Source organism: Haemaphysalis longicornis, unplaced genomic scaffold (assembly GCF_048455015.1).
Source record: "Haemaphysalis longicornis isolate Haplotype H1 unplaced genomic scaffold, Haemaphysalis longicornis Haplotype H1 scaffold_101, whole genome shotgun sequence".
Lineage (NCBI taxonomy): Eukaryota > Metazoa > Arthropoda > Arachnida > Ixodida > Ixodidae > Haemaphysalis > Haemaphysalis longicornis.
In genome coordinates this window covers 317821-378768 of record NW_027526205.1, presented here as the reverse complement: position 1 = coordinate 378768, position 60948 = coordinate 317821, and the positions used below count along the sequence as shown (strand labels likewise).

General features: G+C 43.5%; 1 protein-coding gene across 1 annotated transcript; it reads right to left on the bottom strand.

The window, feature by feature from the left end:
- Nucleotides 1–3834: 3834 nt before the first annotated feature.
- LOC144160516 (uncharacterized) lies at nt 3835–41587 on the bottom strand. The gene is made up of 12 exons (XM_077691783.1): nt 41524–41587; nt 40403–40633; nt 31144–31479; nt 26015–26116; nt 25776–25853; nt 14924–15238; nt 12953–13090; nt 11132–11284; nt 9854–9895; nt 7313–7429; nt 6175–6273; nt 3835–3962 (listed from the first exon to the last, which is right to left on the bottom strand). The coding sequence occupies exons 1-12, from the start codon at nt 41585–41587 to the stop codon at nt 3940–3942; spliced, it is 1698 nt and encodes a 565-aa protein (XP_077547909.1). The 3' UTR covers nt 3835–3939.
- Nucleotides 41588–60948: the final 19361 nt, after the last annotated feature.

Genomic DNA, 60948 nt, shown 5'->3' with positions numbered 1-60948 from the left:
TGGACATGCCTCCAACCGTAACTGGTGGCGCACTGGGGTGTCTTTGGAGAAGAGGATGTCCTTGAGGGGCAATCTGGAGTTTCTCCATTTGGAAAACGTCCGTTTTGCGTGCGTTTTTATTGTGACGTACTTCCAGTTTTAGGGGGGCTTTGGGTTGAGCTTTGCGCGAATGTTTTTGTATACCCATTTTAAACAATAAACCTATTGAAAACTATCCTTTATGTGTTTATTTGAACGTATTTTGAAACCATAAACATGATAAGATTTTTATATGACGCAGTGGGAGATTTTCAGCACAACGCGGCGAATACCGAAAGATGGTCGTTGCAGCCAGTTTTTTTCTAAACTCACTTTAGCTGTTTCTTGTTGCAGTAGAGTGCAAACAATGCTATGACTGCTCAGTTTTGTCGCCACCTGAACCACGATTTTTATGTCGGTGCAATGACTCTGTACCTGTTACGTATGTCAGTATCGACGCACTTGCGGCTTACTTACGCGAGCTTTTCCAAAATCCTCGAATGGTTCGTTATGGCGTTGGAATTTCTGTAGTACTCTCATAGAGTGGAAAAATGTGTGAACGGTCAAGAATTCCATTTCTTAACTACGCGTATGCTTTGCGTCATGCATGCGAGCATTGAGATGGTATGTGTATTCGTAAAGTACCAATAAGGGTTTATATATCGCATGCCAGCGTTGCGAAATTTCAGTCGCCTTCTCGGCAGATGTCAAGCTCGTAGATGATCTTTTATTTATCTGGGTGATGCAACGGCGTAGATTAACCAGCAAACGCGGGGCTGCGACAGGGACATCGCTTCTCATTTACCGACCGCTGGCTGAAAGCCACCGGCAGCGAAGAAAAGAAGGGCGCATATCACTTCTTCCTTGACACTGAGCCCAATGTGCAGCCGACCAAGTTCGCCTCAACGCGCATCGCACTGCCACCACATATTTCTCTTCAACCAGAGGAAAGCTTCTGTAGGGATTTCTTACTGGTCAACGTTACTTATTGACCTACTTTTCAACCAGTGCGCCAACAACAAGGGGATGAAAAATCGTCTGCTTCAAATTGTCGGCTCCGAGAAACCGCGGCTCTGGGCAGTAGCTCTACCGCGCCAGCGTTCGGACACATACAGGTGCTTGATTTTAGCCAATCAGGGCTCGCTAATAACGGACACTTTTGAAACGGACACGAAATTGGCAGAACTTCAGAATATCGCCCCTAGTCATGCCCGGAAGCGGAGGTGCCACAGTCAGTCACTGTGGCGAGTAGATTAGGGTAGCGTTACTGTCGAGATATGTGAACTCTTCATTGGCTCAAATAATATTAATCATTTTTTATTGCTGCTGTGGCTGCCTGGTCAGTGTTTCTGGAATTCGAAACTCAAGGCCGAACGAGCTGCTGTTTCGCTGCAGTTTGACATTTTTTGTGCCGGAACGTTTGTCTCAGAGCGTGAAGGAGCGGCTTTTGCTTCATCGGTTGCTAAGAGCTCACTGTATTTGCCCCAGACTCACCCATGCAATAACACATGCCGCAGCACTCAACCGAGCCACAGCGCAAATTTCTTCGAATTGCCCAGTGTAAGCGAGAGAAAGTTGTCGTGCGTAAGACCAGTTTCAGTGCGTCCTACCGCGAGCGTATATTTTGGAGCTTCTAAAGATATCCTATCTCTGCGCCCGGCTTCCACCTTTCTCGAGAGCCTGAAACAACATGGGAACGGGCGTCCTCGCTACGAACTATAATGTGAAATAGCCGAGGTTCCTGTGGATATTTCCCTCTCCGCCCGGTTCTCTTTATTACCTCTTGAGCCGCGCGTGCATGCTGGAATATTCCCTGGAATATTACTACTACTGTATTACGATAGAATACACTACTGGAATACACGAAACTACTGGAAGACACCCTCTCTTGCGTAGCAAGGAGCGTGGCCAGACTGGGTGTTGTCGCCACTTAAAGGAAACGCTGTTGCTGTCTGTCTGTCTCGCTCTGTGTTTCTCTCTTCGCTTGTACGCAAAACTATCCTCGGCTACAGAGAGCACACATAGAGTTGAATGTAGCTGCCCAGAATTTTTAGCTGCTGTTTGTCCCTGCAGTTTTGCGATTATGTGCTTATCTCTGGCCACGAATCACTTTGCGAACATAACAGAACCTGTCGGGTATTCGCCGGAGTTGGACGAACGTTTGGCTTTGAGGCTTTACGACGTCAAGCGGCAACCGCAGATTTACGAGCAGAATAAACCTTTCCCCGTAAGTTTCGGCTCGCTACGCTAGGCCTATAATTCACACGTTAGAGGCGTAAAGGCTTGTGAATTGTTTAGTAGGAACGTTTGGTTCCCTTTCTTTCCTAGTACTGCAGAATAATTGTTCTGCCATTTGTGCGGTACACATCTGGTACTTAAGGCCAGACGCAAACTTTGCGGGTACCGGAGGATGTCGAATCTCTCACGGGGTATGCGCCGATTATTACCATCATCATCGGTCATGCACCGATTCCCCTTGCAATAGAAGCATTCATTTCTGTTTTCGACAGCCATGGCTTCCGGCTGCCTTGCGTCGTTCTCTTAAATGATCGTAGGTCGAGGATCCCCTGCCGGGAGGCGATGTTGACCTCGCGGCGTGACGTTAAACATTATGTCGCTCCATGGCAAGGCCGTGCCACCGCCCTGTGCTGAGCATCAAGCGTAGACCAAACGACATATCCACTAAAAAAAGATGACTTCTAAAACATACTTCCCAAAACGTGCCTACGATTGCCTTCCAAACCGGCGTTGGTGAGGATACCTTGATTTTGCATTACAAGGGCAACGAGCACATGCCACTAGTGCCTCGATTGCCCCAGGTTGAGCAGGATATCGTGTTGCTGTTTGTTGGAGCTGTCGGAGGGATCAGCAAGTTATTTCAGGATACAAAACGCTTCGTAGCGAAGCAGGCTGCACCACCAGTATTTGAGAAGGCTAAGCGCGGTTAACCACTTCGGTACGCAAACGATGCCGAAGCGCAAGAGGCCTGCAATTCCTGCGGAAGCGATAATATTTTCACACCCAAGCCACCTAATAACAATAAAGTGCTCTGATGTATTCTTTCTGGCGAGGTTTTATTTGTTTAGAGCTGGTCATGCATTACAAATTGGTCGCAGTTAGCACAGGACCGCGATAATTAAAGATCCATGGGAGACGCCTTTGCCCTGCAGTGGGCGTATATAGGCTGGAGGTGCTGATGAAGAAGAAGAAGAAGAAGAAGAAGAAGAAGATGATGATGAATATAAAAATTACCAATGTCATTCACTCAGTACAAAGATTGAGAGTCGTTACTTGTAGGTGCCATGGTATTCCAATAGCTGCGGATGTGCCTGTTGTTGATATCAGTTCACCACTGCGTTGAAAAGCTCCTACTTGCCCTTCAAAAATTTTTCAGACGCGGGGATGGCAGATACCGTCCAAAACCTTCAATACAACAAGAGCTAAACATTTACAAGGAGGAGCCGAACAACAAACGCTCAGCACACAACGCGAGCAGGGCTCGTATTGCACACTCTCGATTCCTACTCCTTGTTTTTTCGCGCTGTTTTGCAGAGGTCAATTATGAATCAACTGGCTCCACTTGAGACGTCACTTTAGTTCGTAAATGTACATCCCTTGTCTCTCTTTTTCCGCTTTCACGCGGCTCTTAAGTAGGCGCTTCTACCGCTAACGTAACTAACGGGTAAGCTAACCGCTAACGATTTCCCACTCATTGCTATGATTACGATTTCATTTTACCCTACCGTGCTTGACACACGCTACTGCTTAAACATCAGTCACATCACATGGTTTCGAGCTGTATATCTTTATTTCGTGGCCTGTTTTTCATTTGCGAAAGCAGGGTCAAGCGCTTTTGTTTACTTTCGCAACCGGAAGCTCGAGGCAAGTGACAGGCTACGGTTCCACATGGGGCAGAGAATCTCAGTACAGTCGCTGGAGACTCCCTGCGTAGAATGAACGGGGAGAAAATTTTTAGACCTATGTATATATAGGCCCAGTAATTGCTCATCCTGTACCATGCTGAATGCGCTAGATTCAGATTCTTAAATACGTAAAAGTGCATTTATTATATTCTTCAGAATCACGCGGGCAGCCTTACCTACATATAGCAAAATTAGTTGTATTTTGAAATATTTAGAAAGAACGCAAACGAAAATCACAAAAAACACATCTGATAAGGCATAAACCGCTTGTAAATATCCCCAGTCACAGTGAACACACAAGGCGTACGTAGGTTGGTTCACTACAGAAAGAAATCCGGCATAGGATTAATGGCAAAAGTGCTTTAGGCAAACATTCTAATTAAATAACCGTAGGCTACTTACGTAATTAAAAATTACGATATATAACCAATGCATACGGCAAGTAGGGACATAGGGGGCAGAAAATTGGCGCATGAATAAACTCCCTAAATTTTTTGGGCTTACCAGAACGAGCCATTTAAGGAAGTGTTACGGGAGTAACCTTAAGGGAGAGAAAATTAACGTCTAGAATGGGGGAAGTAGGTACCGTTAAAGACAGCCTAATTTCAGAGAAAGACATTCACTGCTGTGTTATATAACACAAAAACCCAATAACAGGAGATCTGTCAGGAGAGCAGTGGCTGCTACCAAGTAACCGGGTGTCCAAGAAGATTACGGTTAGCCCAACTACGATAGTAATGTGGAGTACCGCCGTAGTTACCGGGAAAAGCCATTCTGACGCGGAATTCTCGATGGGAGTAACAGTTAATCGGAAAGGGTGGCGGCGGTGTAGAATAAAAAAAACATCTGATCTAAGCCATTCTTTCACATCGCTGGTTGCTGTTTTCGACATCAGGTCTCAAAGTGTACGAGTACGGATCATTGGGCAAGTTGGTGTGGCGATTTTGGACGAATTCATCGGGCAAAGAACGAGGACAAGAAAGAGGACACACAACACAGCGCTAGCTTCCAACTAGTTTTATTTCACATACACGCACATATAGGTATTTACAGCCTATCCGCACTCACTTCCCACTGTCACCGCCAATGCTGACGTGTTGCAGCCATGCCCAGATAGCCAGCAACTACAGCGATGGTCATTTGTCTCTTCACTGCCACGACTGCGGCTGCGTGCTATGGTTTTAGTGATTTGCGGCACGTTCGAAACATAAGGAACAAAATGTAAGATAAATGATAGAGTCAGATGTCATTAGTAAAGCGGGGTTGTCCTTTGTGAGCGTGCCGTCACTAAGTTTGTCAGATAAGAAGGTAACTTTTCTGCGCATGGCTGCAACACGTCAGCATTGGCGTTGAGAGTGGGAAGTGAGTGTGGGTAGGCTGTGGATACTTATATGCGCGTGCATGGGAAATAAAGCTACCTGGAAGTTACCGCTGTGTTCTGTGTCTTCTTTCTTGTACTCGTTATTTGCGCTATGAATTCGCCGAAATCTCAAAGTGTCTTTGTGGTCTTAGCTTGTACAAGCTTGGTTGCAGTGCAGTTTCTGAATATAGACCATAAAGCCCCCGTTGGGGAAGCTGGCAGGCACGATTTCGTCAACAAGAGAAACAGTACCTTCACAAGCACTACCTATCAGAAGAATTTGAAGATTTGGTTCGAGGCACGTTAGTGAAACCACGCTACGCAGGTTAGTTGTAACGGAAATTTCACACAACTTTCAATTTCAGTAATTGAGGTAACCAACGTGTTTGTTTAGGTGTTGTACTCACATATCTTGCGTGGGGTATACAGCCTCCATTTTTACTAATTCTTCTACATAGCTTCAGACCATGTAATTTACATCCTCTTAGTACGTTCTGCTTAGGAGTCAGTGTTTCCCCTTAAGTATTTGAGGCCTACACCAGATGACTGCACAAAAAGTAAATAAAACATTATTTTGTCAAAAAGATGGCACTTACAACTAAAGGAATTACTTTTATTTTTAATATAAATGCGACAGATTTGTTGGTTCCTGCAGAAAGGTGTTTAGTGAGACCGGACGTACAAGACGTATTACTAGGTACAGATGTTGATTGGTGTTCGTTTATACTGTTATTTCAGCTTCTGTTATCTTGCGGATTAGCACGTTTTTTGTGTCGTCCGTGTTGCGCTGTTTCAAGATGTCACCTTACCAACTCGCCCAGCTTTCCACCCTTTTCAGACAAAACATTCTTGAAAGATGACAGCAGTACGTACCTGGAATGCGCTTCAAAATGTCCTCTGCAACTTTCATACCTGCGTTCAATCGTCGCTGTCGAGCACGACAGCGGCCAAAACAAAACGTGCGTCGTGGCCCTGAAATCAAATAAACTTATTTTTAATGACGATGAGCCGTCAGAATACGTTTTGGATATCATGTTGAGGATCATTCTCTCACAATTGTAAAATATATAGTGCTCACTTCATATGAGTTACGTGTAAGTATTGAAGAATAGAACGATTTTTTTTTAATTCTGCGTGTGCCTTCCAGTAATAAAATCTCTTAGAATAAAGAAAAACGTTTTAAGCACACTCTTTTTACTCGCAGGGCAAACGTATCATGGGCCGCGTCTGTTTGCCGGTAAGTTGGTCAACCCGATGTGTCTATTGCGAAGTCGTCAGAAGCATAGCACGACACCACGAAGAGGTGTTATTGAGGGACTTGGACATTTTTTTTTATAACAATGCTGTGTAAACATATCGCGATTCTTTGGCAGTAAAGTGTACAGAGCAACGTTTGTTATTTGAAGCCTGGAGGAGAAACCTTCTTTCAGAAAACATTCTGTTGAAGTGTATCCGTAAATTAGGTATACTGCTTTGATTGCGATTCCCGATTTTGCGAACATACCTACTAGAAGGCACTACATTATGAAACCGCGCCTAGAACATCGCAAGCTCCAAAGGAAGAATGCAGAGCTTAGATTTATTATTACTAAATAGGGCACGAGAGGCACGAAATACGTTGAAGGATTGGTGTGACCGGGCAGGAGCAGGATTGGTACATGTCTTCGCTCTTGCTAGAAGCACTAACCCCGTCAAATAAAAAAAGGCGCCTTCTTGTAACAGAAGAAAAGATTGCGCCTATTTCATCGAACGCGGTGGATCATGATGTTGGTGTGCGTGGCCTACATCTTTACATCGGCAGAATAACACCGCTAGCGAGAATTTCGTCCTGGTTACAAGAAATATATTGTCCAGTTTCAGGATTACGACGATATTTACGGCTCCAAGAAATGAAATCCGCCCTGTAATTATTTTAGAAACCAACTAATGGTATTACCCATACATGCGTGCGAGCATTCGGATTAAGAAGAAATTGCAACACCTGCTTCCTAAGAGAACTGCAGTAACTTACCAAATCTTCCCTGCTCCCGCCCCTCTCGAAAACCGGCTGCAATACGGGCCCTTAATCCACCTATTCCAGCGGCTGCAGCCAAACTTCCAAGGAACAATCCTGCGGTTGTCCTTGGGTCTACGCCAGGAAGTGGAGAAGAAAACAAACAAAAAAGACCCAAGAAACTTTTCCACTGTCCAGGAACATGCAATATTTTTCGTTACTTAGTGAAATTCAAAAGGCATTTATTAGAGTTTGAACGATTTATTTTGTTTTTTTTTTATGTATTCACATCTTCTCCAGCTAGAAGTGCAAACAGCTTTATATTGATTTTGTTATGGTTGAGCATACTGACAACGTAAGTGATCCTTAGCTTGTGGAGGAGACGGTGAACGAAACACGACCAAGAGACGGCCTCTCGAACTACTCTTAAGAAGATTACCCTACATAACCCCTTCTGGGAAAATTGGGCGTGTATGGTGTTGTGCCCAGTGTGAAATTAAAAATGTCGTTCGCCTACAAGTCAACAGATCCATCCACGATCCTCAAATGATTGGTAGCAAACGAAATTATACGGTGACCTAAACTACCCATTGTCGGCCCCGCGTCTCATTCACCCGAACATGATTTGCATTGGACGCGAGTATGAGTGCACGAATGAGAGTGCGGGTTGGCGTGGCTTCAAAATTACATGCTATGCTTCACTTTCATAGGGAGACGGGTGTACAATAGTCTGATATTTTCTTCGCTCTGTTTTTGACGGCCTATGTTCAGCGTAACGTCCCGCTTTGAGATCTTACTTCGTCCACCTGTACGTGCAGCTCGACGCACAATGCGTTTGACTTCGCTTCGAACGTCGTTAAGACGGAGGTTAAAGTTCCTAACGTTAAAGCAGCTACGCTAACGTCACATCCACTCGAGTGTATTGGACGACGAAATGTTTACGGCCGTGAGAAGACAGTGGCTCATTCACCAATTGCCATCCCAATTGGGAGTAGCGCAGACGTCGAAAAAACCAAGCATACGTTACTCCAAATTGTTACATGCCCACTCCACTCAAGATGTGTGCCAATGATGAAAAAGGCCGCTGTCAGGTGCTCATTGCCGCTTATCATTGGCTGCGGGCTCACAAGATCAACTCGCAACTTTTGTATACCAACTAAAGGGAAGCTACGGAGATGACGATAGCCAATGGAAGATGTAATACGTATTAGGTATTCGCGTAAAATATGCTCAAGCTACTTCCCCTCGCTTTGTACAAATTAATCGCTATTTTTCCCCAGAATGAGTCGTCTAACATTGTGTAACGTAAGAAATTTGTGGTGGGTAATTTAGTTCTGTGACAGAAACATGCATAGAAATCTCTTTATGACCAGGCGAAGTACGACAAGGCACCACCTCGCTTGCTGTGCCAGCTAGGTGGCGCTGAAGGTTATGTAATTGGTTCTTAAAAAGGGACAATAATCAAATACACACACACAGACACACACACACGCACAACAGATTCGCATGCAGAATTTGTCGAAACAATTATTCGACCTAGTATTTACAGCGTGCTGTCGAGTGTAGCATCACAACATAAATATCGTAAGCGGGTTGGATTTGTTGCATCACATTCCTTTTCTTAAGTTAAACGCGGGCACGAAATTTCTGGAGCTGGATCGAGGCGGATAGGGTCCAACCCAAACACATAGTTAGCCATATACGTTTCAGTCCGTAAACTTGACGCGCGAGCAAACTTTTTTAAGGTGCTCCCTAACTGCGCAAGTTAGAAAAATTTTTTGAGCGAGTTTCCAAGTTATCTGATGGACATAGAGCAGTAATTTTTTGGTTGAGGTATTCTGCGACCCCCTAATCTAAGTACAGGGTGTTTTGGGTGACTATGTTCTGCAAGCATTTAGGATTTCAAGAAAAGATGAAAAAGTGTTGCAGGGTCCTTTTAAAGTGAATGCGTAAAACGCTGCAGAAAATACTGGTAATAAATTTTCTCTCGTCATTCAAGCAGCCTTACTCACATTGACACACAACACTTTTCAGTCGCAGTTGAGTGAGTGTGTGAGTGAGTGAGTGGGTGAGAGAGTGAGTGAATGAGTGACTCAAGAGTGAGTGAGTGAGTGAGTTTGTGAGTGAGTGAGGGATTGAGTGAGTGATTGAGTGAGTGAGTGAGTGAGTGAGTGAGTGAGGGAGTGGGTGAGTGAGTGAGTGAGGCAGTGAGGGAGTGAGTGAGTGAGTGAGTGAGTGAGTGAGTGAGTGTGTGAGTGAGTGAGTTGTCAGGAGACGGGCGGACCTAGCCTTGCAAGCCGTGCCAGCAACTGCTCCGCCGAGTGGCACGTTTTCAATTACGAATATTTTTTTGAATGGATCCTATAATATGCCATGAACCATAACACAGCAAAATAAAATCTTACAGGAGATCCACCTGCTCATACTTTTTGTTATAAAACCTATCAAGACACCACGGCATTAACGACGTTCGGAAGAGGCTCGGAATCATCCCATAAGGCCTATAAAAGAGTAAACCGAAACGCAAAAAGGGTATTTTGCGAGATTGCTTGTACATACCTGGTTTTCTTACATGGTTGACGAGGCTAGACAGCCCACGTGCTGTTCATAAACGGTAGAAATAAATAGTTAGGTAAACATTCCAAATGCCAAACACAAATTTCGTTTTATTTACGCACAGCTCTGCCGCTGAATAGGCTTAAGAACAAAATATAAGTTCCCAATATGCGTTGCATGGCGAAAGTTGAGGAAATGTTTTGAAGCCATGAACAAGTTTACTACACCAATAGAATGTAACTGTCAGTCTAGGACAAATATTTAGTCCTGCACAGAACAAAATGAATTCAGCGCTTGAAGGTATTTTGTAGTTGAACCCTCTGAGTTTTCGGTCGTGCTTTAAGAGACATGCTGACAAAAAGCCGTCCTGACCTTTCTTCGGGGCCACATACGCAACAACTGAACAACAGCAAAGCATTAGGGGGAATACAGCGGCCCGGTACCATGCTGCACTGGAGCGGAGACCGAAGAGCACAGTGGAATGGTTGGTAATATATGATCAGCGCTAGTCAGCACCGACAACACCCACTGGATGTTCCATGTAAATTTTGATGTCTGTTTTAATTGACATAGCATCGAAAGGGAACTACAAAATGAAACACTCGTTCTGTTTTTTTGTTGGTTAGCCGGCATTTTTCGCAGCTGTCGTGCACCAAGAAGCATGCTCAAACACAAGGGCACCAAAAGTTGTGGCTATATTTCGCGGGTTACGAGGGCTTAGTACGTAGGGGTGGGAAGGAGCTCATCTATGTACTGTTTTTTGCTTTCGTTGTAAATTGGCGCTATTGAAGGACTTTGAGATGTTGATCGGTATGTTGAACTAAAAGACATTAACAGCTATACTGTGCGCCTTATGTATCCATATAAGATGCGCTGAGTCTTTTCTTCAAAACTTTGATGTGTGTTCAAAAGACGTCGTACATATTTATTTTCATTGGGTGGGTAGGTGTCGCTATGGTATCCAGTCTAAACGGCCATGCACGAGGCACCGTGAGCTGCTTCTAAGGTGGAAACATCAGAACTGCTATTACTGAACTCAATGTCCACTTTTCTTTTGCTGCCACATCGCGCAATGTGCACCCGATATTCAGAAGGATTCATTAGATGAAGGGCGTATGCTTTATGCACAGGGGTGTAGACAGGCTAGTCTATGAAGCATTTGGGCAATTGCTTGCACGTTTTACTGATTTCGTGTATGAATACAAGCACAGAGTTATGAGCGAGGTTAGCCGTGCGGCGTTCTCACCCAACCCCCTTTGGGATGATGTTTAAAGTGCTCACCTCTATGCCGACTTTGCCAGAGGCGTTGCAACAGTCGCGGACGCTGGGATCCTCCAGGGACACTGGCCACTGGGCTGTTGAAACCACGGGTGCCATCAAGGGCACTGCTCTCAATATTGTTGAAGCTTTGAGGACTCGGCCAGCCAGCAGGACCTAGGTGTGGTATCAAGGCTCAATTAGAGCTTTCCTACATTCCCAATACTTGTGAATCCTCCGTATAACATGGCTCCTGTGAAGAAGATAAGAGATAACTCTTCTCTCGAATGGGTCCATTCTCACAAGCCGAAACTGTGCAGAAAGGAGTTTATTATAATTAGAGGCTGTACACGCATCTGTCTATAAAAGAATCAATCGTTCGCTTGGTTTACCTTGCAGAAATATTAGTGTACCTGTTGATAGCTTCTTATGTCCCCCGAAAAATTCAGCATTACATTTTTTCACTACTGTTGCAAACGTTCACGAGAAGTCGGACCTTAGGGGAAAATTCATACGCCTCAAGAAGACATTTCTTCCTTCATCAAGCTTTGCGCGCTACGGCTATTTTTAGTTCAATTAATAAACTCTTGCAGCCACACATTTCCCACCATTGTAGCCCACTGTGACTTTAACCCGTAGCATGGTACTTTACTACCATTTTTTGAACACCTAGAAAATGGTAAAGATTTCTACTGAAAATCATTTATGCTGGGGGAAGCTGTACTACATTTGAAGAAAAGTATATTCTTGGGCCTAAGTGAAATTGATATAACTTGCAGAAAACATACCGATTTTCTAGTGCTTTTTACAATTTGCGCCAATCGATGAGATAGTACAAAGTGGTACTACAGCCTGTAGTAATATCTATTGGACGCGACAGATAAACTCACCCCGCACTTTCGTTATTTTGAGGTAACAGGTAGGCCTTTACAAAAAAATTGAATACCATAGAAAAAAAGTTGTTATAACCATCTCTCACAAGCACTGTATTACAGTGTATAAAGGACTCGTTGTCAAATGGGCAGGTGCAAACCTAGCTAAAAATATCCGAACTGTTTTAATGACTGGTCTTTATTGTTTCGAGGTACAAAGCACAGACAAAGTCGTTTTGACAATTGAATGATATGTAATCAACGTTTCGTAGTTAAAGATTGCGCTCTGAAACGTGCAGGTAAAGCCCCCTAACATATGAGCTCAATCCTCCCATCTTTCGCTTCCGTAATTGGTCTGTTCCACCTGTCAGTTTTAAAACAAGCGAAGTCAAGACGGGCCGGTTATCAGTTATTTCCGAACCTGCCAAGTGATGCCGAAAGAAATCCCCAGGGATGATATAAATTTTTGCGGCTCATAGAAACCACCCACCAAGAAGTATGGTTAACCATGGTATTGTTTGCACTTTTTGCCAAAACCGTGAGTCGGCTTTTCGGTAACCTCGATGTAAACAGCACCGCTGCATTAGGGCCCACATTATTTACTATACTTCACTGTGAATATGAGAGTTACCTGCTGCCTGCACGTAATATTTATATAAATGAAGCCACCTTCCTTTCGGACTATTTAGCGGATTTCAAAGTGGTTAAGTGGTCGTCCTACATTAGGACGTAAGCCTTACTTAAACACAAACTGACTATGGCCCCCATCGTTATTTTAAAACAATGCTTAAGGTTTGTTACGGAAAATGCACACATAGAGTTATTAGAAACACTGCTACTCATGTAAGTACCCTCAGACATCTATTTATTGCTTTGGAGCACTTAAGACATGGCTAACGTCGCTTAAAACGTGCGATAATGAAGACGCTACACATTTGGCCATGCGAACTATCGTAAGGATGAGACAACTCACCATCAGGTTTGTTTTCAGAACCGAGAAAAGTTCCAGGCCCCTGCTGAGCGAATACACCTGGCAATGGTCCATTTTCTCCATCACTGCTTCCTCCACTAGGTCCAGGTCCACCATCTAAGCCCTCCGGTAACCCGAGGCCTGAGGTATTGTCAAAACAAGCAGATCTGTCTGTATTTTCAGAAAACGATTGTCTAATCCAATTACTTAAAAAAATGTAACAGATCGATCATGTTGTTCAGCAATGAAGGTCAGGCACGTGTTTTGGTTTCATTACTGAGCGTTTGAACCATAATTAGAAGGTTTCTTGGTATCGTATGCCTTGTATTTGCTGATGTTTATGGTATCCCTTTAGAGTCAGGCATTCGTCAGTCAAGTGAACCAGCACGCAGAATCAAAAAGAAATACTGACATATGCTCGCTGAATGAACCTGATCTAGACTGAAAAAAAGTGGGGAAAGGTATGGCTCAGTAACTGGCGCAGTGGCGTGGTCCCCGTAAATAAAACGTCAACGGAGTGTCCTGTAGGCGCCGTTGGGCCGTTATCGCTCCTTTTCAGGCCCAGTGTCTGTACAGAAATATGACAGTTCATTTTGTTAATCCAAATGGAGTTCCAGGAGAGGAGAGCAATGACACATATCAAAGAAAATACCAGCAGTTTCGGTATGTCGGTGTGTTTAAAGATGGCATTTCGGATTTAGGAGCATAAAAAAATTGGGCTTTGTTTTTCATGCGAGTCTCCAAACTAGGTGTAACGAACAGCGCACAAACAAGCCCTATGCAGAAGAATGTGCTGTAGAAAAATATTCTATAAACTAAATTTACACTGATCGTTTGCAACTTCGCAGGAGTTTCCATGTCAATATAACAGACCTTCAGGGAGGCATACCTGTAAACGACAAAAAAGGAGAATATTAAAACGCCTGCCTTCTAACAAATCGTGAAGAATATTACTTTGCTATTCTCGTAACCTGTATTGAAGATGGGGAGTTACAAATTCAGCCTGCCTTCATTGCGCTCCTTCCTAGGAACGAGTTTCTTAAATGCCTGTGACGACACAGACGGTGTGGCAACACAACTAAGGAGCAGCGCTGCACTTTATCGCTCAATAAGTCGTCTAGTGGCCCGGGAAATATTACTGTAACTATGCCCTGTCATCTAAAATAGGGAAACGTGAAGTACCGCAGGTTTTTTATAACGTGGGTACCACACAGGGCTCTCTTTCTAAGTAAACGTTTTCTTCACACTTTCCACGAAAAGTTTTTTGTGCTAGTCTCATACAAAACGATTTATTTTGTTGATGCATACCTTGAGCGCGTTTTACTAATTGATGTTCTACTGGTTTCTGTATACTACAAACTCCCATCGCATTTTGTAGGGCATTACGTCCCAGGTGCAACACAAAAGCAGTTTTTTGTCGTCTTCTATTTCTGTAAAAATGTCGCAGGACACATTAGAAGACCTACGTCATTGAAAAGATGGCGATGCAATTGCCGCAATCAGCTGCTTTTTCATATACATAGGTACGAGAACGTAATATTCAAACAAAGGTAGCTGGAGTAGGCCAGATGTGTAATATTTTCAGGCGACCCTATATCTTTTATATGATTCCTTTACTCACGGAAGGACGAGTTAACAACCGGTAGAACAAGTCTTAGTATAATATTGTCTTTTTATAGGAAGGAATAATAAATGTTCGCTGACAGCGAAACACCTTAAAACACTGGTTTGTAGCACTCTCAGGTATACTTATTTACGCCCCAGCAGAACAAGCACATGCGGCTGCTTGTCTACGCTGGTCTTACCTGTTTAATCTTTAGTAAGAAAAATTTCTTGTCTACCATGCTCTTTACGGTACGCATTTATTAAGGGCCAGTATCAAGTGTGCGTGTTTAATATTTTCCTTCCCAGATAACCAGTTCTATGTTTCCCTCGTATCACGCTATGCGAAATGTTCCAGAAACATGTAATTACCTCCACCAGTGCCGCCAAATTCGGTATTGCTGCCGCTGCTGAAGTCGCCAAACCCTAGAGCACTTCCTCCAAAACCACCTGCTCCACGATTCCAGGTCCTACCGAAGCTCTCTTCCCCTACGTCTCCTCCAAAGCCAGAGTCTTGACTTGAAATTCTGCTGGTGGGAAAACTGGTTCCACGGTTCCCGTTGAAACCACTTGCACCAAAAGCACTGCTGAAGTCCGTTTCCTCCCCAAAAAGTCCCTCATCGCCGAGTCTGCGACGTCCACCAGCATTTCCGACAGCCGTTCCACCAACTCCCGCGATAGACGGGCCTGTTCCAAAAAAATCCAACCCGAGAAAAACTGTTTGCAAATGCATCAGTAATACACTATTCATTTGCACAAAAATATTTTCCGAATACGACAGACAAAAACTACTGCTTCTAGGGGTGATAATGTAATTTAACATAAAGGGCCCTCGACCCCCTGGAGCAGAGAGCGGTGGTGTTGAGAAGCGTGTAAATATGACATATTACACGAGTCTGTCAAAGCAGAGGAGGCGACAGTTAAGTAATGAAAAAAATTGGACGCCTCCAGGCATAGTGGAAAAAGTATAGCTCTTGAACGCAAGAAACAATAAGAAAAATATATTTAGAGACAGCTTTGAGAACATGGAAGAATGGTGAACTGAGGTTTCTGGATTGCTTGGCTTTGTTAAGTTTTCGTTATACGCCCAACAAGAAACTTGTGCGGCTCCCCCGAATGCTAACAACGCCAAATTCATGCTTCCATATCACATTAGAGAAAGTGTCTTTTTCTGTTTTTCTACAACAATACTGTTGTAAATCTTGAACGTTTATATAGTAGAACTATTTTTGAAATTTGCTTCCAGCGCTCTCAGGAACGCGGTCAAAACTGCTCGAAATAAGTACCTCTTCGTCGCTGAATGACCGGCAATGTACACTGCAAATTTAGGCGATATACGCTACACAGCATGGCAAAATGAAGCAGTCCAAGTGTGTTATAAAATAAGAGGAATAAAAGATATTTTTTCAAGATCGAACAAAACTGATAAAACTTACAACGGGCAGTCTCTAAAAGAGCCTTCAAGAATAATGAGGTCACGCTCCCAAAAGTTTTGTTCAATACGGCTTCATGCAGTTTTAAAAAGGGCAAGGGATTCAGAACTTGGTCATCTCCTAGCGTGCCTATTTAGTTGTGTGCTTTTTAGGTTTTCAAATTTATGTAGAGAAAAATCTGACGCGAGTGTCTTTGCAGAACGACCCCACACCCGAGAGACAAAACGGAAGCTATGAGCAAGACGTTGTGGCAGGCTGGCCGGTCACCTGCGTAATTCATTATTTTTTTGTTAAAATGGGGCTAAATGTTTGGTAGTTGAAAATTATTAAATAAATAATAACATGTGACCCCAAACGATCAGTCAATAAATAGGGCTGGTGTGAGAGAAAAACAGGTGCATCAGATTTTCCATGCAGCGTAGGATGGCAAGTCCCTTATTTATTTATTTATTTATTTTACATACTGCAGCCAAAGAGGCTATCGCAGGGTTGCGTCAAGTACAATGAATAAGATAAAAACAAGGTAAGTTCATGAAAAGTGTTATACAATATTAATCAATGACTCTCAATTTCGTACACAAACTCATCAACGGAGAGAGATCGGGTTGAGCCGGGGAGAGAATGCTATTTTTATATTGTATAGTTGAATATACTGTACTTGAACATATTATGACGGACAAAATACGGGGTAAGGTTGAGGTGGGGACAACTACGCGTAGTAGATGGTTCAACGAGGGTGAGGTAATGATTATCAGAAAGGTGACAGTGCGCGTTCATAACACGATAAAGAAACGTCAGTGATTTGGTACAGTGGCGCACAGCTAGATGCATTACCTCTAAGCACGGTGCCTCTAAGTAACAAAGTACATCAGTGGGTGAAAATTCTGAATCAAATCGACTACAGATAAAGTTAAGGGCTTTCTTTTGCACAGACTCAACTGGTCTATTTCGCCTTGCTTAAATGGGTTACAAACTGGCGAAGCGTAATCGTGCATTTGGCGTATTAGCGACTTGTAAGCAATAAGCTGTCTTTGTCTGGGTACATCAGTCGGTGTGCAGCGAAGGTAGCCAGTTTTTTTAGGTGCTTTCTTTGTGATAGAATGGACATGCTTTGCCCAAGACAAATTTGATACAAAAGTAATTCCAGGATATTTGTATGCATCTGCGGCACCAAGTGATTCGGCGTTAAATATGTAGCTGAAAACGGAGGGAGATGTACTGCTTGTAAACCTCATTGTCATGGTTTTAGGAAAGTTAATTTTTGTTTGACATGCTTCGAACCATGAACAAAAATGCAGAAATGATTCTTGCAAATCGAAGCGATTTTAAAACGAGGACATCTTCGAGTATAATACCGAATCGTCAGCGTAAAGCAGAATCTTGGATTTATTGTGATTAGGCAAGTCCTTACCCTAGTATATTGAAAGCTAAGGACCCAGCACTGACCCCTGTGGAACCCCTAATGAAACCGGTACTATGGACGAGGATACTGTGTTGAATGATACAAACTGTGTGCGTTGCGTAAGGAAGCTATATATCCCACCAACCAGTTGCGGATTTTTAAAAATAGCGTTTATTTTAGCATCCGTCTGAGATGAGATACCTCGTCAACAGCCTTAGAAAACTCGACAAATTTAGCATCAACGAGGGTACCGTGTATACACGATGGCATGTATGACAAGAAAATTCGGCTAGTGGGGTTAGCATGCTGAAAACGCGCCTGAATCCGTGTTGCATAATAAACGATAGTTCATTACTTTCAAGATACTGCAAAACCTGTTCGTATACTATATGTTCTAGGAGTGTGCATGAATAGGACGTTAGCGAATCAGGTGTGTAATTACAGATGCTCTGTTTATCACCGAACTTATAAAACGCGAGAACTTTACCCAATTTCCATGATAATTGTACTGTTCCAGAGCTGAGCGATTTTCGAAAAATTACTGTGAGATATCAAGACGTTCACTGCGAGTAATGGATGAGAAAAGGTTCAGTATAACATCTGGCCCTGCACATGTTTTGGAATTAAAATTCAAAACAAGGTTTAAAACACCTTCAGCAGTCACGTAAATGTCGGTTGTCGGGAGCCTCGGCCAACGCGAGGAAAATGGGGATAAACATTGCTGTCGAGTGGAAATATAGACTACAAATAGGCATTGAAAGCGTTCGAGATAAAAGCCGGGTCTTTGGTGATTTCGCTGCCAACTAGGATAGAACCGGGCGATGAGGCTTGCGGTGTTTCTGATGACCAAAACCTGTGCAGAATGTTTCTCAAAGCACCGATCATGTGGTTCTCATAAAAGAAGTCATTTGCCGAGTTAGGTTTGCAGCGTAACTTTTATTTACCCCGCCTGAAGCGCTCAACGCTCCCAAAGTTGTCTGCGTGCTTCGCTTGCCTGAGTCTGCGCACGCGGTGCGAAAGGTGCCACGTGCACAGAATCACTATGTCTGTAGGCTATCCGAACTCAATATTTTAAAAGCGTCACTGGCCTTCGCTTCCACACCACTGTGCAATTATTTTGAGTGTTCTATGGCTGCGACGCGGAATACGATTGTTGGCCTTTACCTTCTTGACATTTTGTTTGGTTAACAATACCTTTATTGAAGATAACATTGTTTTGCATTACAAGTATTTCCCACAACTGGGTGTTAGTCTGACACCTATTATTGCAGAACGAAATTTCTTCAAATGTCCTACCCTCAGCTTCGGCAACTGGAGAACTAATGTTTTATTTGGTGGATTTAAGACGAAAGATAAAGTATTAGACTACGAGTATCTCCCTGACTAGAAATGACTGAATTCGGCCTAATTTTCGCATTACAGAATGCTCAGCCGAATTCAGGCTGCTTTTGTACTGCATATGGTGCCGAATGACGCTTCCTCACTAAGCGCCCTCGTTTACAGCTACAAAAATTACTAGATCCACGATAGCCAGATATGCAAGAAAGATTCATTGGCCCTGCACGCGGAAGTGTTCGACAGCGAGCTCTGGGACCTCTTTTTACCAGAAAAGAAATGTCAAGGAACCACAGCCGAATGACTTCGGGCACAGGCTGGGAATATAACTTACAAACTATATCACGACAAGTCTTGGACCGAACAGCACACACACTGCAGCGTCTGCTAACCACATTAACACTCGATCCGGGATCCTCACGAATGTCGAATTGTTGTAGCAAATTCTGGCCGCACTAACGGAGTCCTGGACTGAAGGCCCCGCCCACACTCCTGCTCGACTTTACTGTTATTAAAGTCCTCTCCACAAATATTTAAGGAATAATTCTTTCTTGGGGAGGAACATGATGTGCCATATGCATTATTATGTATTAGAGCTGTATTATCGGTCAAGATGTCACATATAGCCCGCGTATCCAATATCGCCTATGGCGCGTTGGATATCGGGTGCGTCATACCACACGCATCATCGTGTGATATGACGCGTCCGACGACATTGGTGTTTTACCGAATGGAATGTCTTTGTGGCGTTACAACTTTCAGATAAAATATACATGCGATTATGAATTTTGGTTACTCATCATTGGGTTTCAAACAGGCTACAGACACACAAGACAATGTCCCAAATTCTAGCTTGTTAGCAGCCATGTGCTGCGTCCAAGTTGTGTTCTCAGCGAAAAGCAGCCTGGGTTTGAAGCTTGCAACTTCTCAACTGCCGAAATATGTTTTTTGTATATCTGAGTTCACAAGGCATGCCCTTTGAAATCGGCGATGCCCACAGGGTGACAGATACGCGGCGAATGCTGTGCAACCTTTATTAACAGACTATTGAGAAAATTTTAAAGTGGTGGCTCAGTGGCTAAGGTGTTGTGCTGCTGAGCACGAGGTCACGGGTTCGATTCCCGCCCGCGGTGGCCGCTTTTCTGGTGGAAGCAAAAAGAAAAAGACGCCCGTGTGTACGAGATTTCGGTGCACGTTAAAGTTCCTCAGGTAGTCAAAATTATTCCGGAGCCCTCAACTACGGCGCGCCTCGTCACCTGTGTTGCGTAGGTGCGTTAAACTCTACAATCAGTCAATCAAATATTTTAAAATGGTGAATGTGACCGATGGAAAAACTTTTGCTACCGCTCTGCAGAAAAGACGCGCTATCGCGTGTGACCACAGTACATTGGACTCCTAGTTACACCGTCAATTAAAGTTAACAACAGGGTTAACAAGAGCCGCCCATAATAAACCAAATTTCTGTTGTGATACGCGGGAACACTTCAAAGAGGAACGCATTTTGGTAGTGCGGTGCAAATGAAGTGACGTTTTTGTTTTTCACAAGTAATACGACTATCATGTGTGGAAGTTCGACCAAAACAAGCTAGAAATATTTTCTTATTTAGTGATTGATACTGTCAGCCTTTTACAGGCCTCAATACAAGGGTACACACTAAACGTTTTACACCCTTTGTTCCCGAAAAGGGTTTAAAAATTTTGTCCCATGGCTAGCACCCTTAAAAGGTGTTTTGGCAAAAAAAACGGTGTACAGATGAAATGAGGGTGTTGAGCTCAACACCCTGAAAGGGTGTTGAGGATGCTCAACACCCTAAAAAAGGGTGTTGCGCATCTGGCATGCGCAGTGGCAAAGTGAATCGGCGGAGCGCGCAGCATTCAACACAAACAGTCAATACGTATTAGTTACAGTTGGAATACGAATGAATTGAGCAAGAAAACTAAGGGGATGCAAGCGATACAGGGAGAGCATACTTAGTAATACATGTGCTGTTCTTGCTTTTATATCCAGCAGAGGAAAGCCCCCCAATCGAGTCGGTGGCCTTTACGCAAAAAAATGATATTTTAGCCCTTATTTTGGAAGTATGGATTTTACTAATACACAAATCAACACGCGGATTTGCAAAAACGTTTTGATTACGACGTAGTTTTTGTGTTACATAACTTATAAAATTTTAATAAATACGAAACTAGTCTTCCCCGCCAGCTGAACACCCTTCAAAAAGGGTGTTCGCTATTTCAACACCCTTTTTACCAGAAGCGCGTAATGCTACAAATTAGGGTGTTCGAAACTTCGAAAAAGGGCGTAAAGAAAAAGGGTGTAAAAAAGGGTGTAAGAAAAGACCGTCAACTAAGAAAAAAGGTGAAGAGACCTCCAACTTTGGAGGCATTTTGTACTTGTTTACACGGGTGAACTGAACATTTTCTACAAGCTTGGTTCCTCACAAAGTTTAAAGCACTGTGAATTGGCATAATTTATTACCAGTGGAGCTCTTTAGGCTTCAGCTATTTTCGGTGGCGTTAGCAAAAAAATACAAAGAAAAGGAACTGCGGCACCTGTAAATGGTGCACCCCCCAGATAGGGTAGTATAACAGTGAAGTCGGCTTTCGAGCTTGTTAGAGTGTGAGCACAGGGGGCGTATGCGAATGCGCATCTCTTACTATACCATTTCAAAGGTACTAGGCTTTCTTAGATTCTAAAAGGCCGACAAATTGGCGCAGCTTGTAGTAGGAGTGCAAGGTTAGAGAAACAGCATAGCTGGGGGCCGACCTAGCTTGTTTCCCCCTTGGATCCCCTGGCACTGGAGGGGCGAGGGCACACACACTGGAACAGCCTTGTAAAATCCAGTTAAACTTGGCCTCACCCCTCAGCGGTCGTCCTAGTTTAGCAAGAACATTGCAAAGCTTAGCAAAAGCAAACATAACAAAACTTAGCAACACCGGAAAAAACTAGGCCGACCCCAAGCTTCGCTGTTCTTTTTTTGCAACTGAACACCTATTTCACACCGCTTCAACAACCTACATTAAGCCAGGCGTGTTGCACTCGGTAAACACCTTTTTTGCCACACGGCTACAGTCTTTTTAATTTTGAAGGTTCAAATTGGTGTTTTACGTGCCAAAGCTAAATTTGGGGCATGAGGTGCCCCACATATGCAAACGAGCGATAATTGCATACGAGCAATTATTCTTTTTTGCGTTTGAAAATTTCTTGCGAGTAGAGGAGTATATGAGGGATGTCTTGTTCTTTACAGTGCTAGTATGCGTCCAAGCATGGCCTTATTAAATGAACAGCTGAACACCTTTTCCACACCCTTTCAACGCCCTAAGAAAAACCAAGGATGTTGAATTTGAGCAACACCCTTTTTTTCGCACACAAAGAGTGTAGAGCTAGGAAAAGGGTGTTGAGATTCAAGAAGAAGGGTTTAAAGGCCTCCGAACACCCTTTTTCCACTTATGCTACACCCTTTTTGGCTAAAATGGTGTAAAAACGTTTAGTATGTAGGCATGAGAACTAAAATACCAGAGAAGCGTGTAAAGACTGCCAGAGCGATACATATAATTTAAATAAATAGGAAGTGTGTAGGCCCAAGGACTGATTCTTTATGCGCTCCTCAAACAAGTTTTAAACGATTGTATTTAATGTTATTTATTGTATTATAGTGGCTGCGATACGAAGGCTAGGCGTCCCCTCATGATGCCAGCTTACTATTTATGCCCACGAATAGAAGTTACATTATTATTTACTATGGGGAACCCGGCCGAAGACTTTGTATTAAAGATCAATAAATATTGCAGATGCTGAAGCCTGGGCTTAACAGAGGTAAAGTCGTCAGTGATTTCAGACAGTGCCCTACAAAAGCCAAGCTGTTTAGAAAAGAGCACGTTTAGTGTTCTCTAAGTACTAGCTTAGCTTTTTTAACAGCGTGCTATTTTAGCTTACAGCATGTACTTCTCAGAGATATGGGCCTATAATTATATATTTTTAGCTGATTGCCTTCTTTTTAAATTTGTGTAATCCTGGGGCAAAGCCTCTACGCAGGCAGTTGACATGTTTTCAGCGAGGCTGTGAATATAGCACACAAAAAGTGAGAAATTGAGTGGCGTGCGCTTTAAAGAACTAATTTGACACATGTTGAAGGCCTGAAGATTTTTCCACACCGATTTTTAACAGCAAGGAAAGAAACCTGTTTAGGTGGTTGTGATATCTGACAAAGAAACAAAGTATGGCGGTACAAACTAACGCGCCTCTATTTCACGTATGTATACCGAATGAAAGTACTTGTCGAGTGAATTTGCAACAACATGTTCTTCCGCTACGACGTTGCCCTCGATTTATATTCCGGCGACTGGAATTTTAAGTTTGGATAATAACCACCAAACCTTTTGGGGCTGGGGCGTCATAAAAATTGTTAGTGGGTTTGGAAAGAACTTATTTCTGGAAGTTTAAATTCCCCCCATCGTGTTTTTTCTTCTTATTATTGCGCGTCCGGTTCAGCTTCCATGTAATGTGAACAATGTCTAGAGTAATGCTAGGCGCTCTCGGTGCCTATGGCATTATGTTGCTTAGCCCAAGGACGCGGGTTCAATTTCCGTCCGCATTGGATATTTTTCTGACTGTGGCGGAAAGCAAAAGTGCCTGTGGGTTCGATATTTGGGTGCATGTAAACATTCCCGAAACGATCAAAATTAGTCCGGAACCCTCAACTACGGCGCACCTCATCGCCTGTGTAGCGTCAGTGTGTTAAATCCCACAGTTAACCAAATCAATTCAAGGCGTTCTTTTTTTACAGGTTTGTTTTTCATTGGAATAAATTGGTCTTTGCAACACCAAATTGCTGGTGTGAAGGAGCTCCCCAAATAACTTACCATACTAGAAGGATCAGCATCAGTTTCTTTGTGCTTTGCGTCTAGGTACTCAAAAATATTTACGCCCTGGGCTCTAGCCGATGGCAAAACGTGATTTCCTGTTGCTTCGTTAGGCAAGTAAGAGTTGTCTATTAAATTTTCACAATAGCACTCTGTGGTAGGATTTACAATATTGTATACTTATTTCTGGATCCAGATTCTGAGATACTTTATTCGTCACGAGAAGTCATGACCAGAAATACACTCATATTCAAGCTGTGTAATATTTACTTATTTACATCATGGCTTCAGGAAATGGTACGGGCCGTCTACAGGCGTAGGAGTTATCCTGGGTATAAAAAGAAACAGTTATGATGCTATTGAGCGGCTAGAATTTCTATGCAGGTGGAAAACAATGCGAGGTTACATTAGACTGCCAGCCACCGATAACGACCACTTGGTCTGGATTAACCGTTACTTCTGCATGATGGTGAGCCTTGTTCCAACAGTAGGTATCAATATAAACTTATAGTAAACAAAAATGTTATGCGGTCGCATTTTGAAGATAATTCAAGTACACGATTTATGAACACCGTTATCCTGCATAATATCGCCCTTTTGAGTAAATTGAAACGTATTCACTCTCGCAAATATTTCAGCGTCCAGAAATTGGACCACCTTTTTGCGAGGAATTTGTGTACGTATTCGTATGCTAGCTCTGATGTTGAATGTGTTCGGACAACCTGAACTCGACCTAAAGCTCTTTGAAATGGAGTTGATAGTGAACACTCGTCCCGTCTCGTTCCTTGTCCCGTTCCTTGTCCCGAGTGAACACTCTTTCCTTGTCCCGTCTTCTTGCGCTGTTTCGAATTTCAGTATGCACCACCAACTAGCCCAAACCACCGTTCTAACGGAGTTGATAGTACTGGTCAGAAACAAAAACGTTTTCGGAAAAAAAGTGTCGCGTTTGTTCGTGCCAACAATCATGGGCTTTTATGGCACCTAAAAGGTTTGCCGCAAAATTCGAGTGCCCAGTTAGCTTACATTTAGGGATGAGCATGTCTTTCTCGCTTTCTAATTACTGCACTAAGAGCGCGCTCGCTACTGGTTGGAGATTTTAGGATGTGCAGATGAGTCGCATCGACTCCAACGCGGCTACATGTGTTCGCCAAACATTCCATCTTTTTGGCTTGTAACAACATAATTGCAACCATTGCCTCCGAATGTGTGGCGCAATTGGCCCAAGTGGTTTTCTTTCTTTCAGACATTCAGGCATTCCCGTTGATAGCTCTATGGTCACGCACCCGCAACACGCACGCGGTGTAGTGTTCAAACCCCAGATATACCCACCGCTTGCTCAGGGAGTGCTGGAGGAGGGAGTCGTCCTCGTTTTCAGAACAGCGAAAAAGAACCCTAGTCTCTTGGTAACCTTGGTTGTGCTCAGAGCTTTTTTTAAGGCTTTACTCTTGGTATGCATTTTCGTTACTAGTCCCAGTTTTTTTAAAGAGTTTTAACAGCATTCTAATAAAATAGCTCTTGTCGTGTTCCTTGCCATTTTGAGCATGCTTCGATAAAGACATTCTACGGACGTATCGTACTATAGAAAACCCACGCCCCCCTTTTGCCACAATTTCAAAGAGCTGGTAACGTGAGGCGATTTTCCTGGATTTAGTTTTTGTGGAAGAAGACTCAAGGCATTGGTGCTCACGTAGGATTCACACATTCAAAGACATTGGGTGCATGCTCCGGTTTTGGCAAAATGGTGTACTTGAGTAAAGATTAGTTTAAGTAGCGCCAGTCCTATCCGGTTTTCATCGGGTTATTGTCTTGTTTTGGTCGTTACCTCCGGTACTTTGGAACGACAAAATCTCTTTTAAAGCAGGTATTTTCACGTTCGTTTTACTCTCGAGGGATGTGCAAAGCAGCGTTTCTGGATTACATAACGCAACAGAACACCGTCTACGGGCTGTATTCTCTAGTCTTATTATAGGCACGTGGTACGCAAAAATATCTGGCTCACACACTCTTTTCGTTCAACGGGTTTAGGCCAAATAACTGTTTCCAGCGCAATTTTACTACATCTAAATGCGTAGCTTGCGCACCATCCCTCTTGTGAAATATTTTTCCACGCACAAAATATAAGGACTACCATGCTTCTGCAGGTAAACGAGCCACACTTCATACGTTCAGAACAATCAAATTTGTAATTCACCTGAAAAGGGGTTTCTGAAGTCAACACTGCCGCCCCTATCAAAGGCGTCAAACCCACGATGGCCTCTTTCTCGAACACCTGCACCACCATTAAAATTTCCTCCGTCAGTTACTGCACCGAAGCCTAAATTACGCCCTGCTCTTCCAAAGCCGAAGCTTACACTTTAAAAGAAACTAAAGAAACTCGCGGAAAAATCAAAATAGTAATAATTACAGCCACCGCTTGCCCTAAGGTATTACCAAAGCTTGGTCCTTCCGAAGGCAGCCCTGGGCCGAGTCTTCCGAAGTCCCCAGCACTTGCACGAGGTTCTCCAAAAGCACGTCCCAAGGACGGGCCAAAACCTAGTGAAAGCCATTGTAACAAAACGAATAATAAATCCACGCTAGATTTTTTGATAAGAAAAATATTAGACACTGATAGAGATTTTAAAAAGGAACTTTGACCAGGGAAAATTATAGCGGTGTTTATATCTTCGATCAACTAATGAGGGGTACTATTGAGAGAGGATACCTATAAAACGTTTTGAGGAAGTATACCCCAGCAGAGAGATTAATGATTAAAATGTGCAAAATAGGATATTTGTGTGGTAGTTTTAGATTATTTAAAATAATCTGAAACACCAAACAATATTTGCGCCGCCATTTACGATGTTGATAGTGTCAAAATTTTAAGTGGCTTTATGAAAATTGGCTTCACCAAATTCCTTAACTGTTCCCGGCGAACATTTCACCCCAGAAAGGTCGTATGCTTTACCGCGAAGCCTAGCTGGCGAGTGAGCTCCCACACAAAAAATATGGAGTTGATGAAACCTACATCTCACTGGGTTTACGAAGTGTCGCGCGCGCAATATTAGTGTCCGCTATTCTGCCCAATGAGTCTAATTGTTTCCTCATCGTATGCGACAATTCCGATCATGGGAATTGAGAATATAGCGTTAGTGAATATTCGTCATGCAGTTTTTCAATCCAATTTAAACGAAAATTATTGATTGATTGATTGATTGATTGATGGTTGAATCGATTGATTGTAGGGTTTATTGTGATTTATTTATTTATTTATTTATTTATTTATTTATTGATTGATTGATTGATTGATTGATTGATTGATTGATTGATTGATTGATTGATTGATTGATTGATTGATTGATTGATTGATTGATTGATTGATTGATTGATTGTAGGGTTTAACGCGTCGACGCAACGCAGGTGATGAGGCGTGCCGTAGTGGAGGGCTCCGGATTAATTTTAACCACCTGGTTTTCTTTAACGTGCGCCGAAATCTCGTACACACAGGTGTTCTTGCTTTTCGCCCCCATCAGAAAAGCGGCCGCCGTGGCCGGGAATCGAACCCGCGATATCGTGCTCAGCAGTAGAATGCCTTAGCCACTGTGCCACCGCGGCGGGTAAACGGAAATTATGGCATGCGCGGCTCAGCGACCTTCCCAAACAACTCAGGGACGTAACAAAATGGAGGATAGGGACAAGATAAGCACTGGCGTGGCCCACAACGGAGGCTATGTTTGATGCTGGGAAATAGTTTCCAAGCACTTAAGCCTTAAAAATCGTAGCTAAAAAACAACAGTACCTTTGCCATCGAAAATGGAGATGCATTATGTGATTTGTAAGGAAGCAAATGCCTCACGGTGGCAAGTGAAGGCAGAATTGAAGAAGACATCACAGGCATATTAAAACATAAGTAGATATTGAGCTGCGGTTTGCTTTTCTTTTTTGATAACGAGAACGATCTCTCAAACAATAAGGGCCACGCTTAAAACTTTATAAGAATGGGAACACAAAAGCCTTGTTATAGCTTCTTCTAATATGCTTGCAGAACTTAATGTACAACATTGCGGCTGTGCCCACAACCACTTAGCAAGCCCACTTGAGCAGCCCCTTCCGAAGCTCGTTACGACCGCTCGCCATTGCTAGAAGCATCCTGTTGATTTGCTGTTCAACTTTCTGCAGAACTTGGCTGCCACCACTCCCTCCATCTCTTCAATGGACATTTGGAAGCAGCGTCCAAAGCATGTTCCGCTCGACCCGTATCGCCACCCTGTTTTGTGCTGCTGTTCCTCTTTTCTAGCAAGCGCTGGGTCACTATTTCCAGCAGCCCTCTTCAGGCCCTGATCTCTAATTGCTGCTTTTCTTTCTCTGCGCGCGCGAACTGCGCCAAAGTTTCTGAGAACCACCTTCTTGACCTCCGTCCGCACTGCTGTTGCCTTTACCTGTCACGCAATACCCTGTTTACGCTTCACGGCAGGCGCCCTTTTCTGAAATGCAACAAAGGCTCCCGCTTTCCCGCTCGTGCAACTTCAACATTGTAGGACCACCTCGTTCGCTCAAAACTAAGAGATTTAATACCTGAACACCACCACCAATCTTGATGAGAATAAACAACAAGAACAATACACGAATAGCCACGAAACGTGCAAGATACATTTAAAACGCATCTTTTCAAATCGTTATTAAGCCACACAAAGAATTTGCCAATTTAGAAAAGTTGAATTTATTTCAGCGTTATTCATCTCTTGACTCTAGGAAATAGACGATACTCCCCAATAAATTTACGAATGTCGTGCTACAACACTGCCATCTGTTGGGATAAGCACTGCAATTGGTAACAATTTGAATTCGCAACTGACCTTCAAAAATATACCCAAATGTTCCTTTACACAGGCGCAATACTCATAGATTTTTCCAAAGCCTTTGATCGCATGCCGCACAGTCCAGCAGTTACATCTCAACGACAAAACTACTCGCTGGATAAAAGCATTTTTGAAAACCGATCTCAATCTGTAAACAAGTATTACTGCATATCCAGCAGCTGTCGTGTTAGGTTGGGAGTCCCTCAGGGCTCAGTATTGGGTCCCCTTCTGTTTCTAAACTATATTAGTGATATAACATCTGGTATTAACTTGTCCTCGCGCCTCTGTGTGAATTGCTGCGTTTTATAAGCAGATCACTAAAGTTGAGGATGTCATTAGTCTACAGGATGACTTGTCCAAATTAATAGAATGGTGCAAAAGATGGTAAATGGAGATATACGTAGGAAAAATCAAACACATGACTTTTTCTATCCCTTGGCACTCCTTCCATTAAGTATTTTGTTGCCAATGGTTGGTTTGAAACGGTCTCCTTATGTAAATATTTGTTTCTATTTTTTTCAGGAGGGCTGCAAGCTGGGCTAGTTGGAATTTAGACATTCTTGGATAAAACCAGCGCGAATTCAGACGAAGACGTCCTTGTGTTCAGACGAACGATGTCCTGTCCTTCGTCTTCATCTGAATTCGCGCTGGTTTTATCCAAGAATGTCTATTTTTTTCCTTTTGATCTGCGCTGTAGAACTCACATTGAATACATCACTAATAAGGCCCTCGAAAAACATGGACGTCTTAAACGCCCCATTTTCAGTCTAATAGCAATACCAAACTGTATGCGTACAATTCTCTAATGAGATCCACATTACAATATGCTTCTTTTATCCGGCATACACATCAAACGACCTCCATAAACTCCCTCGAAACGTGCCGGACAAAGCGGCAAGGTTTCTCTTGCGCTGTGACTCTTCTGATTTAAGTGCGTCTGCTCTGAAAAGTTCTCTTGATCTGCCTAATCTGGATAACCGAATGAAATTTTGATCTTGTCGTTTTTTCACTAGCTTTACTACTCTGAGTCATCTTTCAGGTCCCCCTATATTTTACCGGCTCATCACATTTCCTCCCAAGCTGATCATGCGCACAAAGTGCCATAGAGTTTAGCTAGAACCAAAAGTATCAGAACTCCCTGCTTGCTTTATCAATAAAGGAACGGAAATTGCTCCCGCGAAGTATCGTTAATCAAACAGAATCCCCTTCCTTTCACATATCCTTGCATTCATTTATCACCCAAAATATTGACCAGTACGCCTTAGGAAATGCTGTCTTCAAAAAAGTGTTGTAAAATGTGCATTTTTTTTTTCAAGATTAATTTGTCCAGTCTAATCTTGTAATGTGTACATAGTTTGGAATATTTTGATTTTATTGTATGTATGCTTTGCAATGTGCCTACAGACGCTTTTGATTTCCCTCGTTGCTTTTGTTAGCACCTTATACGTACGCCTGTTGCAGTAGTAACTTATTTGCGCTGATACATGTTCCTCAATAAACAAAAAAAAGACACCACGAAGAACGATGAATAATCGAGTTACTCTGCGTGCCTCTCCTCCTTCCACTGTGATATAGTGTTGTGTTTGTTCTTACCACCCCCGCCCCCAATGAAGTGCCCATCACGGGTTCTTAGGGTACTCAAAAAATAATCTCCATGGGTTAATGAGCCATTCACTAAATTTCGACTTATTAACCCGAAGCAGCTCATTTTCAATAATTGTAGTAACTTTTGGGAACTTTCGTTCGTAATCGCTACTCGGAAAACATTTGCTGTCTTTTTGTGTTCATGAGTTGTACAGCGGAGAAGGATGGCAGTTTGCATTCTCCACAGACGTTATAATTTCCAGGGGTTGAGATAAAAAGACATCTGGAATTTTTTTTGAAGCAATTGCCGTGAATTGCTTTCCCTCAACAACGTTTGGGTTTTAGCTTCTTTGTACTGCATAATCAACACCTTTAGCCTAAAAAAATTCCGACGAAACAAGTGAAGTACAAGGACAGAAGCCATTTTTTCATAGGCTGCCCAAGTCATTCTCGTTATTCTGAATTGTTTTTCCAGGCTTAAAAGGGTTGCTTTGGTAGGTTTTGGGAGCTCTGCTATTCAATTTGGCAGGTATAAGTTTATGTGATACTGAAAAGATATTTCAATGAGCGCTTGTGTTGCAGGATTTTTCTACAACCCATAGCCCTTTTAATGGCAACCTAGACTCCGCGAAAATTTACCAATCAGCCTAATACAGAGCCTGAGTGCATCAACCCTATCCTTTGGCGTTCACTTTTAACAAACGATGTTTTGTGAATATGGTAAAAAAACATAATATTTGTTCCATTTTGCAGAGATGTTGCTGTACGACTCGAATTTGTGTATCTGTTAACAAGGTTCCACTTGCTGTAGCTTGATTTTATGAAAGTCAAAATTTTCGTTATCGATCACTTTTAAAGAACGTTTTTTGCGTGATTATGGTAAATAGTACAGTATTTGTTCAATTTTCGCAGATATATTTCTGTACGATCGTAGTTTGTGTACCTGGTAAGGTTGCACTTGCTCTAGCTTCATTTCATAGAAATCAAAATTTCTTCTCTCACAGTGAACAAGGATAGCTTGTTGTCACAAAGAGCTCAGTTACGTTCTCGCCAAAATATTCTCTATGCCGAATGACTTCAGTGCCCTACTGCTTTTTTACGTAAAGGTTCTAAGCGCTCGCTATCTAATTAGTGCATTACCTGGAACGGGGCTACCACCTCCTGTGCCACTGCCGCTGCCAAAGGGACCAAACCCCGCACCTGCTCCTAGAAGACCACTTCCACCGCCATTCCGATTCTCTACAGACCTCGCATCGCCAGGGCTTCTGTTCGGGACCTCTGCCCCGTTTATGCTTGCACTTGAAGGGCGAATCGTTGCAACGCTTCTTCCAGGCAATCCACTGGAGCCACCACTTGCAGCTTCCGATACGCTTCTTACGGGTAATCCACTAGAGCCACCATTTGCGGCTTCCAGTGACCCTCCAGTCGAGGCAGCACGTGCACCAGCTCCTCCTACCACTCCGCTAATGGATGAGCCTAGCCATGGAATGAACACATCGAAATTCTTAGGTTACACCAATATAAATTAAATGTTCATAAACCTTTCGCGTATACAGTAGAAGACGTTGTAAGTTATTTTTCTGGAGAACAACACAATTTTTATACCCCTTATTGTCCCAAGGGAAGAAACATTTTAATGAAGGATGTGCAATCATGTCATAAATTTAGTGCTCCAAGAGTTTACGTTGGCGAAACAAATACTGACCTGAAACAGGCTACGAGTCGTGTTAACTGTTGTTAAGTCCCTAAACAGTAAACGTATTTCGGCGTTAGAAAATGTCTGCATTTTTGTTCACCAGACCGCCCATTTTCGCAGTGATCTGGATTGACACATTTCTCGAGAATTTTCTGCCAATATCTTGGCAAAGCTACACAAAAATTTGAACAAAAAATACAACATTATATTCAACAGTGTATTGATATTTTTATCAGAATATATATGTCAATGCCCACTTGCGCATATGGTTTAGTTAGAAAGGGAGAAAATTCTTTCAGCGTTTCAAAAGTGACACAAAATTTGCTCCAACCAAACTGCTTCTGTCAGTTTATTCCGAGGCGGCGCGCTTCTAATTGCATAATTAATATTTTCTGTTCGATTGACAGCTCCAGAGAGTAACAGCCGCTTATTATAGTTCGTTAAAAAAGGTGGAAATCTGGAAACTCATACCCGATTACCCAAAAACAATACAGCCTACACATGCCGATCCTGACACACGTCGGTACAAAAAGAAGCAAAGAACAGGATAAAACTACTTTATGTGGTACCATCAATGGTAACTGTTCCGCAGTGGGAAAATCCTGAGTGATGGCAGATATTGTCATTACTTATATGTGATCGATTTTAAATTTACTTCTTATTACCTAGGGTTGGCGGCTAATATCGCCTTATTTCCTACGACTATCTGTTACTGTGGACATGAGCTTGCCGAACAGCCTTGAAACATAATGGAAGCCGTTTGTGGGGTGTAGTTAAACCTTCCCTTTGGTAGCAACTGCCTTGACGATTCGTGCAATTTTTAAAAATGACTAACATAAAGTACGCCTAACATCACTGCGGCAGTGCGCCGATAATAATATAAGAATTGTCTGCCAAAGAGATAATTTAAAAGGTGCTAATGCCACCACCAAAGGAAATCTCACAGCCCAAGTAACCATCTCAATTTGAAATAAATTGAATTTGGCATACCCTTCGGCTTACTGAATGCTCGGCAAAACGGGGGTAGCTCGCACACAGCATAAGATGCGGATTTGCGCCATACTACTCGAATGCTTTTTGAAGAAATCATTTTCATCAGTTAGAGAGAACCGGACATTTTTAAAATACATGATGTCCCTACCAATGCCTTCACTGTACGGTTAGTCCTGTGGCGTCAAACGTAAATCACATTGTGATATGATGCATCACTTTATCGTATGCGCTCGCATTAAGAACGTGGGCTCACCCACAGCTACGCACTAAAATTGTCAAAGTACATTAAAATTTGAATGTCATTATTCCATCATCCGTAACGCAAACTAGTGAGGCACCCAGGGGTGCTATTCCCGAAGGCGCGCGAATTTGAGCGAAGCTAGGGCAAAGCCGAGCTGTGGTAATATAATGACCTCATTATAATATTACGAGGCGGAGTTAACATGCTTTTAAAGTGCAAATGATGCTATTTGCTGATTATTGAGGAGACGTAACCGGTCTAGGGCAGCGGGCTTCAAAAAATTGTGGTTTGGTCATGGTGGCATTTTTAGGGCATTCTCTCACTCCACTGTTGCTCTAATGGCTACTAGGGGAAAGCAATTCCAACTACTTACTTTTTTTGTTCTTATTTTAGTAACCAGCATTTCAGAATAAACACATTTTATGTTATATTTTAGGCGTTCACATGTGCTTTATGTTTGAATTTTTTCCTAACAAGCTGTTTCTGTCGTCAACGCTAGCCAATGGAATGACGTGACAATGGCCGAATAGCAAAAAATACGGGTGATGAAAACGCATCAAACTCAAAATAATTGCTGCCCGCTATTAAGTTGTAGAAACCCCCATCCGCATTCCGAAAGCCTGAAGGATTTCCTCGGGGAACTTGTGTCTGCTGACGTGCGTTGAAGGCGAAAGCTTAGTGAGCACATTATCAACTTCTTCACTGATACATCGTACTTGCGTCCTTTTCCTCGCTTTCGTTTTTTTCTTTTTCTTTTTACACAGATTACTTACGCCGCCTTCTTTTCTGCGATACCGCGTTTACGTAAGTTTTCATTTGTTGCTGTTACTGCGTGAAGTACGTAAGCAAGCAGACTGGCACAAGCTGGCCTTGTTAGTATCGGACTTCTGCGAGGCTGGTGTGCACCTGTCCATCTCCCGCGCCATCGCGTTCAGGTGTCACGCGGCACGCACTATTTTACAACTTTTACCTTTCAAATTCTCAGTGTTATAAATCTTGCGAACAGTGCATATTAGCTCCACAAATCAGCTCCCGATAGTGGGCAAATCCCCCAAGTAGGCATGTGCTACGAAGGAAGGAATGCAACAACGACAAATTTTCAGATTTGTTTGCTTATTGCTTTCAGCTCTTCACCCACATTGTCAATAAAGCCCTCTACAGTCGTTTTTTTTTTTCATTGAGTCCAATCTCCTCACTCTCCTCTCTTCCTTCGCCCCCTTCCCAATCAGGCTTACCCTCCTCTGGCGTCACGCGCTTACAGTAATTCGCAACTCTCCCGTTTACTCGCACTCCAGGCTCTGTTTCCTGTTATGCAACGGCAGCGCCGAAGAAAACCCGTTGAAATGTGTCGAGATCCGCTCTGATAATAGACACGCGCCGTTGATTACCTACGTATATACATATGAGATGCCCGGCCCGTAACGTTTTCACAATAAATGTGCCTCACGCGATACCTCTGCCGCACTGGAGATAAATTTAACTCATGGTAATGCAACGCGTCGTTCTAAACAGGCTTGCGAGGAGACGATAACTGGAGTGCACAATCCTGCTACCGACGAATAAACCCGCGGTAAAAACGTGCAGAAGCCATGTCCGGTGAACCACCTAGAAAGGCAAGGTAAGTGAAATATGTCTCCAGGAATCATTTTGCACACACACCGGCTGACTGTCGACTGGTGGTGGCTGATGGTAGGTCGCTACCAACGCTTCTGTGGAAGCTGCCCGTTGCGCAAAACCGCAGCGCACGTAACGTAACACTTGCTCCTCGATGGTCATGAAGCGAAAGCCGCGTCGAATGCCTCAGAAACACGAGTCGCTCTAGAGATGACTGCACCGCCAATGCACAGTATTTTTAGGGGTAGGAATATGCCTGCTACGGCAACCATGAGCGTCACGGGTGCAACACGGCCTTCCAATACCACTCCAGAGTTTCCTCCAAGTTCTAATGTTAACACAACCACGGCCGGGCTAGAGCAGAGGCATGCGTTGTGTTGATACGGCCTTCGCAGTGGCGGCGAGAACAATGCGGACGAGCCTCCACGTAAAGTTACGTCACTCTCCGCAGGGGGGGTGGGGGTGGCGGGGGCTGCGGGAGCTTCCCCTTCCCTGTCCTTGCGCGCTTGCATTTGAAAGTGGTTTTGCGCGCGCGCGGGCTGTCTTCACAGCATTTGTGCTTGTGTGATTTAGAACAGACCATATCGGAGCAGAATTTTGTAGCTCTGTTATATTATTGCGGTGAAACCTGTGTGCTGGACGCCGGACTTCAACGAAATTTTTGTCAGGGCCAGACAACGCGGGACAACGAATGGTATTGACCAGTTATTCGCCATCAGGGGCGGATTTCTGGGTGCGCTCTAGCAATGCCGCCTGTATAAACATTGCCTAACGCGTCGCCCGCTTTCCAATTGGAGCGGTAGGGACCCATAGTTCAGGCACTCATCCACTATGTGGCGCGCGCCGCCGGACGCCTCGCCTTACGTGACTGCTCGCGAGTAGCGAACACTGCACCCACTTCTACAGCGTGTGTCTGTCAGCTTGCCTCGAAGCCGTCGGAGCCCTGCCTGGGGAACGCTAGACAAACTGTCAATTATTTTGTATAGTTTTCGAGAAACGGCGCTGGCTGGTGGACATGAAAGGACGTAGGAAGGCTACGGAGCGGGGAAAGAGTAGGAGAGAGCAACAGGAGAGTGGCTGTTTGGCCATTTTTCGCTCACGCGTTAGGCAGGGATTATACAGGCGGCGTTGGCACTAGAAAGGTGGGGGGTTTTTGTAGGGATTACGATGATATTCCACGGGACGATAATAATATTAATAATAATATAACAATATATTATTATTAAATCGTGTTTTCATGTTTTCATACGCTCCCTTGGATTGCCAATGGGCCCTTCTGGCTGCCGCCGAGAGATAGTTAAGGCTCATTGTTATTATAACTATTATGCACATTATTCTGTTTTTCAATTTAATAAATAGGGTTGGGTGTAGATTAGAAATTTTAATTGGATTGGTTGAACAATCTATTAATTAACCAATTAGTCGGACGTGTTCATTTGTATAATGGCTTAGAAATGGGCCATTTTTAATAGTTGTTTCTATTGGATTACCGATGCTACTGAATACAGGTCATTTTATGCGATCGCTGGTAACATGTCCTTGCAGTTGCGGAGGCCGAGAAATTTGCTGACAGTTCGATCAGACAACAGGCTGTTTCTTTTCTTGTTGAGAGTCATCCCGTCAGTACTCCTCCACGCCAGAGGATGATGATGCACCCGCCTCTTTGTGAATTCCCAAGGCTATGTCTGCGTCTTCTACATAGTTCCTATCACGGAACTCTCTGTGTTTTGTGGCTTTCGTTTGAGATTCTAAACACGCAAGGACATTTTCTCACTCCAGAGAGCGAGGGAAATTATCAAGTAGTCCAGGAAGAGCACCCCCCCCCCCTTCCCCCTCTAATCAGCTAGGTACATTTGGAGAAGACGAAATAATGTTCTGCTGCTACATTGCTGCTCATACTTGCCTTACGTTCAGGGTTAAATCGCAAAGCTGATAGCTGGCTTGGGTTGTGAATCTTACGCCCCAAATAAACTGTCCGTATAAACTCCTTGATTGAAAAGGTGATTGGCAGTGAACATTTGTAATTGCCTACCTAACGCTCAAACTACTAGGGAAGGATAGCATTATTAGGCGTGACGTCCCCAATGGCTGTGATGCCTCATGTAGTTAAGACGGAAGTACATGGTGTACAATAGATCCTTAGGACCCATTCCCACCAGCTACACCCACGGCCTCCGACGCTGAAGGGCAAGATCTGACTAAAAGAAAAAGAAAAAGAAAATGTGACACCTCATATAACAGGTGCTTCTTGTCTTTGTCACCCCTGGTTAAGGAGCCAAATAGGCTCCGAACCGTTGGATCACTTTAAATAAACGCACTTGGTTTGGGTATTTGCCTCTTCCTGAAGTTAAACCCTACCAGTCAGAGTCTTTCAAAGATGTTCACATTCACAGTGGCCGGAAGTACTGCTTAGTACTCGACCGCCAAATTAAGCTTAACGTCAACCTGGTGTTTAAAGGAGTACTGACACGAAATTTTTATGTTACGTTTTTTTCGCTGCTATGCGTGCCTACCAGCCCACTAATCATAGAATGACAGATTAGACGGTCGAGTGCAGCGTAAACATTCATTTACGGCGTCGTTTATTCGTGCCAGTTTCGGTTTCGACTGAAAAACGCCGAGCGGCCGCCATGACAGCATGTATAACATGACGTCACCATTCTTGCCGTATCGCTGCCTCTCTGGAAGCGCGCGCGAGCGAGCGCACGCGCGCGCCCAGACCGGCCGAGGTTTTCGCCGTCCCCACAGGCCCGGGCAGCATGACGTCAGTCCCAAAACCATGACGTGTACACACGCCCGAGCAGCGCGCGCCAACCACAGCCAGCGCGTCGGCTTCGTCACGGGAGCCCCGACGTCGGCAGTTTGGGGCACGTAGCAGATGATGTCACGTCCGCCCGCTCTGGGCTTTCTCGTGCGGGCGGAAATTAAAATGGATTTTAAATATGTTTCGCTGAACGGTTGCTGCTGAAACTTGCTGGGAGATATCTCCTGATAAAAAGGAAGCGTTTTACATAGTTATCTCAGCTTTGAAATTTCGTGTCAGTACTCCTTTAACATCTGTAATCGATACCCGCTGCTTGATGTGCAACAAGTAGGTGGTTGCTTGGCACGTGCTTAGGCTGAATGTAAAGACTCCTAATCTTCACGCTACATACAAACCTAAGAACATGTCCAACTATTCCTTTCGCTAGTGACGATGGGCGATTCGGTGACATGATCATGGCCAATTCAGCAGATCTTTAAGCCTGTGGCGACGACATTCTCACTCGCAATGCTCCCACACTAACTCGCCAATGGCAATAATAGCTATCGTGGGTAGCTCACGGTCAATTTAAGACTCTAATTTGATGGCAACGCCAGCATTCCGACTCATAAGTCTGAAGAATCAACTTTAGGGGAGGGCCCAGAGCAGATGACAGCTCTGTTAGAAGATTGTCCAATTCACGAAGCCTCAGTCGGAAAGACGTTGGCGGACAACTTCGCACCCACAATTCAATATTACCTGATGACGCTTTATTCTTCCACCGTACGTGAGAGCTTACGTGCCCTGTGGTATTTATTACCTATCACTCTAAAGTGATTTTTTTAGAAATCGTAAAGATTTCTTCTGACCTGACGTAGATTCATACGTCAAAAATCGTGCGAAACTGACTTGGGCCCACAAATCTTCCTGAACCATGTACGCAACAAGAGGGGTCCTAAAATCGCCGCGACCCTGGCACTGCCTGTTATGCGCTGTAGTCTATCGCAGATAGCCTAATTGAAACTTGGTGATATGCTATAATTTTGAATGCCTTTTTTGTGTAGCGTAAATACAAAAACTAGTGTCGGCACAATACTGAATTGACTGAAGAGCTTTTGTGGCAGCCCAGATGGCGGACGTAATCTTGACACAAGGGCAGACAACTATATTTTATTTTCGAGCCATGAAGGCAACAATTATCTTCAATAAGTTAAACACCATGTGACCATTTATGCCAGTTTATAAATATTAATCAGCTACGCTTGCTAAATTGCTGACGCTTGTTTTGCACCACATAGGTTCACTAGAGCAACGAAAATGTAGTAAACATGAAGGTATAAGTCTTGTGAAAAACCGCTCTCTTTTTTTCTTGCAAGGATATACAGGGTGATCAAAGTCAATTCGACAGATTTTTTTCTAAATTAGGCGCATAGATTCACGTGAAGATCACACCTACAGTTGCGTTATGCGCCCAGAAGGACACAAAAAGAGGTAGTAAATATATATATCGGTGGCTTATTTAACTAAAATTGAATACTTAACTTTTGAGTGGCTGCAGTAGGCAGGCATGTATGTTTGTATTAAAAAGCGAGTCGCAATCGTCTTTCTCCGCAGTTTCAGTTGCCAGAATTCTTCTAGTGCATCCGTACTCCGAGATATCGAACTGCAAAATTTAATTGCAGTTCGCATAATTACGCATGCAAGGCAGTGGGGACCGGCGCAAGCTCCTCCCTTTTGTGACGTGCCTGAAGTGTATGGTGTCTAGTTTGAAAACGGGGTGGAGCCATAAGCAAAAGTTATAACCGCCACCCTTTTAGTCTTGGCGGGCGTTATCGCATTCTGCAGTACTCAGAACCCCTATCGAACACAGATCAAAGGGGAGGAGCTTCGCACCGGTCTTCTCTGTCTAGCATGCGTAATCATGCGAACGGCAATTACACTTCGCAGTTAGACATCTTGGAGTGCAGATGCGCCCGAAGAATTCTGGCAAATGAAACTGCGTAGAAACACGATTGCCTCTAACGTTTCAATACAAAGATGGTTGCCTACTGCTGCCATTAAAAAGTTAATTATTCAATTTTGGTTAATTAAGCCGCCGACACAAATAATTACTACCTCATTTTGTGTCATCCTGGGCGCATAGCGTCATTCTAGGGGTGGTCTTGACGTAAATCTAAGCGCCTAATTTTAAAAACCTGTCAACCTAATTTTGATCACCCTGTATTTTAAACAAGTGTCCAGTGCAATTAAAGTTAAACTACAGGTGCACTTCTAAGAAATCAGCAAACAAGAATGCAAACTGCCACGTAAACCGAAACTGGAAATATTGCAACAAACTGCAAAGCACAAAGTGTGCGCACAAATATTGGCGGGCCTGCTTCGCGAAGCAACATGACAGGTGGACCAAAAAATTATGTGAAACGTTAACTCTACTATGACTATGAGATCTTTGCCTACTAACCATTTTTTTGGAACAATATCAGCCGCCCTAAACGAAGAGTTCAGCAGGAGCACCATGGACCATGGGTCTTAGTAACAACTATTGACCAGTGCCACAATTGTGTTTCACAGGAGCTTATTACAGGTGTCATAAAAAACACCTCCAAAGGCCAAGTTGCCATGTTGATAAGGAATATGTTACACTTGTAGTGCACCTCAGTTCTGTTTCTTTTCCAGTGTTCTACTTTGTATAAGGCTTAAGCTATGGTAAGCAGCAAAAAGCTATATTAGCCAGCAAAATGCTTAAGCTATATTAAGCAATCACAAAAAGGCAAGTTTCAATATTTATTTGTTAAGCATAAAGATTATATTTGGCATTCTCTGATTTACTAGGAAGGTGAAAATAACAACGGTACCCTGAGTTATAGCTGCAGTAAAACAGGTGTTTGGTCATAACATTTTGAACACATATTAAAACACAAAATCCAAGAGGAAGTGACTCCACCACCCAGTTTCCGAGAGGCGCCATTCAATCGCAATACCGGGCGTTGATTGCAACAAAGTCATATCAACCAATAAAATCTATCAGTCATCCAGTAGGCAGTGCCGCGACACATTGGTCTAATTGTATGTGAAAGTTGTAGGACACACGTGGTATACTTTTTTCCTTTACCTTGTGCGGGGCGGCTTTGGCCAGATTGGCTGTCTGCGCCCGCTGTTCCAGGTCCACTTGTGCCTGAAGTATGCCCCGCTCTCGCTGCACCAGTGCTTGTGCTGGCGGATTCAGCAAGGTTTGATCTAGTTCCTTCAGAAGCGTTTGCTCTAGCGCCTTCACCAGTGCTTCCAGTTCTGCTTCCGGAAGTGTCTCCACCAGTTCTTCCACCAGTGCCTCCAACACGGACTGCTGGAAACGGGTAATTATATTTCATGGAGTTTTGTGGGGGCAGTTATCTAGGGTATGGCCTCTGTTATGCGGGTTTAACCTTTTACTTCCTACCAAACGACATTTAGCACAAATGCACCATTCGCGCTTCTGACGGTATGCAGAGCCAACACCTTGGATAGTGCTTGCGGCCTGGTTGCGAAGAAAACCCCCGGAGTGTTCAGCGTTATTCACGCGCTCAGGCTTCTACGGTAGCCCTTCGATTTATGGCAATCCCAGCTGAACAGGTAGCACGTCTTCTAGCCGCAAAAAGAAGGCAATAAAATTGATCGAGAGGCACGTCGCACTTCCAAAACTTTTACCGTCGAAAGGAGCTTTTGAATGGTAAAAGCAATGCGTCCACCATAGAGGCAACCGCCAAAAGGCCATTCAGTCAGTTGAAGTAGCATAAAAATACCGCTATAACGCATCTTTTTTCGCGTCAATTTTGTCAGCGCCCTTTACGGAGAACTGTTTAATAAAGACCGCTTACGAAAGAAGATTTGACTTTTGTATATACTTAGGACCAGTCACTCTGATCAGAACGGGCTTCATGGTAGTCATGTCTCGTTAATATGGACCCAGATAATATGTACACCCTGCCATAAGGACGAAATTTTCGACGACCGGTCTATCACGATGCAATATTGCGCCGTTTACATACAAGCCCGCCGGCCGGACTATGGACGGCTATTTTGGGCACGGAACGGGTAAATGCAGGCAGTTTTGTATCGTTATTACGGACATGGGTGCACAAATAAAAAAATGAAAAGTTCTTGCGCGCTGTTTTTGCATGCGTTCACAGTTTTTAAAAGATGAGATCGGCGGCTACACGGGACGGCTAGCGCATATATTAGATAGTTTTAGCTGACCGTGTTCGACGGCCTTCTCCGTACTAGCCGCCCGCTCAGTGCAACCGGAGCCAATGCCATCCATGACCAGGTGTGCCACGCATGCGCGATGGCGTTCCCGCTTGGTATCGGAGCTAAGTTAACCGTGAAAAACGGTCAGCGAAAACTCGCTGTTATTAGAAATGGGACAATTACCGAGCAACTACCTAAAAGAGCTTGGCCGCTTGCGAAGTAACGGCTATTACATCAACCGCGGGTTACTTTTACCTTCGTGTACACAGGGTGGAGAGCAGGTGCACAGTTTTGGTTGACCAGCCTTCGACTGTGTCGCAGTGGGCTTCCGCATGTCTAAGGTACTTTTAATAACAAAGATAGGACAAAACTAGAAATACAATGCATTTAATGATATTTTTGCTGACCATAAAAATGATATCTAGTATTCTTGGTTGAGATGATAAATATAACGAAACAACACGCGTTTTGTTCAAACGTCTTGACTCTATAATCGAATATAAGATGACCCGAAGCGGTGGCTGCGGGGCTATTGCACTATGGTGCTGAGCACCAGAACCAAGATTCCTGCTTTTGTGATTGAAACGAAAACCAAAAAATGCCAATGAGTAGAGATTTTGGTACAGGTTAGAGATCTCAAAGTGGTCAAAATAATCCGCTGTCCCCCACCTCCTTTCTCCTCCCCCCACGGATATCCTCAAAGTGTACGTTTAGCTTCAGCACATGAAACCGCTCAATCACAATTACATGCAATAGAAGATCAAAAAGATATTGACATCCCCGACAGTAAAACCTCCTGCCAGCAAAACAGTCAATAACCATACCAGAAGATGACTTACGCGACAGATGGTTGTTTGGGTATTATTTTAGCCAGTACATACGTTTTTCCTTGCCTGAGGTGATGCCGCCTGAACTAGAGCCGTTTGCAGAAGGGCGAGAACCAACTTGACCATTCGAAGACGATGCTGTACTATTTTTGGGGGTGGTAGCTCCAGGGACACCACTTTTTACAGCGCTGCCACCTGCGCCACCACTAGAGCTTCCGCCCAGGCCTGCACGAAATCGCACATTACATTGATATGGTGGTGTTTTCCCGAGAGTTTTCCCATGACTGCCGCGTAATAAATTATCCACACCCGAGAATAGGCTCGTTTATGGCCAAGAGAACTATTGTCTTATACTCTTCAAGTGGTTCACAAGGACCACAATGCAGCGAATACAAACCCAAAAATTAGGACGCAGACGCAAACCCTGCAAATTTTTTGTATTATTACACATATCCGGTTTTCTTGTTGACTTGAGTGGTATTGAAAAGTACTGACCAAGATGGCTCGTTCTGTCATACATGAAGCTAGAATGCTACAGCCTAGTTGGACATAACGCAATGCAAATGTCGAAGTTGAAAAAAAAACTGCCTATATAATTTGCAAAATGCATTTAACCATGGAGCATCACTGATGTGCTGCGTTGCAATTGTTATTAGAAAATAAGAATTTTCTACGTGTCGTATTGTGTTTCGGAGCCCCACATTACTAAGCTAAAAATCTGGTTTATGCACGCGCGTCAATTCCATGCTTTACGGATACTTCTTTTGTTTTTTTCTACGTAACTCGCTAAACTCCTGCGTAAAAAAATACACGGAATGCCTAGAAATTCCCCCCAAAAGAAGTCGAAAGCCAGCGCTACCTTCTTTTAATATGCTGTCGAACTTTGCAGAAACCTTTGCCACCACTTATTTCAGCGCGTGCCACCACTTATTTCAGCGAACTGGACAACTACTCTGAGGCTCATTCCGCTCACTCGCTATTACCAGGAGCCACCTGTTTGCCCCTGTCGATGACCTAACCTCTCAACGCAGACTTAAATGCACGCGCAACAGTAGCCTAAAGTTCTTTGGCGTGGCTGTTTCAATTTCGTGCACGCGCTCTGTCGCCCTTTCTTGGAGCCCTTTACCTACCGTCCTCCCCCTGTTTTGTGTCTTTTTCCCGGCTTCTGATTCGTCCTAACTCTTCACCCTCCAATTTTTTGCGCTATTCTGTCTACGTGATCAGATTGTTTTGCACCTCACGCACTCCATAACCACAGAGCTCTAAGGCTTTCACCCTAAAAACAAAGCTCACCTGTAACCGTTTGTACCCCATCACTGCTGTTTTGTATTTATTGGGGGCATGTGGAACCGCTCTACAGTTTTTAGTATGTGAAATGGCAATCACAATGCACGTTATATCTGCTTATCGTCACATGGGAATGCCCTTCGCTTGTATCCCTGAAACAGGTTTTTCAATTTCTGCCTAACCCCACCGTTTATTGCTACGCGCCACAGAAAAGTTCCAGGTAGAAAGATCCTGCTAGTGTTGGGCCGACTTTAATATAACCTGGATATTTACATAATCGTGTATACAATAATGGTGGTTTCAAGATAAATATTTAAAAACCTATAATCGAATGCATGCGTTTTCTGGCTGCTCTGAAATCACGTTACCAAAAAAAATCAGTCACACCCAACGAATAAAGTAAAAATTGTCTGTTTTCAACTAAGACTTAATTTTGCTCTTGGAGAAATTCTGTAATGAAGGTGGTGTATTTTTTACGTGAACTACACGTGATGTTGTACAATGGACGTAAAAGTAGAGTTTTTTCAAGGCTCCTGCAATGTAGACGAGACTCACTGTATTCACCCTTGACTTCATAGGTTTTCAACAGGACTGTTTACTCAATTTCACCGCGTGATACGGGTTGATGCACATTTGTTTTTTAACACAAGTAACACACCTGGGAAGGTGGATTGCTCGCTTCGGACGCTTTTGAGGCGTGGGCCTAAATATGATTCTTGGTTTTGAATACACAGTAGTTCGCGAGAACATACGTTTGAATGTCGTTTATTACTTGCTCAGTGCAAAAAATGCCGCACTCATTAGCAACCCGTAGCAGGCGCATGGATTATAATTACCATAGCGGCGACGCGCCCTCTGGCTGCGTTTGGAAAGGCCTTATCGGCAACTCAAAACAATGGCGAAATATTGCTAGGAGGAGTATCATTCGCTTGTGCACAGCCATGCGAAACCGCTGGGTCGCTAAAGGGTTCGATTTACTGTGGTTGAAGTACACATGGCAACGCAGCTAAAAGGTGGAGTTACCAGCGAAGCTACCCTGGTCTTTCGTGATAACTCGGCGAACGGGCATGTGGCTGTCCGGAGTAAAAAACAGTATGTATCTTCGACATCCACCGCTACGTATGAAGCTTTCTGAATCATATTCTCGTCTACACACGGAAAAGCGCTCGCTCTCATGTTAGCTGCACTGTACCCTGTACTTTGAATGCATGCTAGCTGTTCATCCATAAACTTCTAAACCTGCACCTTTCAGTCCAACACTGATACATTATGGCGTAAAATGGTACCCCTGGTCTGTGGACTTCCCCCACGAAGACTTCCAGGCGTCCCTGTTCTTTGGATCTTGCTGCAAAGGCTAACGAGGTCGTGATTAGCAAGCAACAAACCGGTGACCTGCTTGAAATCCCATACCTTGATTCTATGGGTTGGTTCTAAGTCAAACCCAGAAACAATCCTCATATTTCTAGTGATCACGAACAATGTCTCCCAGTATCATAAAAATATACATGCAATTATTGGCAGTTCTACTGGTGATGCCGCTTTACAATAGGTATTCTTAAATACCGAGCCCTTCATATGCAACCAAACCAATAATCGAGTTACACTGTCGTTACACTACCAACCGGGTAAATATATTACACATACCTTGGTAAGTAAAGTAGAAGTTCCGTAAGATAAGCGCCTTTTAGAACAGTCTGAACTACTTTTGTGGAGGGGTTGCGCCGTCAGGCAAATGTAAAAGGATTCTCTTATAAATAAAAATAAAAAAAAAACTCTGCAGTGTCCTTCTAGCACTTTCCTCTCACACGTTTATCAGAATCTGCGTTTCCACAAAATGAAGGTATGAATAACATTTTCACTGCTAAACGTCTATGCCAGAAAGATACATTTTTAGAAATCAGTGATTCGGCTATCCTCAGTGGCCTAGCCACGGTTTCGCAAAGGCGAGGGTGTGCAGTATTGCATGCAGCCTGTTGTGGTTGCCGGTAAATTGCGAGAGGAGAATTTTTATTTCATGCATTTTTTGTTCTGATTAGGGACCTGCTAGCATTTGCCTTTGAAATACTAAGAGACATCAAGTAAAACAGAGCTCACCAAACAGCCATCTACTCTGCTAGTAGCACCATGAGTACATATAAAGTTTTGCTGATAATTCAGGTAATCATTTCTTGGTTTATCTTAGGGCTATAAGTTATTTTACACCCAAGTTTAAAGTACTCTAAGAAATATCAAAATTAAACTCTAATAAACCTCATAGCAAGTGTTTATTAGCCGTGAAGTCCGCGCTTGATAAATTGAAATGCTCAAGAACTAAAGAACTAAATCGACAATCGTCTTGGTGCTTGATACTTGCCATTGACCAGGCCTACGAAAGCCACCAGGGTGAGAAGAACATGCAGGTGTTTCTTCATCGCCTCCGAATTGTTCCGTTGGCAAAACGAAAGAAGCGTTCAATCCCGGCAGGCCAAAGGACTCATTTTTTTCTGAAACTGGACACGTGTTCATATCCACATCTGTACAGATAGAATCGGCAAGTGCTCACTCAGCAGTGATTCTAAATTATTCTGAAGACAAAGAGATGTCAGACCGACTATTGTCATTTGTAAACTCGGTGGTTCAAGTTACAAGCAGACCATACCCAAAAAAGAACGTTTTTCAACCCGTCTTTCTAAGAACTACTAATGTACGTGCAGTTTTATCGCGACTCCTCTTATCTCTCTCAAATTTTTATGTTTTGCTCAAGGGCTATTACAAAACCGTGCTTCAGGCTTTGGTAACATTTATAAATACGACGCTTACTTTACTGAGTCACCATATTTTATGTAATATATATATCAAGGTCAAACCAACTAGGCGTGGATCACAACCCTTCTATGAAAAGAATGTAAAAATTTACAGGTTCTTTGGATGACACATTTACGAGATTTATTTAGCTCTTGCATACACGAAAACGTATTTCCAAAAAACTGTAAACTGCGGCTCTCAAGAGTACCCTGTTACTTTTCGGCCAGTAAGTTCTACAGGTTTCGGCGTCTAGAGTGTAGGTCCGCGACCCGCTCACCAAAAAAGCGTTTCAAGACCGGAATAAAAAGTTTATGTGATGTCATAGGGTTCAGCACAATATCATTTATTTAGTTCAGGCCATTACAAGGGTATGATTCAGAACGCCTTTACACTCATTGACTCCGCGAAAACAGAAATCGGGGAAGAAATAGTAGTTTCAGAGCTTTAATACAAACCCCAAAGGGTATGAAGGGCAGCTTTACTGCACCTTCTGTGCATTTAAGTAAGAAGTAATAGAAATGCACACAGGACTCTTACACTTGCAATACTAATGCATTACAGCAAAGTATTTTATTCTTTGCGTCATCGCATACTTTTGCCACAACTAAAGAAATACGGAATTCAAGTTCCCCAGCACATTTTTTTTAGAATCATGTCTGGATAACGTGAGTACTGTGTAGTACACAATAGGTAAAGCTCGTCGTTCAAACAGATATTGTGCGGTGCGCTACGAGGAAGTGTTCTGGGATTGTTTAATTATTCCCGATGTGTTTATGCCTTCTTTAATAATAAACAAGCCCTTTTTTGCACCCTGATAAAGCTAGTTTATTTATCACTCTGCTGATGCACGTGGCTTGTTTTGTCCCCGCCACCTTACCAAAACTACACGAATCTTCTAACAAAAGCTGTATAAAAGTATTTTGAACCAAACCACGTGCATTTAGTTTGCACCGAGAGATGGCACTGCTGTTAAAGCGTATTGCAAGATGTGCTCTTGCACCGCAGGACGTGGGACGCCCATGCTGAAATACTGGCTGAGAAACCCATGCTCCGCTGTCGCCAGACAACTTTGATGTCGGGACTACTTCCCGGTAAACATTATTCTAAAAGAAAAGAGTATATAGTAAAATAATACATAATAAATATAAATCAGCTGATTCGTGATACCGCTTTTACAGAAACTTGCTTGGCAAGTGTGCACAGGTCGGCACACAGTACTGTTCGTCACCCGTTTCCTACGAACCGATTCTAGTGCTTAACACAGAAGTTTAAAGCAAACTCCTCTCGTGAGTGACCGCACAATTGCGTCAGTAGAAAGACTTCAAAACCAAGGACAACATAGAATGTCCGCTAGTTATTGTTTTCTGCGACGGAGTGAACATATTTATTCAAATTGCAAATAAATAACCGTACGCCATTCCTGCATTGTTCCCGTCATAAGCAGATGTACTCTTTTTTTCAGCTCCAAAGCATCTGCCTGTTTTTAGGGCGAAGCACCCTAAGGCCGAGGCTTTCTGGCGTCCGGCGTCCGTGCTCACGGCACCGCAGCGTGTAAATCGAAACATCTGTGAATGAAAGGTTTACGAAAGGTTAACAAGAAAACATAAAAGGTTCACAAAAGGTTAGAGAGAGAGAGAGAGAGAGAGAGAGAGAGAGAGAGAGAGAGAGAGAGAGAGAGAGAGAGAGAGCTCCTGGAGACACATGCTGCACATGTGCGAGGAGCATTGAATTGGATTGGGTTGAATTGGGTTGAAATTAATTGAACTAGATTTTACTGCAATAAATTGAATTGTATTGGATTGGAATGGAAGTTGTTTCAGCAGCAGTAAGAACTCTAACGGGTGATTTACAGTAAGAACGATCCCCAGTGCTTCGCCCACTCGTCATGATTCACTTTGTGGAGATGCGTGAATTTTTAAAATCAGAAGCCATTGCCGAAATTGTAATGCATATGCAAATTTCTTTGGTACCACTTACCAGATTATCTGTTTTTTTCTAAGGGGTCATCATGTTGCGGAAGGACAGGGGCAAGGTGCGTCCTTCATGGCGGACGGGGGAGCAGCGTTCGCTGTCTGTTCTCTTCTTTCGCTGTCGAGCTGCCCATGACCGGGACAATTCTTCGCCTGCATCGTTTTTGTACTCACCTTAGCCCTCCCTTGAGGCCGAGGTGCATTCCTTGGTCAGCTTTGGTAGTGTTGTTTCAGTTAGCTAAACCCTGATAACCATGTTCGTACTTTGGACTTACGCTTCCAGCGGACCTTTTGCGTTCGCTGTTCTTTCAGAGTTTTGGTAAGACTCATCACCAGGGTAAGGCAGAAAGCAATGGTAGAGTGAAACCAATCTCCTTTATACATTTCTGGTGGACTTACTTTGTACTTTACAGTGTTCAGGCCTAAAATTACTCGGTTGGGCTAAGCGCTGACGTGGTTCATGTCCCGAGGCGTGTTGTTGTACAGCGTGTATTTGTTTTACCACACCTTGCTGTGGAAAAGATATTCGTGTTTTTATACTCGTCTCAACGAATTCTGTACGCGCCTATTGCACGACAATGCTTTCGTTTTCGTTTTGTCGCTGGCTCCCACTTTCGCCGGAGAAGAACACATCATGCCGATTAGAGTGCACAGTGTCATGCTCTTTTCAGGTTTTCAAACGAAGTATTTCCTGTGCAATGAGGAAAACCAATAGAAAACTTAGATTCCAACTGCCTCCACAAATCACTAGTGTACTCTAGTAACCTCAAAGAACATGAATGTGTTAGAGAGCGTGATTGCAGTGAAACCATGCTCAACAATATCTCCGAGACTACTCTCCAAGTTGCTACCCTCCGTGGCTGCTGTCATGAAGTGAAGTGAAAGATGACATAGATCACATAGACGCGCACAGGGTATGTTCTGAACACCCCGAGGCCATTACCATCATCTGCATGTTCCGGGGTCATTCACCACCTACTCACCAGCCCGCCAATCGAAAGCTGTCAGCGACAGCGGCTGGAGGGAGTAGCGATCCCGAAAGAGGGCACCAAGTGAGAAGAGAGTAGAAGGGTGGAGCGTGACCGGTATGCGCGGTGGTCGGGCCACCGGACCCGTGCCATGCCCGAAGAGGTCATCCACAACTGCAACCTCCAGAACTCACCGCAAGGAATTCGTCTCGCCGTGCGTCGGCAGGAGACAGCGACGCCCCATGAAAGCTGCGTTCGACACGACGGCGCAACGGGAGCTCGGTGCGCGTGCTACCACCCCGGCCTCGACACGCCACCTGGACCTTTGAACACCGAACCCTCACGATTGCGCCTCTGGGACGTGAGTTAGGGCAACTCTGTTCCAACAGCGTACACCTACTGTGGCCTTTTAGTTAACCGACTTTGAGTCTTTCCCGCATATTAAAACTGTGCTTTTTTCTCTTCGACTCCGGACTGAGACATTTATTTGTGTGTTTAAACTTTTTACCGTTTTTCGCAGCGTTTCGGAAGTTCTGTCCCTACTGTTGGTTCATCGATTCTGCTTGTTTCATGTATCATGGTGAGTTTCGGGTATTTCACAGTCTCGTCTACTGAGTCTGTTTCTTGCATTCATTACTGCCCAGGATTCTGACAACTACCCTCCGCAGTGACGCGTACGTCCCCTGGTCTTATTTTAAGAAGAAAAACTACTAATTGTTTTTATTTTTTTGTTTCCGAGGGGTGAAAATACATTCACATCTCAGGAGGAGGGCAAGAGGCTACAGCCTGGCAAGGCCCTTCCTACCAAAGTAACTTACACCGAAGTCGGGAGCAGCACACATCACAAAATCAAATAAAAAAAATAGATACAATATTTCCTTATATCATGCAGAAAGGGGGCAACATAGCTTGCACAATTTTCGAAGCCCACAGAGAAAGAAAGTACAAAGACAATTCTAGCCGTTTTCGAAGTGCAGAAGAGCATGCAAGCGAAAAATTGCACCTTATAAACCCGTAAATATGTGGTTATGAAGGATGTGGTTATACCACCTCCTAGTATCTCAAGCAAACACTACGGCACTATGTTAGGGGTACCACCATCTGAAGTTCATAGGATGCACGTACAATGATTTCCGGTTCCTTTTATTGTTTTGAATTTTTGATAAAACAACAAAGTGACGCTTCCTCAAATTGATTCCGCCCAAAAACCATCGAATAAAGATTGTTTATATAGAACAAACTCTTATTGGCCTGTGAGGTGTTTGAACTACTGTAGAGATATGGCGATTTTAAAACTCATATGCGAGTGCCCAAACTTCCTTTCCGTCACAAATGAGAGTATCATGACGGATGTTCTTTTTACGACGGCAGTCACTGCCCTTGCTGTGGCAAGGACACGTTTCGATTCTCCTGAGCTGGACATTGACGATTGCACGACCATTTTGCACAACCATTCCCTATCAACCCTTTTCTTTTTTGCTGTTGGTGCGTGTGAGGGCTGACTTTATCTTTTACCTTGTTGAAAGAGAAGCATGCGTTTGTTCATTGTCGTGATAACACTTAATTGCCTTTCTGGTACATCGGGAAAATAGTGTAAACCATTCATCAATCGCCTACTCTGTCCCTATTCGATCGGCATCTAGGCGCATCTTTGAACTCGTATAGACTAATCTTGTTTGAGTGACGTAGGCACACTTGCGCAGGTAGATAGCGCCCTGTTCTTGCCGCCCATGCACATAGAGTACCAAAAAAGGGTCATCGTTCCTCTTCAAAAGGCCACCGCTTGTTCCAAGTCCGTCACGTGAAGTTCTCGCTGTCAAAGTTCGCTTGATGAACGTTGTTCTACTCCAGAAAACTTGTTTTTTTGTGCACCTTATGATAATACTCTAATATCGACTGCAACGGAAGTTTTTATTTGCGACTTTTTACTACTGGATTATGTTTTTTAGGTACAATATTTGTAATCTGGCTTACCTGTGGCGGTATCAAGAGGCTACTGTCCAAATACACGGTGTAAGGGGCACGAACTACGAATGACGCTACCTGTTTAGTAATTTTAAAGTACATTCTGTTTCATCAACTGGAAGTTAAGGAAACAATTAAAGCCATGATGTTTTTGATTTTGAATGCTCACTATATTAGCAGTAACTACATTTCTGCACTTTACTTATACCAACTCACCAAAGCTAACAAAAATGTCCACCTCGAATAAAACGCCCCACGTGCTTGAAAATGTAATTTATTTTTAGTACAATGTTTTCATCAACACAACATCTTTAAACTCACCCACATTACAAATGCGCAAGTTGTAAAAGGTTATTTACAATGCTGACTAACGTTTGCTAAACACAGAGCTGTACGTTTGGCCGCTCCAGGAACGCGCACAGGCCCGAGCTTCGTCAGCGGCAGTCTTCAGTATAGTTGCTCAAAATTCACTGCGTACAATGAAATGATAAACAGTATATCAGCGTCGTGTACCGCCAACGTTGCGTATTTCTATACAGGACTGTATGCAATTTGATGCGTACGCGCATACTAGTGCTTACATTGGACAAGGTGCAATAGTCAACACAGACCGAACGACTTCAGTGTTCCGTTTGAGTATTTTGGGTAAGAAAAAAGTGCAGAAAGCATAAAATTTACCTGCTAAAAGTAAGAAATGTAGCATGAAAAATTTTCAAATTTCTTTAGGAACTAGACAGTGGTGAGTTCGGTTAACTGCTCTACAAAGCTAAAATGGCGTTTTTCATGCCGCAGTTCTGGAATGGAAATTCGTCGGGCATAACATGCGTCATTTGAAATGGCGCCCGACGGGGAAATGTCAAATAACCCGCCACAGTGGCTCAGTGAATAACGCGTTGTGCTGCAGAGCCCAAGCACGTGGGCGTGATACTGGCTTCAAGAGCCGCTTTTCAGATGAAGACGCATTGTATTTGTGTCGCGTATTTTCCGAATAGACTCTCTACTTGAAACGTTAACCAATACTCAGTATCGAAATAACGGGAGTGCCGCGACAAGGTCAACCTGCCCAACGGCAATACTAGCAGCCAGCCATGAAACCGACTCTAAACTCACAACACGCAGTGGTAGTTTCCATAGTGGTATGAATATTGATGGGAAAGAGTTTAACTGGAGGGTTCAGTTGCTCATTTTTTCTTTTAAAATGCACTCAAGTACGAGCATAACTTGCCTTTATTCCTGCAGAAACAAGCCGTGAAAACCACATCTATCACCCTCAAGAGGAAAAGTTGCTTTTGTACGCAGGAAACGTGATACGGGCTCAAACAAAAATCAGCGTATCATTCACTTTATCGATCTACAATTCGTGACATCAAAAATAAGAGAAGATAAAACGGGATTGGTGCTGATCGCCCTGAGGTGTTTACAAAGCAACCTGTGAGGCACCAATTGGGAATGTAAGACTAGCGCTTCCGAAAATATTTCCTGAGCACGTGGTTTTTAAGAGACACATACCTCAATAAGCCTTCATTACAAATTTCTACACCTCAACGCTGGCAGTAGCCATGTGCCAGTTCCTACTTTATTGCAACGATTTTCTTTTTAGTGCAAGCCCCTTTCTCCCCCCCCCCCCGGTTAACATGGGAGCCTACCTTACCTGCGTACCACTAGCGGATATACATACAACCACTGTGTCAAAATGGAGAGGCCTTTACTGCAATCGCCTGCTTCAGCGGTAAACAACTGGGCTATTTTTTTCGACAGCGCGCAGGTGGCAGTACCTCAATTCAACGCTTGCATAAAGCCGAGGCACAATTGCTGCCCTGCTCGGCTGCCGGTGGATGACTTTGAAAGAATGGAACCGCACGTTCTTATTGGTTTTATGCTATACGCCAATGTCAAATCTACGGCGATCTACAACGACATGCTAGTAGATTTCACAAAGGGCCTTTGCTCTCTGAAGGCGTTTTGTGACCGGCTTTTTTAATCTTCAAAAGTAGGAAGAAATTTACGGGGTTTACTGTCCTTATCGCTGAAAAAGAGTACATCACTGCCTTTAAAAATTCGGAAGGTTCAAAAAGTCCGGCATTCCTGTTAGAACGGAAAGTTCCGCAGCCTTTGTATGATCTGAACTTGCGTTGGAGAGCATATGGTGATATCACAGTGGTACGCACCCGGCTAACTATAATGGAAACTTTGTACAGCTCATGTGCTTTGTTATTCGGGGTAATCTCACCCTTTGGCATTTTCTATTCCAGTCCTATTTCTTTGCTGAAAAGATCACGTGGTCTAGCGAAGTATGGATCTAGCGTTATTACGTGTCATTCCAAGCCTTGACGTGGCGCACTAAAAAAACTGCCGTTTTTTCTGGCATATATTGGCTTCTGCAACTGCAGGACTATACAGAAAGTTGATATTCTTATATTTTGATTGCAGATGGCACTTATAAATTATTATTATTTGATGTTCGCAAAAAATACACGTACGGATGACGTTATTTTAGCCAACGGATATTCTGAGCATATGACTTGCGGCATACAAATGAAGTTCTAGAATACTTATGTTCAAAATATATTCCATACAAATTGCATCTTTATTGGCACTTGCTCTTCACCCATTATAAATTGTGTTTGGCATGCGGTTTAATGATGTTTGAAACAAGTCTGTCCGGAAAGGCATCAATTTTGTGTGTTCAAAGATACGTTTTTTTTTAAATTATGAACAAAGAACATACCTGGAATTTGGTCCAATATCTCTGCTGGAACCTTGGACTCTGGAATAGATCTCCGCTTTCGGCGACCAGCAGTTAAGCCCAGCCCTTTTCCTACATCGGCCACACGGCGTAGAGTTTCATCTGCATTCAGGATAGCCATTTTTATTGACAATGTCTGTTAACACAGCGGTATTACCTTTTCAATGTTTAAAATAGGGGGTGCATGCTTGCATGCTTCAGGTAACGCTGCCTACGCATTCCCTGGAAGAACTGTGCCAAACCATAGTTCTTGGGCAACGTGCGATCTTGCTACCTGTGCGTGAACCAGCCCTTTATTCAACTACGCGGAGCTTTAATGTGTGGTTCGGGGTTGAGGAACAACACCATTAAAGGCAGTAAAAGTTTTTAGTAGTAAGCTAAAAGTGACGCATTTGGTTAAAAGCAGGCATCGGCGTTTTCCGCGGTTCGTAGCGGCTCCTGAACTCAACTTCGTTGTAAAATTACAACCCATTTTAGTTTTAAGGCAAGCGTACCGATGAGGGTCCCAAAGCTAGACGGCTGAAGCCGGAGAATCGGTGTCAATCGGTGATATTGAATAAAAAAATAACACAGAAAGTTCAGAAGTATAGATGTTACACGAAAATAAACCCCATAAAAACAAATACAGTGCACAAAAAAAATGTAATGATGTTAGCAATGTGATGGGCATTGCATTCAATGAATCGACAACAGTTTCTATACACTTCGGAATTACAGCAAAACGCTATTTCTTTTCAGTGGAAGTAAGGTAGTTTTTTTATTGCTGTTCAAAGCTACAAATTGAAACAGGCGCACCTGCAGGAAAAAGGAAGTAGAACTACAACTATAATACCCTCGACGTGATTGATTGGCTATCGTGAAGGTTCCCATAGCTACGATTGATTTGTTTACGTATTTTCCTAAGATTGTTATCCCTAACTTTGTTATCCCTAACTTTGTTATTCTTACGCAGCAACTACCGTGAGGCAAGCACATATCTCACATAAACTGCTTTTGCACGCACAGAAGGTCGCATGTAGAAGAAAAACCTCCGCACAACCATAGTTGCGGTTCTGCTAGAGGCAGTATTTTTATTCAGTAAAAAAACACAGTGTTGAGTAGCTGAATAAAAACTCCTGCGAAACGTAATTGACCGCCATTCATGAACAGCGCCAGGATGACAGTTTTTTCTGACCCACTGGCGTCGTCAGTGACATTCTCTCTTATTTGTAGCAGTATGTGTTGCATCTATTAATCCGGCCGTGAATCATACATGGGTGCCGTGGTTGTATTTTGTGTTTTTCTCCTTGCGAGGTGTAACTTGATGTACAACCATATGCTGTATTGCTTCTTTACACACGACTTGACTGATATCACGTTGTAGTTATGCATGCCGACGGGGTTTTTGGGCCGTCTGATTCCGGTGGAGTTGTGGTGGCTTTGTGGCACCGGTACCCTGCCGCTCTCCCAGGCCTTGTTCAGTCTGTTAGTATTATCTTTACCTTTTGTATCAATGTCGGGAAATATTTCATTTCTAATCTCGTACCCTTCTGAAGCAGCGTTTTTTTGTGAATTTGGCCAGTACCGTATGAAAATTGAGCTGATAAACGGACAGTGAAGGCCGGATTTTGGAGCCATCAGTATTCGCTTGGGGAAACAGGTGGTGCTTTTTCGTTGGCACCATTGTGTTTGCTTTTACCACCGAACTTTAGTTCGTCTAACTCGCGCAGGAACCTGCACCATGGCTTCATTATGGCGTCTGATAAGTGCTTAGTAGAGCATCTGGGTGTATCCAGCGGTCTTTGTAAATATGGCAGTCATCGCCTAGTATTAGCTTGTTTGGTTACTGAGTTTCTTGGCTCCATTTGCTGCAGCATGGTTTGCGATTCCCCACGCGAGGCGCTGCTAAAAGTAGATACAAAAGAGATAATCGCCATAGTTGTAAGGCAATATTAATTCACCATCTCAATTCTAAAACAATGCGGGTTCCGGAATTGCGAACACCACCTAGATTTGAAGCTGAGACCGAAGTGCTTTGCTTTAACAATACATGCAGAAGCTACATAGAGAAAAAAAAGGTGGCTCTTCTTAAAACGGGAGGAAAAATAACGCTGACACCCGTCTGGTTCACGTAGCGTCCGCAATTGCTGTCCAATACTGGTATAGCTGTTATCCTTGCATTTTATTTCACGGGTAAGAATCTGTTTGGGGTTTCCGCTCTTCGGTTCTATCTAGGAAACCCATTAAAAGAATTCGAATCCTTACTTCAACTGTAGTTAGAGCTATAAACCACGTGAAATACGAAGTCAGAAGACGTAGGCGTTCTTTTTTGTTCGGATGTAGACACCGACACATCGCTTCTCAAGAGGGAACATTTTACATTGAGAAGGTTATTTAACAGCTAAGAGGGATCCTGTTACACGTGCATGGTGCTTCGTGCATCTGTAGGTGTCGTGGCATCGGTGAGTGCAGTGGTTTCTAGCCTGTAGTTTGCAGCTTTTCATTCAGGTTTGTCTAATTTGCAGCAGAGCGTATCTAAATTAGAAAACAATCACTGATATGACCGGATGCAAAGGGCGATACGACGGGATCGCAAAGGGCGATACGAGACGGGGCACTGTAATAATAACACAGTGTTTATTTTGCCGTAGCGAAATATATACTCCCCGAAAAGCAGACAATTCACTGGAATGGTGAACAGAAAACGAACACACATATAGTGCAAGATATATCTGTGCAGATGGCAGTTTGTCATGAAAATATTGATGCTCTTTTTCATTTCGTTAATGCCATCCTGAAGAAGCAGTTATTCCGTGTGTGGATTATATGTGCTTCGAAAATTTCTCTGGCCATTTAATCCTTGTGCTCTTGTAGAAAATGTGTATGATCATGCTTTGGCGCGCATATGCACTAGGCGCAGTTAAGGGCAAGATATAGCTGGGTTTTGATAATAAAATTCTATGCAGGCTGGCGCAGCCGGTGATTCAGAAAACGGCCTCTTGACCCTGTAAGACGTCACAACGAAGCAAAATTTCATCTTCTGCCGTAGCTTGGCAGATGGTTGGTTGGAACAGGTTTTAAGCCAAAGCTTCACAATCTCGTCGAGCGGTTTTCCGTCTCAGTAAAGTAGATCTTCATTTGACCGAAGATGCGCCGTAGCCTTCGCGATGCATCACGTGACTTGCAGAGCCGCGCTCCGCCGACAGCCGCGTTCGCCCGAAAAAGAAAAAGAAAGCGTCCACCGTCAGGGCTGCGGCCACTGGCTTGGCGCATGCGCTCCGCGCGGATGGTTCGCTGCTGACCACGTCACTTGCCGCATGTATGTGAACTTGGCCATGAGTGAGAGTCAGACGGGCCGTCTTCTCTGGGCGTAGCGCGGAGCGTAGGCTTTCAGCTGCCTTCGGTAGCGGAGTACGTTAATACTCTTGCCCGGCAAGCCATGCAGCTCGGAGAACGCTCGAAGCGGCACCACAACAGTAGATAAAGACAGGCTTTGGACGAATAGCATGATAATTACAGCTAAATAAAAGGTTAACCAAGGGAAACAACGACTTAACAAGGCTAAGGCAAGCTGTCGCTTTGCATATCCAGAGTTAGCTGAGCTGAGCCGCGGCCACTTTGTAAAGAGTTTTTTTCCGCACAATCTGCCCTGCAGACTACAACGTGTGACTCCGGCCGGAGGTGCAATTTTTCTTCGGTGAAAAACACCCTAAATGTACTGTATGCCTGCCATTTTCTTCCGATCTATCGCAGCACGTTCTTTGTCCCGGCAGCGCCTGAGAATTTCGCTCAGCAGTCTTTCCGACAAAGGGAACTCTGTAGTTGTGGCGAATACGGCCGTTGTCAATCCGTCTGCCAGAGCCTAAAATCTCGCTATCATTTGATGTCAGAAGGACCTGTTGAGGGCGTTCGTTTGAGTGGAGGTAGCAATTCCCTTCTTGAAGATCATCTAATGCACTGACGTGATCAGCAGTAGTTTATAAAAGCTGGAAGAGTACTGGCAACCCAGTTAATATGGGTGCAAGGTGAGATCTAAATCAAGAGACCTGGGGCGATCATCTCCTGACTCTTCGATCATCAACGTACGCAACATGTGCGTTTAATGACCCATAAATGCATCTGGCTTGTCTTTGGCTGTCAGAAAGTGTAGAGCGCTTCAGGTTAACTAAAGATTCCTCGACGTAATGCAAGACATGTACTGTTTGACTGCCTACAAGACGCTCTGTGAGTTTCTGCTCATACTTGCAACCTGCAAGGAAAAGAGAGCAACCTTGCCCTCCACAAGTGCGGCGAATCTCGATCAGACCTTTGTTCGACAAAGGTACAAGGATCGATGTGCCAGGAAACGTTTCGAAGCGCTCGTACTCCACACACGCGTGGTGACGCGGTCAGTTTGGCGTCCATAACTTGCTGAAAAAAGGAGCGGAATTATCTTCATGATTGACTGCAATTGTAGAGCATATATCCTGCATTGCTGAGCTGTGCCCTTTGTTCTTTATCTTTACTGCAAATTTTTGTGTTATTCCGAGAGTACATATTTTCCAACGGCGAAATGAGCTCTTTGTGAGTTCAGCCCCCTTTCTGATATCGCTTTCTTGGTTCAGTCTTCGCGCTGTTTTTTTTTTAATTTAGTCATGTACCGAAAACCCATGTCACCACGACGTAGCCGAGAGGTTCCAACTTTCAGGCTACCAGGGGCACCTAAAATGCAGGTCAAGTGACAGATATACTTTGGACTTCTCCTACACGAACAGCCCGCTCACAACCAGCGGCGAGGATCTGTTGCCGACAACGAACCTTCCACGTTAACGCTCAAAACACAACAATGTCGAGTTCACGTTCGCCAAGCACACCAAAACAAGGGCAAAGCATTAGGAAATTTAACATTCCCTTTCTGATACAGGTATAGAAACTTACGTAATCGAAGCTTGTGGCGGTTTTTCTTGGCACCGAGTGCGGCAGCGACGCCGACCCCTACAGCTCCGGCGACAATTGCTCCGGCGACAACAGTAGCCGCTACCCTTGCAGCCACTTCTGGCAAAGGGGCGGGAGCAGGAAACCAAGCATTTAACTCAACAGGCAATGTTTCACATGTATATCAAGATTTAAAGAGACGCAATGTAATATTTAACGTAAATGTACACGTTGAAATAACGTGACGCGGAACATGTCTGTAGTAAAGAGAAGTTATCGGAATTACGTGGTTCACAATACGCTTTATATCAACCAAAATTTAAGTCAGGAAAAACGTATGCACCAATGCTTAGCTTATTTCCGCGGGTCAGATGTATACTGATTTTCAAAGCTACATTGCACTCATCATAATTGTAGGCTATGTAAGTACTTTTATAAATACTGCTTACACTCATGAAACTTTACAATCCTGCATGGGTGCTTTTTTCCGCTTGTTTCCGATATGGTAACAGTGACAATGTGTTACCGTCGTCTTTTTAGAATTCGTTTTGGAGCCCTGTATTTATAAACGAATCAAAAGTCACATAAATGAGATTTTGCGCCAACATTTCAACGCACATTTTAAGGCTGCGTCATGGTGAAAGACTACCACCAGGCCCTTAACAAAAAATTGAAACGACGACACCATCACACGGCTGATTTTGGAGCAAGGCCAGGTGTCATCATGACATCAGGAGAAACTAGTGCAACGATTGCACTTCTTTCACACGTACAGAGTACATAACGTCGCTGATATAAAATGATCACTAAATAATATTATCTCCGCAACATTGCACACTGCTACTGAAAACAATAACTGCTGGAGTGTCTTTATCTAGTTCCCTATCTAGACTCCGCTTAAGATCTTTATCACGACTACAAGGCAGTGACACATATATGAGTATGAGTGTATCATCCCAACTACCATCACTCCAGCCACTTCGGCCCCTGATTTTTTCGAATGAATATACCCACCTGTTCAAACTAAAATGTTTATGAAGTTCCCACTTGCTGTATATTTCATTTCCGTAGTCTCATTTTCTAAATCCAGATGGTCCCGCCAATGCGAAACAATGACTCTAACGGAGTACTTTTTTACATTTTTTCTAGTGTAAACAGCAGCCATCTTCGTTGTAGACAGGTTTAAAGAGCGGGGGCCACACACACAAAAACGAGGAGAATTTTCGTGATTTGCAGTGTACGCTGTAATTTTGCTAGAGTAAACGGTACATACACGGGTGTAACTTAGAATAGCGCCAAAAACAAGACACAGGCACAGCAGCTGTGTCTGCGTCTGTAGCGTTATGTCGTCAGAAAACGAAGATACAGCGCCCGTGTCTGTCTTTTCTTTTTGTGTCCAGTGTTGAGCGTTGTTCCACGTGGACCTGTACCAGCTCACCAAAGTGCTAGCTTCCCTACATGCATGTGCTCAGGGCCCTGTAATGGGGTAAGAGTGCATCAAAGATAGAGACATTTTATGCTCCACGCGCAACCTTGAGCCCATAGGGCGACATGCAACAAGCAAGTTTATAAATACGCGATTGTATGTCGCTGAATACTGCATTGCTGAAAGGATCAACAAGTAATCCTTCAAAATAAGAGGTTTGGCGTAGTTTTGTATTTTTCTTTTACTTAAAATTTACACATGAGAAAATTGAATGAATTGAAAATTGAATTGAAGAAAATGCAGTATACGAGTTTCTTGAGCAATCAGGTTTAAAGAGGAGACTATTTTTTTAAACTTTATTGAACAGACCATACAAAGGCATATTTCCCTAATATAGGTTACGCATTGTTGAAATCCGTTGAACGGAGTTCTAGGTCGACGCTTCTTCCCCACCGCTAAGTATATTTGGCAGACAAGAGCCATGAGAGAAAACTTCTTTCTGGATACTGTTCGGGCAGATTTTAAAACATATTGAGCTCTACCAGGCATGTGAACAAAACACTGTTAT

Coding starts and splice junctions, on each gene's coding strand:
- LOC144160516 (XM_077691783.1), bottom strand. CDS start 41,587: ATGGATGGCATTGGCTCCGGTTGCACTGAGCGGGCGGCTAGTACGGAG. Junction 7,430..9,853: donor CAACCATGTAAGAAAACCAG/GTATGTACAAGC, acceptor TTCCTGGCGTAG/ACCCAAGGACAACCGCAGGA. Junction 6,274..7,312: donor GCGGGAGCAGGGAAGATTTG/GTAAGTTACTGC, acceptor ATTTGATTTCAG/GGCCACGACGCACGTTTTGT.